The 72089-nt window shown below is 30.1% G+C and overlaps 3 protein-coding genes across 3 annotated transcripts; 2 read left to right on the plus strand and 1 right to left on the minus strand.

The window, feature by feature from the left end:
• Positions 1 to 13884: 13884 nt before the first annotated feature.
• On the minus strand, positions 13885 to 20290 carry LOC122849187 (cyclin-K-like). The gene is given in 9 exon segments (XM_044147805.1): positions 13885 to 14263; positions 14357 to 15694; positions 15772 to 15829; positions 15898 to 15924; positions 15927 to 16107; positions 16189 to 19430; positions 19510 to 19641; positions 19727 to 19859; positions 19927 to 20290. Coding segments are annotated over 5 exon segments (807 nt in total). The 5' UTR covers positions 16408 to 19430; positions 19510 to 19641; positions 19727 to 19859; positions 19927 to 20290; the 3' UTR covers positions 13885 to 14263; positions 14357 to 15372.
• Positions 20291 to 27574: 7284 nt separating this feature from the next.
• On the plus strand, positions 27575 to 29049 carry LOC122856989 (putative mediator of RNA polymerase II transcription subunit 10). The gene is made up of 7 exons (XM_044158986.1): positions 27575 to 27586; positions 27702 to 27849; positions 27944 to 28005; positions 28123 to 28345; positions 28431 to 28617; positions 28698 to 28887; positions 29038 to 29049. The coding sequence occupies exons 1-7, from the start codon at positions 27575 to 27577 to the stop codon at positions 29047 to 29049; spliced, it is 834 nt and encodes a 277-aa protein (XP_044014921.1).
• A 7469-nt stretch (positions 29050 to 36518) lies between these two features.
• LOC122857079 lies at positions 36519 to 45999 on the plus strand. Its single transcript, XM_044159100.1, has 4 exons — positions 36519 to 37884; positions 37969 to 39825; positions 40096 to 40347; positions 45344 to 45999. The coding sequence occupies exons 1-4, from the start codon at positions 36519 to 36521 to the stop codon at positions 45997 to 45999; spliced, it is 4131 nt and encodes a 1376-aa protein (XP_044015035.1).
• The last annotated feature ends 26090 nt before the right edge of the window (positions 46000 to 72089 follow it).

Genomic DNA, 72089 nt, shown 5'->3' on the forward strand with positions numbered 1-72089 from the left:
AATTCTTTGTTTATATTTGACGACGCTGCAACTGAAAAGCAGGACCATATTAAAGCATTTTTTTGTATGGGAAGACATAAAGCTGTTGATTCATTTTATTTATGTCAATCATATGCGCGAATACCTAAACACTTGATACGTGATAATATTAATTTTTTGATTATCTTTCCACAAGATGATACGAATTTAAAGCATATACATCACGATCATGTTAACATTGATATGGAGTATAGTAAATTCCGTCAGATGTAAGTGGATTGTTGGAAAGAAAAATATTGCTTTCTGTGTATCGATAAAGATAGAAATATAGATAAAGGAAGATATAGAAAAAATTTTGACTGCTTCATAACTATAAATAACAAAACGATTAATTAAAAGTTAAATTTTATTAGTTAATTATAAAATCGCAAAGGATCTTGCCTCTTTGTGAGCAAGAACTAGTTGATGAAACAAAATTTTTAAGTGAAATTGAAAAAGTACAAGACGTTATTCGTAAAAAATATCAATTAATAAAATTAGGGAAAGAAAATTTATCAGAAGTTGCGAATGAATATCTTAAGCCTGATGTCACACCGCTCAACAAATTAGCTGCACAACTGCCAACAACAACGATCAACAAAAAGTCATTAATTGATGATAAATCATTTCCGGATGAAAAAAATACGAATGATAAAAAAAATAATTCAACACATGAGGATAATTATAGTACTTCTGATATTGAAGAATCAGTTTATGAACAAGAAGGTGAATATGATACTGCTGATGAAGGCGAGGAAACATTTGTGGAAAAATCAAATAATGATTTAATAGATGATTACTTAGGAAAAATCAATAGTATACAGTGGGATAAAGATTATGGTGTAAAAAAAGTAAAATCCGACTACAAAATTGGAAATGCGAAAATTTTCTCTAACGATGATGAATTAAATATTTCTGTGACACCATACAAAATAACACCTGGATTAATAGAATCATTATTTATAAGATCACCAGACAGAAGAACTATCACTGATATTGATGAAAAAAATTATAATGAAATTATTAATGATACAAATGCACATCATCAATATCATAGGTCTGATAAACCAATAAAAAAATCAGCATCTCGAAAATACATTGATTTTATTGCACCTCATAAGGATAATAATAATGAGCATTATGGTACTGGATTATTATTACCAACGGTTATGACTCTTAGAAAAAATAATCCAACTAGATCTTTCAAGATCTTAAACTGGCTGATGTTGCTGTTCATTTTCAACAAAAACCACAATTACTACCTACATCAGTCAATAGATAATGTGTTTGAACCCAGATAACCACAACTGGTAGGATTATATGCTACCGGTAATCTACTGGTAGCTTACCAGTAACTACGACTGGTAGATAACTGGTAGCTCCTACCAGTAATTTCCAACTAGTATATTACTAGAATTCTACTGGTAAATACTACCAGTAAGAACTACCAGTAATCTACCAGTAGAATTCCAGTGAAAAATTACTGGTAGGAACTACCAGTAATCTACCAGTAAAATTCCGGTAAAAAATTACTGGTATCAACTACCAGTAGTCTACTGATAGATTACTGGTAAATCATTTTAATAAACCCGAAAGCCTCAGCATTAGAGTATTTGCCGTAATAAATATCACGCTTGCTTGTAATAATATTATTGAATAAATTAATATTTTACGGCATACAGCTAAAGTATAAATGCAGCTAAAAAAATTTATTTTTTTTAAAAGAAAAATATCCCAGAAGAAGATGTAGCTGAGAAATTAATGTTGCTTGAAACATAATTTTTCTAGCCACATTGATTCCTGAGCTACATTTTTCCCTTAGCTACTGCTTGTCCTATATATAAATTCATTTATTTAATAAATAAAGTAAATGTAATTTAATTTTTGAAGGATAAATATGTCTAAGGAAAAGATCTAGCTAAGGAAAAAATGTAGCTAAGGAATTGAAGTTGCTTTAAACATAATTTTTCTGGCCACATTAATTTCTTAGCTATATCTTTTCCTTAGCTACATCTTTTCCTTGAGGATTTTATTTTCGAAAAATGAAATATTATATTTTTTAGTCATTACAAAAATAAAAATCGCAAGAACAAGCAGTAGCTAACGAAAAGATGTAGCTAAAAAATTAAGGTTGCCAAAAAATTATGTTCTAGGCAACATTAATTGCTTAAAAAATAATTTCTAGGCAACCTTAATTCCTTAGCTGCATCTTTACCTGAGCTACTGCTTTTCCTTGGAAATTTGTATTTTTAAAAAATAAATTTACATGTATTTTATCTATAAAATAAATAAAAAATGTCCAAGGAAAAGCAGTAGCTAAGGAAAAGATGTAGCTAAGAATTAATGTGACTAAGGGATTATTTCCTTAAAACATAATTCTTTGGCAGCCTCAATCCCTTAGCGACATCTTTTCCTTAGCTACTGCTTTTCCTTGGACATTTGTATTTTTGAAAAATAAATTTACATGTATTTTATTTATAAGGAATTAATATGACTAAGGAATTATTTCCTCGAAACATAATTCTTCAAGGAAATAATCCCTTAGTCACATTAATTCCTTAGCTACATCTTTTCCTTAGCTACTGCTTTTCCTTGGACATTTTTTATTTATTTTATAAATAAAATACATGTAAATTTATTTTTTCTAAAAAAAAAAATTTTTAAGGAAAAGCAGTAGCTAAGGAGAAGATGTAGCTAAGGGATTGAGGCTGCCAAAGTATTACGTTTCAAGGAAATAATCCCTTAGTCACATTAATTCCTTAGCTACATCTTTTCCTTAGCTACTGGTTTTCCTTGGACATTTTTCATTTATTTTATAAATAAAATACATGTAAATTTATTTTTTTAAAAAAACTTTAAGGAAAAGAAAGATAACTAAGTATGTAAACAATTATGTTTTAAGCAACATTAATTTTTTTAGCTACATCTTCTCCTTAGTAATCCATTTATCTGTAAATAAAACACATAGAATTTGATAAATAATAAAATTAATAAATAATAAAACTCCATGTGTTTTATTCATTAATAATAAACTCCATGTGTTTTATTTACCGATAAATGGATTACTAAGGAGAAGATGTAGCAAAGAAATTAATGTTCCTTAAAACATAATTTTCCTGGCCAAATTAATTCTTTAGCTACTGCTTTCCCTGGGGGGTGTTGGTTTTAAAAAAAAATATCACATGTGTATTAATAATAAATAAAATAATATTTGAGCACCCTTCTTTGGTTTTTCAGAAGCTGTTCCACGTATTTTTAGACAACATCAGCCAACAGATGAAGAGTTCAACAAATTCATGCAATGTTCATTCAAAAGTACCAAAAATCGTAGGGCTGAAAAAACTAAAACAGCCGGAGCAGCATAGATCGACATTTAAAAAAAAAAAAAACATTACAAACAATAATTAATTTTCCTGTTCTATTAATTATATTATATTTAATCCATTTTATAAAATTTTCATCAAAATATACAATATATATATTTATTCATGTAGATTTTATTCAAAAAATTTATCTATAAAATTATATATTCATCACAAAACTATATATGTTTCTACATTTATTTCCTGTTCAATCATCATGCTTTGAATTTATTTTGTGTCACCGAGCATATATTGATACAATTAATAGCTAAATCTTTAGTTTTCAAACTGCGAATTAATTGACTGGCAGAAACTACCAGTAATCTACTGGTAGATAACTGGTAGGAACTACCGGTAATTCCTACGAGTAACCTACCAGTAGATTGCTGGTAGGACCTACTGGTAAATCTTACCAGTATTCTACCGGTAAATTACTGGTAGGAGATACCGGAAAGACTTACCAGTAATCTACCAGTAGGTCCTACCAGTAATCTACTGGTAGGTAACTCGTAGGAATTACCAGTAGTTATCTATCAGTAGATTACTGGTAGGTCTTACTGGTAGATTTCCAATGAAAATTACCGGTAGCTACCAGTAGATTACTGGTATGTGGTTATCTGGGAAGTGGAATTTTTCTTTTCATTTTGTTAACTGTTATTAACAAATATATTGTTTTAATAATTTTATTCAGTACAAATAGAAAGGTGTAAAAAAAAGTATACATGAGACTGGTTATTTTTTAGGGATTCCTAGGGAGATTTTTAATTTTTATGGATCCACTCTGATTATGGCCAAAAAGGACCGCGGTCCCCCTACGGAACGCACCCCTAGACTCGCGGGAATTTCAAAAATTTAAAAATTTAAAATGACGTCTTTCAAAAACCAATATAGCGTCTTATGGAAAAAACAATATGGCGTCTTATGAAAAATGAGACTCGCGGGAATTTTAAAAATTAAAAATGGCGTCTTACGAAAAACCAATATGGCGTCTTATAGAAAAACCAATATGGCGTCTTATAGAAAAACCAATATGGCGTCTTACAAAAAATCGGACCCCCCATGGCGACATTGCTCTAATTAATTAATGAGGAGACCCCCGCGGCGATTTGACCTAACTAATTAACATAATTAATTAATTCGAGGCCCCCTGCAGCGATTTGACGGGGAGGAGGGGGGCACGGCGGGGGGTGAGCCAGAACTCTCCTGAATATACTACTGACTTGTTGCCGATGTTATAATCATATTAAAAATAATGAAATTATTCTTACGAAAAGGGCGATCCTCCATTTCAGCTACACTTGAGTTGATGTTGTTAGTTAATGTTGAATTTATTTTTGGTTCAGTCCATTTACTATACTCTGTGAGTCAGGTATGAATTAAGTCACTGTTATTATTGAGCTGAGTTAAATTTAATTTTATTTGTTCACCATTATTATTATTACTATTAATTAAAACTCTTCATACTAGCAATGTCATCAGTATTTGTTTTGATTGCTTGACCTAGGTCGCTACACAAATCAATATATGTTTTTTTCAAGTCATCAGCAGCTTTGTTGAACTCTTTACGTATACCAGCAATATTATCATTTAGTCTTAGAGTTAATTCATTGATTTTTTTATCCAGTTCTTGTTGGTGTGCTGTTAGATCAAAGTTAAAAGACATGTTATTGTTGTTGTTGTTATTGTTATTGGTGAGTATTGGTGTGGAGACTTTGCGGCACTTATTGCACTGATTTAGTTCGGTATTTATAGTGAGACTGGCACAAGAAGGATGAAAGTCAGAATCACACTGTAAATTAGGACATTTCGTTCTTTCAGTAATCACTTCTGATCCACATTTTCCGCATATATCTTGTTTTGTATATGTCAATAGACGTCATTATGTGCCGATGACAAGTGATTAGTAGAAGAGAGGCAGAGTGTATCTGAACAATATAATGGCGCTAGTGTATGCAGATAAAAAAGGATTTTATTTTATTGGCCTCTAAAAATAAAGCGGCTGTTGACCGATGTGTGTAAAGGTTTATATTCAATGAAATGTTATATTATTAGTATATATATTAACATGGGTCACTAACGGTGGCCATATTTAATAAACCACATAAAACACTTTAACAAAGTTATGTTCGAAGAGGAAAACGTTGGAAAACGTAATAATAATAACAATAAATAACAATAATAAAGATAATGATAAAAAATATTATTTGATAATTAGAAATTCAATGTTACGTGAGAAAGTTATTTGAAGAAGTCCAATTCAACCCGAGAAAGTATGGTCAAGGACAAGTAACCAATGGATTCTACCGGTTAACTGTCAATATTGCTGATTATACAGAAAATAAAATGTTTACAGCCGGTGTTGAAAATAAATTCTTTTTTCTCGATCACAAGAATAAAGAGAATTCAAATAGTTGAAAACTTCCAATCACTCAGGTTGAACGAAAAATTGATAATGACATCCTAGAGATTAAAGGCAGTTGAAGGCGATTCACTCAAAGTATCGATTTTTAAAAATGATAATACTGGACGATTGAACTTTAGTAGGTCTCCATTTGTGTGAAAGTCTTGAAATTTTTTTTGGGAAGAACCGGGTGGGGTCAAGTGTAAAAATTTGTCGAAACTTAAGACTTGATTATATGACAAAGATTATTTTACAACCAATGGTTTACTACTTGACTTTTTTTGGATATCATATCTTTTTGTAAAAAATAAATAAACACGATTTTGAACACTTGGCACTTTTTTTTATAACAAAAACTTGTTTTTTTTTTTTTTTGTTTGATATCACATCTTTTTGTAAAGATTATGTGCAATAAAAGATAACATATTAGAACAAAGAATTATTTCTGTTTCTCCTATAAAATTCTTTTATTGGCCAGCTTTCATTAGTAACGATCAGATCATTGATTTTTATCCAACTAGTCTTATTGCGGATGTAACTTACAAAATGTTTATTTGATGTACCGCCATCTTTAAATATCGCACAAGTAACTTTATATATAGAATTGCAAATGTTAACTTTAGTAGCGGGAATTCCTTTTATTGAAAAATTATTGTTTCGTAGTTGACCATTTTGATTCATTGACAATGAGTCAACTTTTAAAGCAATGACATTATTTCTCTTGAGAATTTCTAGTTTTCGTAGAATTTTTGTTGAACTAAAACAATTGACACATGTACCCATTCCTTCGTGCCACAATGATAGCGATTGATTGATTAGTTCTTGCAAGGTGAATATCTTATTCTTATTTGGTATTAAAAGATTTATAACCGACTGGTTAGACAATGAGACATCAACGTATGAACAAGATCCACATTTCTCTAAATATTTTTGTTCATTGCCTAAATGTTCAGTCAAAACTAAATTTTTTTTACAGAGAGCTGCTAAAAATTTGGCCGGATCATCCTCATTATTATGACATAATGCTTTACCGACAAATTTTTCAATTTCATCTACTGACGAAGTAGTTCCGGAAATATATGCGTGAAAAAATTTAGCTACTTCTGAATCATCTAAATTTCTGATTTTTTCAAATGACTCATGGAGAACTTTTATGTGCAATATACATTGCATCACTGAATTAACATAACTCGAAGATCCATCATTATTAGATAATCCATGTACATTGGACAGTGTGTCGAGGATTCTTAATTTTTTTTCACATTCCGTATCTAGAAAAAATTGTTTAAAACACCATTTGGTATCCAAATTTTTTGGTAAACTTCTAAATGTAATTGGAATTTCTTTCAAATCAGGCTTGTAAATTTTTCGCAAGCGATTGTACTCTTCAATTGCTTTTTGACTTGCTATCGCTTTTGACGGATCAAAATTGATTAAAAGCAAGCCACTTAATGTTGTGACTCGTGATAGTGCAACATAAGTCATACCTTTGGCAAAACATCTTTCACCAACGTCAATGATAGCGCACTCTAAGCTGACCCCCTGAGACTTGTATGTTGCTAGTCATAGCGTAACTCAGACAAATAGGAAACTGTGAACGTATCACGTACACTTCATCTGACAATTGGAATTTTACATCTATTCTTTCAACCACACACTCACGATCTCCCTTGGTTAGTTTAACAACAATTGATTGTAAAGTTTTACCATCATTACTTTTTGAAACTGATAAAACTGTACCAAGGGCTCCATTCACTAGGCCTAAAGTGTAGTCAATATTCCGTCTGATCATGATTTTTGAACCAATTTTAATAGTAATATTTTTCGCTAGGCCAGCTGATCGACTAGCATCATGTTCATTCTTAAGTAAATCTTTTTCCGCTTTTTTTTTATAAATTAGTTTGCAATCAATAATATCATTCGCAGAAAGATTGATTGTTTCTGATGATTTTATTCTGTCCAACATAGCAGAGTTTATTGAATCACACATTTCATTAGTCGGTAATAAGCATACAGTAGACTGAGGCAACTTTTGTATGTAGTCACACAGTGCATCAAGTCTATTTCCAGCAAGAAATGAATCGAGATTTATATTTCGTGTGGTCAACAGCTGAACATCTTCTTTCGTCATAGCTCCAAGCCTCAAACGTGACAATAGTTTTCCATAAGCTTCATCATTTCGTTGACGCATATTTATAGTTAATTCTTCGTATTCAACTAAATGTTTCCAAATATTAATATTTCCCATGGATTCAAAACATTTTTTCATATCATTAGATGATAAATCCATATAACTTGCATCTTGAGCAACAGGCATAAGCTGAAGTAAATCTCCAAAGAATAAGACGTGTTTTTTACCAAACCACCCATTTACTTCATCAGATGTATTGAAAATTTCATTTGACCTGCGATTTATATACATTAATGTCACATTAGAAACCATCGAAATTTCATCAACAATTACCAATGCAATATCTGCTAATTGTTCACGTAATACTTTTAAAGCAGCATCAGATAGAATTTTGTACTTCGGAGTGCCTCCATGTTGAACAGGAAGTGAAAAAATTCTATGCAATGTCATACCGTTAATACCAAATGCAGCAAGACCAGTAGGTGCAGCTATTGCTATCGGACGATTTAATGTTTTTCGGATCCATGTTTTAATAACATAAATCAAGAAGCTTTTACCAGTCCCACCTTCTCCACTGACATAAATTCGTAATGGCTCATCCTCATGATTTGTAAGAGAAGCAGTCACTTGATGAAAGACTCTAAGTTGGTCAGTATTTAGCTGACTAATTAAATCTTTTAAATCAACTTCTTCGTTCGCAGCTGCATTATCAATATCTATAAAGTCTTTCATAGCTTCATCGACTGCTTTTTTGTCATTATCATCAATTATGAGATCTCCTGGTTCATCCTGCTGGTCTTTATTTTCAATAATATTCTTTTCATTTTCTTCAATTAACTGTTGCATATAATCCAAACCTTTTTGAAACTCTTCTTGGCGCTGGAAGTAATCTTTTAAGTAGTAGCTTTTTGGAGTTGGCCTCTTTTAGCATTAAATGAATCAGCAAAAGTTTCGAAACCAGTTTTTAATTCATCAGTATTCCTCCAAGGATTGAATAAGAATAACAATGAAAAGTAAAATTCTTCGGGCTGACTTTTAATATTGTACATGTAATGGTTAATCAAATAGCCTCGTGAGCGTTTTTTAACCCATAACATAGGATTTCCTTCATCGTTTTTTTTGAGTATATAATACTCCACTTTATCAGAGATGGGTTCAGATTTAACAACGTCCCACTCTTTAGCAAATTCATGTAGACACAAATTTTCTAATTCAGCAGGACGTGAGGGATAATGATCATCGATTAAAGATGGGGCAAAAATATCAGTTGATTCATCTTCCATTTTTTTAATTTCTTCGTATGTCTTTACTTTACGTCCTCTGATTTGTCTCACATTTAACCATCTTATTGTTGTATTGTTATCAGTCCCACTTAGAGAAACTCCTAATAATGTATCAGCTGCTTCAAGAGCTCCAATTTCTCTGTTATTTAAACTTTGAAAAGCAAAGTTCCATAATCTTTTGAGCAATGGTGTTGTTGAATTAATATCATTAACCATAGCTTGTGTTTTAGAACGTTCATGTTTTGTTATGTATTTTGTGATATAAGTTATAATTGTTGAAGTTCTTTCACCAACAAATTGAATATCCATATTTCCTTCCCAAACTGCAACAATGGCAGGGTTATAGTCATTGATATTTTTCTCATCTTCTGTTCTGGGAAGATCATAAAGTTTATCTTTAGAACGCGACTGTCTGTGATTTGCAATTGCAATTGCAGGATCACGTAAAACAAATGTATCAGTTACAGGCCGAGGAAAATCAAATCGACAACGTTTAGTTATTTTTCCATATTTATTTTTTGACGATCGCATAAAGTAGCTATTATGATAATGAGTTTGATGAGTTGTTACTCTACGATACAATGTTGGTGATGAGTTTTTATTCGGCATTTTACAAGTGATATATTGTTGAATAAACATCACTATTTTTTCAATTTCATCTTTTTCTATTATAGGAGCATTTTCAACCCATATTAATGTATGAAAATGTTGAATACCACGGTCTTGATACTCTCGTCGCCAAAAGAAATGGCTTATTTTGCCAATGGGATGACTGTCTGAATTAAGGAAATCTAGCATGGCACGGAATTTTTGATCTATATAGCGAGACACTGAAACAGGATCTGCAGCAATTACTTGACCCGGTGACATGTTGTTTAAAAATGGAGAATTGATTTCACGAACATATAAAACTAAATCTTCACACATATACTCTGCTGGACTTAACGTAAGAAACCATGTGGCTGGACCATATTCTCGTATCATACATTTAAGATTATTTCTTGGCTTTTTCCAAAATTCTTCGGTATTCGGAAGGCGCTCGAGAATAGAAGTTAATTCACCCTCTAACAGTCCCTCACTCAGTTTATTCAAATAATTCCTGACAGTGTATTTATCACGAGGGTTTGTAACATTCAACATATGGTAAATTCCAGCCTTTAGTCTCCGAATAGTAAGTCATTTTGTAGTAAAAAAAATATATATTGATGATCTAATCTAAATCGTGGCTTAACGGAACAGAGCTTTTGTTTGATAAAATCATGATCACGGACTTTCTTGGCTCGATTTTCATGCTGTCCATTTATTCCTCGGGAATATAGATTTGGAAAACATTTTAAATCTAAAGTTTTCAATCTTGAATCCAATGGCTCCTCTTGAATTTTCAACATTTGATATATATCTGTAGTCGTTTTATTTATCCGTTTATCATATAGAGGATATATTGTAAATTGTTCGTAGTCTAATTCAGAATGGTCTACTTGAGTAAGAATAGCTCGTCGCTCCAAACGATCATTTTCATGGATCTCATTATTATTATTGTGATCTTCTGCTGGATTCATGACAAAGGGTTCTGAAGATACTTTTTTTTTGCTCTTGAACTTTGTTTGATATTTCATTTTGTTCATTTTTGCTATTTCTTTTTTTCAATGAAATTGTTTTTTGTTCCAAATTTTCAGATTCATAGTCAAAATTATATGAACTATCGAAATAATATGCTTCTGAAGATGAGATATGTTTTGAGTCACCATAATATATATTTTCAATATTGTTTTCCGTTGAATTAATGGTTATATTTTCGAGACGGGATTTTGATGTCTTTATCATTCTTTGGAAAAATTGGAATTGAACAGAATAATAATTTTTCCGTGCTCTCATACACCACTTAATAATTCTTTCAGCTCTTATCCGAGCCTCTGCATCAGTTTTTATATCATCGACACATTCAATCAGAATTTCATTTGTAAGATGTTGAATATATTCTTCTGATGAAGATTTAAATGGAATATATGTATTATCATCTTGTGGTATCTCTGTTTTTGAAGTTTTATGCTGTTTTGTTACTTTTTGTTTTTTAATTCCTGTAAAAGCTGTTTTATTTTTCCTTTTCAAATTTTCAAACTTGGATTCCCCATTTGTTGTTGAAAGAGATTTATTACTTTCTATCACCGATTTTTCATTATCCATGGGTAAACAAACGTTATTGGCAATATTTTTTTGAGCTGCTCGTCTTCGTTCCGCATATGCTTTTTGTTCTCTTCTGTTTATCTCTGCCAGTGAAAGAAGAGGTGGTGCATCAATATGCTTTTCCATTGGGAAAGGAGTAATTGTCTGTGTTTCAAGCATACTGAGTAAATGCTTTCTCATATTATCACAGTCATAAACAATATTCCCAGGTTTATGGCGAAATAATAAGAAAACTGGAAATGCTATAGCAAAATAACCACAATCATGTGCAGTTTGTTGTTGTTGAACTATTGGGAAACGCACATTGTTTTCTTGAATCGATAAGAGTGGATATAAACGTTGTAAATACATTTGATGGTCGATATGGAGTGTACGGGTGTTGAATGAGTCATAAATATATACATTTTTACAGTCGTAACAGCTGCAAACCCAGTGGTTTGTTGATGGGCCAGAAGCACCCCTGCTGTGAAGCATTTGCAAATTTTTCTTGTAAATTGGGATTGCTTGAATTTTATCTAAGTTTTGTATATACAAAGTATCTTGAGGTTCATAATCGGAACAATTAGATAATATTTTTCCAAAAAACAACATGTCATCTCCATTTAATCTTTGATTTCTCTCAATTCTACTTCTACATTCTCCTGAAATACTCACTATTTCTTGTTTACAATTCTTCTTTCGGCTGATATTGCATTCTTCAGTATTTATTGAAAGATCAGCACTAATCGGATATTTTCTTTTTTCCGTTTTGATATTTGATACAACAGAAGGTAATACTAAATTTTTTTCATCAGTGATAACCTTATGTTTTGTATTCTCAATAGTCGAAGCACTTGTTCGAGGAAATGGTAATATTTCTCGTTGTTCGAATATATTTAGCAATTGTTGAGGCATTTTATTTACATCATATGGTTTGTATGTTGTAATTTCAGGGTTTCCACCTAAAGCAAGAGTTACGGCATTTGCAATAGCGAATCGACCACAATCAGAACCATTAGTTTGCGCTTGTACTCTATGAATTAAAATATTTTCTTCATCAAATGTATTTCCAAATAACATCATTAACTTCTTTTTTTTTTGATCATTTAATATTGGACGATTTAAAGAATCATAGATATGTATCAAATGACCATCAAAATAACTACAGGTCCAATGACCACCCTTCATGTTGAAAGCCCCTTCTTCGGATATTTTTAGAGCAGCTGAATGTAAAATTTGGATGTGTTTTTTCTTATCTGGTATTTGTACCGTTAAGTCAGCATGTTGGAGCTTCCAAAAGCGGATAAATTCATAATTTAATTTTTCATGCAATAGGTTAGCAAAATATTCGATTTCTTCATCTCTTAGCCATGTTTTAGTATTTAATATTCTTGCAGGATCAAATTCGTATTCAGACATTTTTTCTCAATTAATAAAGTAATTTTTTAGAAAAAAAAAAACAAATTGCTAGTAAAGTGATGGCAATAATTAATTTTTTTTTTAATAAAAATCTGGAATATCATCAATAGTATTTATTACTGCAGCAATTATGCTGTTGTTGTTGTTGCTAATTTAATGCAGTAGTAATTGCTGTAAAATTTTAACAAATCAATTGATTTTCAAGTTCAATAATGTTGCAGCAATGCCTGCTGTAATTTTTGTTGCAGCAATAAAGGCTGAAGTTTTTGAATATATGATGATAACGTTGCAGCAGTATTTGCTAGATTTCAAAATTTTTTGTTGCAGCAATATAGGCTGAAGTTTTTGAATATATAATGATAACGTTGCAGCAGTATTTGCTAGATTTTTAGATTTTAATTTTTTATCTTTTAATTTTGAGGTTTTTTTAATAGTGATGGAGAAACATTATTATCATCATCATCTTCACTAATTAACGATTAAGATTTTTAATTAAGATTAAGTTTTTCAATAGTTACTGTTGCTTTTTGAGATGCAAATGGTCTTGATCTAATTAGTGCAGCTTCATCTTCTGTATCTACACCATTTGATGATCCAACAATAGTATCTTCATGAATAGTATTGACTTTTTTACGTACAACTTTTGGAGTTTTTTGTATCAAAGGACCTGATAATGTAGATGTTAGTAGTTTCATTATTTGGCAACATGAAGGGACTTCTGGAGGTTATGGTTAAATAAAACAAATGATTAAAAAAAATAAAAAAACAGTCACCAACATTCAATAAATGATTACTCCAAAACTTGAAGCAAATGTAACATTTGACACATCATATGAACATGTATTTTTTAAAATTTAATTATTAATAATTCAAAAATGAAATATTAAAAATTGACGAATTATGATTAAAAAAATTTATTTTTTCAACACAACAAATTACATTAATTAATACTTATTTTTTATATGTTGAAACGAAAAAAGCCATTGGATGAAAAAAAAAAAACAAAATAAATGAATCAAATCATTTATCAATACCAAAATAAATGATATATCAGTATGAGATTACAATTCACATCCATGGTTCAAATATATTTAAAATGTTCTCATGAGTTTATCTTTTTTAATACAAACCAACGATTCTGATAAATCAGGTGTACACATTTTGAAACCAAAAAATCCTACTACAATATTCATTGGTACATTTTGTTGCATATCTAGATGATGTTTTTTAACACTTGATAATGTCTAATGTGGAATTGGATGAGTTGGTGTTGATCATCTGACCCATATTCTGGCTCACAACCAAGTATATAATTATTTAGATTTTGTTGATTTATTATATGTTTAGTATTATTAATATTTTATGAAATTATTATATTTATAGTTAAATAAAATATAGAAATATAACTTGATGATGATTTATCATTTAATTTCTATGGCCATCATCTTGACGTGGTTTTTTTTGGTTAGACCAGTCATAAGCATAGCTGAAACATAGAAAATTATAAAATTTTAATTAGCTGTATAAAAACAAAATTTTATAGACTCAATTAATTAAAAACAAAGATTTATAGACTTACTGTTGTTTTCTTTCGTGTAATTGGTAACCTCCACGATTTTTTTGATTGTTTTTTTTTATCATTATTATTTGGTAAATTTTTGTTTTTCTCCAATGAATCAACATGGTTAATGACATCACGATATTTAAAATGAATTGCCAACATTTTTTTATTTACCCAATATTGAATGGAGCTTTGGTTCATATTAATCACCATTTGTTCATGTTCTTGTTCCATAATTTTCTTTTGTCTTTCCAGTTTATCAATATTTACTTTAACTTGCTTTTCAACGATTTTTTTAATCAAAATTTGATCTTTAACTTTGGCATATGTTGATTTTAATTTGTTTAAAAATCATTTTTTTCAGCTTGATTTTCGACATTTCGTATTACCTCAAATGTATATTTTTTAATAGATTCTTAAGCCTGTGTAGACAATGAATCATAATTTTCAATTTTAATTGCCAACTCTGATGATATTAGTTCTGAATTGATTGACATTTTCTATTTTTTGAATATATTTTTATCAGTGTAATTCAACTGCATTCAACTGAATGAATGATATTTTATTTTTAACAATTTTTAATAATTTTTTTTGCTCGTCTTTTTTTTTTTTTAAACAACTGACAACACATGGCAACCAACTGGCAACTAGAAACACATGTTGACATGTATAATAAGGTGTACCCGGCCAAAAAGTAAGGCGACAGTTTTCATGTAAACCATAAACAGAGAGTTTGTAAGATAACCGTGTAAATTGTAAAATTACGCGTGTAATATACCGCGTAAGTTCCAGTAATATACACGGCTGGGTTCCTTAGATGAAGCCTTTTATACAAAGTTCATGGTTTATATAAAAAAATGTCACCGTTTATAAATATAATAAATAAATCAAATTCATTTATTTGACGATCGCTTTTTAATTTATGATAACAAATGTATCTTGCAACAATAGTAATCTTGTTTTACGGGTAAAGTAGAATAATAATAGCCAAATTTTTTCCATGTAGAAACCGGTACTTTACCGGTAAAACAGGACTACTTTTGTTGGCCCTTGAGTGTTTCTATGTATGGAATAATTACCCATAGATAACATCTATCTTGACTTGCTGATATTAATGATGTTGAATTTTGTGGTTTTGCTTGATTTGATGCTGGATAAAAATTTTGTACTTCATGACATATATCCTTAAGTAAATCCCTTGTTAAATCTTCAACAAACATATCCCACCAGTGTAAATGATTTGGTTGTTTTCCATTCCAATCAACGACTTCAAATTTTCTCAATTTACAAAAAAGATAAAGTAATGCAACAGCAATTATTTCTGGTTCCCATTGTAAACACAGTGTTGTACATAAACTAAATTGAAAAAACTTAAATATTAATAAACAATTTTGATTTTGATTTTGATGAAATAATAAATAATATTTATTTACCTGTCATTGGCAAATGTCCAGGCCATTTGAACCATTTTTTGTAATTTATTTTTGTCACCTAAAAAGAACAAATCTTAATATCAATAACAGAGCGTAAATTGATAGTCAAATATTATAAACATTTACCTTTTAAACATTTGGCATATTCTAATAATCAAAATTTATTGTTTGAAGTAAAATTTTTTCTAATATCATACATTTTTTTTTTGGATCTTCACCAAATGTTGCAAACTTTCGATCAGCTAATTGACTTTTAGCTACTTCAATTATGTCTTTACATTTTTTAGGAGTTTCTTCAACTTTACCAGCAAGAAATAAACAAACACAAGCTGTTACCTGTATACAAAGGTTGAATCATTTAAAGAATTTTAAAAGATACGTGCATTAAAATTAAAAAAATATATTTCTGAAACTTACGTAACGTGGAAATTGTCGAAAAGAATGAAACATATAAAACCGGTGAAAAAATACAGCTTCAGTTGCTATCGTGTTATAACCAAGATCCATTTTTGATCCAGTATCAATGATAAATCTAGCACCTTCATTTCTGTATCTACACTCAGTCTCATAATCAATACCATCTTGAATTGATGGTGTACGCCTCAACTTCTTTTTGTCATAATACCAGCATGACATTTTTGTTTTATATTAAGTTTACACTTACTCGAAGCTTGATGTTCATTTATTATTTTTAAACGTGCAACCAGCACTAAATGTATTTAACAAAATAAAAGTTACAATTTAGGAGTTTTTTCCACTGGTGGCGCTTGCAAATGTTCTATATGCTAATTCCATACAATTAGTTACAACTGTTACAAGTGTCCACACAGAGAGTGTTAAATCGAATTCAGTCATAGTTGAGTCTGGACTTTTTTCATAACTATCAAAACTTTTTTGATACTTGTCATTTTTGTTTGATGTATTACATTTATTGGATGGATTTTTTTTTGTTGGTGTAGATGATTTGATAATTGATAATTCACTTTGTCTTTTTTCCCATAAACTATTTATTTTTTTAGCCATTGTTTGGTGTATTTGTAAATGTGATTCTTTAATTGGTGGTATTCTTTTTTTTATTTTAGCTAATATTTTTTCATTTGTCAAATCTAATCTATTTAGTGTTGTAGATTGTTGTTTTTTAATAGTTGCTGTTGCTTTTTAAAATGCAGCACGTCTTGATCTAATTGGTGCAGCTTCATCTTCTGTATCTGTACCATTTGATGATCCAACAATAGTATCATCATGAATAGTATTTGCTTTTAAAAGAATTTTTTTACGTACTACTTTTAGAGTTTTTGGTATTAAAGGACATCATAATCTTGTCAATTTGTTTCATATCTGTTGCTTTAAATAACTTTATGTTTTTCTTTATAATATTCTGAATAATTTGGCATATCTGTTGAAAATGGTGACATCGGATTCATTTCATGGCCTACTTTCATAACAATATATACTTCTTATAATGAACGATATTTTGGTGTAACAATTTGCCAATCTCCTTCAATAATATTACTAAAAGTAAGTGATGATGGTGCTCCTCCTTCTACTCCTGATGATGTACATATTTCCATTGAATTTGAATTCAAATTTGAATTATAATGATGATTCATTGTTGCATATGTGTTGGCTGATATTGTTTAATAATATTCAATGAAAATTTTTTAATTTATCAAATTCACTTGGTGTTAATGTTAATTCACTATGATTAATAAAAATATTAACATTTAATTGTAATTCGATTAGTGATATATCATAAAATGTTGCTGCTAAATTATTAATCATTTTAATTAATATTAAATTGTTTTTTTCAATTTTTTTACACTCTAAAATTTTCATTATATTTATATTATATTATTTTTTGTCAATTGTTGTAATACGATATCACGATTTGATGATGATAAATATTCAATTTTTTTAATTATTATTTTATTTATTATTTTTGATAATGTTAAATCTGATGAGTCAATTAATTTTTCAATTAAAACTAATATAATAGCTCCACTTTGACTGTCATGTGCCCTTTCAAATGTAATAATTTTTTTTAAATATTGGTTTTTCTAAATGTATTTAAGAACGTATTATTAATGAACATGATGATATATCAATATCTTCATCAGCAACATCAGTTGCAATTAAACGATTTGTTATACCTTAACGAAAACGTATTAATGTTTCTTTATTCGATTTAGCAATACACATTGATTCTGTTGAATTTTTATATGGGTTTTTTGAATAACCAACAATATAATCTGGTTCAAGAAGATTAAATTTATCATTTGTATCTTTTATATCTTTTAAGATGTGATACAATACATTTGTTTTAAAACGACGTGTTACAAATATAACATAACAAAATTTTTTATTAATATCACGTTTATTCCAATAATTATTTAATAAAGTTAATAATTTTAAAAGTATAATAATTTTCTTAATACTGTTAATTGTTTTATTGAATAATCTAACACAATTGATGTATTATTAATTTGTGATCATTTTTTCATTAAGATGTATAATAAATTTCAGGATATCTACACTCACAACGCATTGGTAATTCGAGAGTTATGAATCCACGAGAATTATTGCAATAATGGCTGACACTGCCTTGTCTGCCTGGTGTACACATAAATATTATAAAGACCAAATATTCTATGAAATAATTTTAACATTTTTAGTGAATGATTGTAATCTAAACTATCATTTTCTAATAACATCACCAGTAAAATTTCCCATTTCAAAATAATTTGACTTTGAACCATTTGATTTAACCGATACGTGAGAACTTGATTGTTCAACTGAAGATTATTGCCAAATACTGGAATTCTTTTATAAAAAAATCATCATCGTTGTCAAACATATCTTCATACTTGAAATTAACACTTTCGTTTGCCTCAACTTCAGGTTTTGAATCAAATTCAATCATAGTTGACTCTGGACTTATTTCAATTTGATACTTGTCATTTTTTTTTGATGTATCAAATTTATTAAATTGCAAAGTAAATAATGGTCTTGAAATGTTATTTATTACTTGCGTTTTAACTGATGGAGATGAAATTTTTTTTGTTGGTGTAGGTGATTTGATAATTGATGATTCACTTTGTTTTTTTTCCCATAAACTATTAATTTTTTTAGCCATTGTTGTTTGATCAATTTTTTGATCCAAGATGATAGTGTATTATCAAGTTTAAGTCGTTGTAAATTAACTTTAAAATCAGGTCGTTGTCATTTATCTGTACTCTTTTTAGAATACATTCTTCTTTATTAATACGTTTTTCAAAATCATCATCTGATGAATCTGACAGAAATTTTGTTGACTTTTTTATTTGTATTTTATGTTCTTGTGAATTAATAATTTTTTTGGACTAGAACTGTCATTATCACATTTTCTTTTCTTTTTTTAAATTGTCTGTTTTTAATTTTTGTGATGATTCTATTTTGTATGTAGTTAATAAGTCATCACTGTCAGATGATGAATCACTAATATGCCTTATTCTATGATACACTGGTTCGTCCATTGGTGATATTAAATTTTCTTTTTCACTGTCAACTTTTATTTCACCAACAAGTACAGCTGACTGATCCATTGAGTCATCAATAACATAAATTGTACTTGAAAGTAATTCAAGTTTTTTAGGAGAAACTGAGGAATCATCTGAGTTTTTCTAAAATATACATGAAATATAAATAACAATTTAAAAATATATTTTTTTATTATTACTAGAAGTTATTGAACTTACTTACCAAAACAAATAATTTTTACATCATTAGCATCACAAAAATTGTTTTTTTTTAGGTCTTGACATTACCCAAAGTTTATAAATATTTTTGTAACAACTGTTATAATTGCTTCAGCCACATAAGTTATATGAATTTCTGTAAATAATTGTATACATATTACGACAATTATCAGATGACGTATTTTTATTTTTGATACATTTACTATTATCAAACTGCTCACCAGAATACTTAAGCTGTTGTGTTCTACGACAATCTATTTTTTTTTCATAAAATGATCCATATGTGTTTGTAAAACTGATAGTGGTGGTCTATTTAATTCTGTCATTAAACGATGTCTATGAACATCAGAGTAACTATAAAATAATTAACAATCAGTATTTATAAGATCACGTCCAGCACGTCTATTAACTTAAAACTAACCTTAATTTGATAATGCAGCATGAATAACAAATTATCTACTCCCATACCAAATACAATTGTTGCACATACAATTTTAACATCATCAAATTTCCATCTTGTTTGTACTTGTATTCTTGCTAAATCACTCATACCAGCATGATATGAATCGGCATTAGTGCCATTATGACAAAATTGTACAGAAAAATCATCACATTCACGACGTCAAAAACAATTAAACTATTCCATAATCACGTATGTATGATATCCCGTCAAGCACGTCCACTTTCTTTAAACTAACCTTCAATTGATTTTGATAATGCAGCATGAATAACAAATTATTATTCCCATACAAAATAAACAATAAACATTTCCACAATCACGTATGTATTTTTCTTTAATCAATATGCTATTATTTCAATACAACTTTGTTTTGGTTTTTTATCAACAACAGTATATTCACACATTTAGTTGACACATCTAATAAAGAAATTCGAATAAAACAAAAGAATCTCTTGATATTAATAAAATATAAAGATGTAGAGAGAGAGATATAGTGAGTAATAAGAAAGATTGAGAGAGATAAAAAATTTCTGTCCTTAAACGTAAAAACGCACAGTCGAAAAATTCATTTAATTATTAAAAATAAAATAAACGATTAAATAATTTGTTTTTTTTTTTATAGCAGAGCTTGATACAATAGAATTTTAAATTATAAAAATCATTTATTTTTATCGTCATTATCATATTTTGAATAAATTTTTAAAAGTCAGCGAGGGATGAGGTTACCTCTATTTGATGTATGTTAGGCTCGGTAGTGTTTTTGCGCTTTCATTTTTTTTTTTTTTTTGGGTATTATTATTTTTTTCTCACACTTGACACGAGGCACTACCGTGCCTCTCGATCAGTATTTTTTGTGGACATAGAGCTGAACGTGCTCATACTGGTTTTTACAAGGGCGCTTAGAATAACTACGATTCGGAACTATTTTTTTTTTCAATTCATTTTTTTGATTAACTTGAATCTTTCATTTTTCGATTAATAATAATTTAACGAATGTGAAAAAAATTTTAATGCTTATTTATTATGAAAAAAAAATTACAATTGATGCATTCCAGTGAAGTATTGTTCTCCAATATAACAATAACGAGAACGATTAAAATTTTCTAGTAATTTCAAGTTAAGGTTGTTTGTAAATAATTGAATTTCTACTCGACTTTTTTTAAATTAGACTTATTTTTTAAATGAAATAATTATCTATGTTGACAATTTATTTCAATTTTTTTTGCCTCGCCTTTTTTTAGATAATGAATGTCAAAGTTGACAACTTTTATACACGAGAATAGGGTGAAACAATTTTTTTTTTCTTAAACACCATATACTACATTTGTTCTCTACTCGAAAGCTTATTTTTTTCTATCAAATTGTAGATAAGAAAAAAACAAATATGATTTGAAAAAATAAAGTATGTTTGCCTCGGATTTTAAAAGTTATTCAAGTTTAAAAAAAAAAAATATTTGCTTTCTCGCGGCAAGTGATGCACACGGACATGACACACACAAGCATATATTGTAGCAGTGTACTATGCTTGCTTGCTAGCAGTAGTGTTAGTATCCGTCTGTATATGCACAGACACACTGAAAAGCCAATTTTCAAGGCAGAAGCGCAACAAAATTTCGGGTACCCGGGCATAAAATTTAGCGTTACGATATACGGGCCCCTCAAACTACGAATATTGGTTCGATTATGAACTTTTACAAACAACCTTAAACCTTTCTATAAAAAAAAAAAAAAACACAAAATGAGGCTATTATTTTAGCTGTTCGGGTTTTCACGTGGTCGACAATTGCCGAAAATTCTAGAACACTCAAGTTGATAGATCCCTTTTTTGCCGTTCCTTGTCAGCACTTCTACCTCCTAGAGCGTTTTAGCTCTCAAAAAATAAAAAAATTATTCGATTTCCGTCTTTTTGGACATGCATCTTCTGTACTTTCTATTTTCCATGGTTATCCTGAATATGTTAATGAATAGAAAGAGTAGGAAAATTCGTTTTTGCACGTAATTGGTATTTCAGTATACCCTTGACTATATTCAGAGTATATCATTGTTAAACCATTGTTGAACATTCTTAAAAATATTTGGAACTGATATTAATTAATTAATATTTTATTATGTCTGATCAAGCTCAAGATTTAAAAAAAATACCAAAAATTGGAATGGGATTCGACAAGTGCTAGTGATTTTATCTTAGATTATCAAAATTTATTTCATGAAGTATTTACGACATTATGATCGGTTACACTTGAAAGCTCTTGTTTTCCTGCACAAGTGGACGAAAAATTAAAGTATAAAGTGAAAATATTTAGGTGCAAAAGGGGTAGAAAAAAACCATGTGTAAGCACTGGCCAGCGATTATCAAGATAAGTTGAATTCCCATAATTAAATATTTTCAATAATCTATATAACATGTATCGATAGTTTGATTATATGATATGTACACAATACCATTCGTATATGTTATGTAATCAAAGTCACCTCAACTAAAATAGTAATATTAAATGTATATTTTTTTTCAATTCAGTACATTCAGTTGCGATTGTCCAGCATTCATAACATTCAAATTGTCAGATGATGAGAAGAAATCAATTATTTTTTATATAAATTAAAAACATAATCATAAAAATGTAATTATTTTATCATTATTTTATTCACTCTTTTACTATGGTATATTTACTTGCGGGTGCGTTTGGATGAATTTGACATTAGAAAATTCATGAGTTATGTTGTGCCCTAAAGATAAATAAAGTCCTGTCGGTATGTTAGAATTTTAGATGTTAACAATGAATGAATAAAAAATGAACGACAAGCAGAATAAAAAAATAGATAAATAAATATATTATATCTTTTACAATTTCAGTGAACGATATTCCATTTTTTGAGGTTTTACATATAATAATTATAGTTTATTAACTAATGATAAAAAATATAAAAAATTCTAACGTGTTTGTTTTTAAATAACCAGTTTTTTTTATAAACAAAATATACTTGAAATTTTTTTTTGCAGAAATTCAATCGTGCTTTTCCTGAAAATCGTAAATTGGAACCGATAATTTTGGAAAAAGTTCAAGAAATGATGGAAATGGGTGCAAAAAATAAACCGCTGAAAAAATTACTTGGTCAATACTCATCAAAAGTTACTCACTCAACAAGATTTATATATATTATAAAATCTAAAGTTATGCGACAAACGAAAGACGATAATCATTCTGCAGTTGTTTCTGATTTGTTGATTAAAACATATGGTAATCTATTTTAATTGTGAAAGAAAAATATATTTATATCAATACATAACAAATATATATTTATATCTTAAGTAAATACATACATCCAAACGTAATATGTATTCATTTTTATGAAAATTTTATATATATTTCCTTCAAGATGAGGTTGACAAGATGAGGTGTATAATGACAGATAAAGACCTGACAGAAAGAATTGCATTTAAAATAGAATTTTCAACTGTCCCAATGTACTTATGGTCGTACCATGTCAGCAAATCATTTGATGAAGCTTTAAAGGAGAAATGCTGTGATAAATCAATCAAAGCCAAGTGAAGGGATCTTTTTAAAAAAATGTTGTATGCAAATAATCATCTTGAAAGTATGAATGGATCAATTCAAGAAATGTGTGAAAAAAATAATACACTACGTGGACTTATTACTAAGTTTTTTGGACTTCTTCAGTCATTGAAACAAGAAACAGATATACGAAAATCTCTTATAAATTCAAAAACACGACAAATATTATTCCCTACTGAATCACTTTAACAACAGTGTGCTAATTATCTCACAACGATGGCTAGTATTGAAGGCAGTAAACAGCTTGAATTATATAAAAAAATAACACCTTTAAAATATGATGAAGGAAACAAAAATGTAACATCAACTTCAGAGGTACAAAAATTGAAGCAAAGACTGATTCTTGTTCTTGTAAGTTTTGGAAATCTATGGAATTGCCTTGTCAGCATATTTTTCATATTAGAAATTATTGCAACTTAGATTCATTTGATATTAATTATTGGACAAAAAATCACTTGAAACCGCATCACAGAGCACATTATACTCACACCGATGTGTCCATACCATCAAATAGTACAGTATCAGTAAATATATCAGAAATTAAAAAAAAAAAAAATTTTTTTTAACTGTAACTCAAAGACGTGTGGAGCTGATGAAGTGGGCTCAGGAATTAGTCAATATTGGCTGCTTATCTACTGGAGCTGAATTTAATGAAAAAAGAAATTGCTTGTTCAAAAATAATGAAGCTTGACGACAAAGACTAGCAGTTAATATGCAAATGATGAATGGAGAAAATAACGATTGCTTTGTGAGTAATCACTCATTGAGTTAACTTCGCCTCGGTCACTTTTATCCTACGCTTTGACTGTGGTTCATGCCACAACATGCTTGATGTGACAATCACCTATTTTACGCCCTCGTATCACAAATATCAATTTCATGTTTATTGTTTTTTTTTTCTTAAAAAATATTGGGGATAGCAAAAAAAACCGATTATGTGGGTGTTATGTCCAAATTTACCCGTAATAATTGTAATTGTACTTACTTGAATTCGATCCTAACCTTGCGGTCAATAGATCGGGTTCACGGTGCGAAAAGGGGAAGACTATGGATAAGAGAGAGGGATAGGTTGTTTTAATTATTAGGGTCGGTTTTCACTCAACGCAACTCGTAACGTCATGACGCGCGACACCAAGCGTCTTGACGCAAAGTACCCAACTTCTTGACGCAAAATGTCCAGCTTCTTGACGCGCAGCATAGAACGTCATGACGCGCAGCACAAAACGTCATGACGCATAGCTGTTTTGGACGCCATTGTTGTTGTTTTTGTTTATATTCTGTTAATTTTACTCCAGTATTTTGCAAGTGTTTTAGACAATCATTTTTAATAATTAAAAAAAAACAAAAAAGAAAATATTTTAAAAAGTTATTTTTACACGAGAATATTGTTATTTAGGTGCTTGAGATACCTAAATTTTATCGACTTTACTCCAAAATCCTATCATAACCTTACTGGTATAACACATGGTGTATTCATTTATTGAAAACAATATAAAACATTAATATTTCAACAATAAAAGTAGTAACAATACTCATAATAATAACTATAAAATTCTTTAATACTCCTAGGCATTTATCGTTATAAATATTTTCAATTTCTCCACGATATTATGGATAGGACTGATGAAATTGTTAACTTTATCAACAATATTGATGATGTTTCGGACAAAAATATCAATGATGTTCTCCTAGCCGTGATTCCAAGTATCATTGAAGCAACAGAAAGGAAAAATTATCGTAAAAAACGATATTGGGAATCAGAGTTTGTAAAAACACGTCGCCAAGGATTTTATTCGTCATCTTTGCCCAGTCTACTCCAAAATCAAGGCATCTTTCGCAATTATTTTCGGATGACTCCTTCCCAATTTGAGTATCTTGCAAATTTAATTGGCCCTCATATTGCTCGTAATCGGAATATCAGCTGCCGTCAGAGCATCTCAATCAATGAACGTCTGGCGATGACTCTAAGGTATTGTTCTTCTTGAATTTTATATTGTTATTTATTATTGATGGTTTTTTTGGGTCCTCTTCTGAATAAACATTATTCTTTCCTTCTCATAGATATCTTGCAGCAGGCGGTAGCCAAGTTTCATTAAGTTATCACTATCAAGTGTCTAAAACTACTGTTTGTAATACAATATACGAAACTTGTCTTGCTCTCAGCTATAACTTAATGCCTATTGTACTTGCCCAACCAACAACTGCAGGTTGGATCCAAATTGCAGAAACTTTTGAGTCCAGGTGGAAATTTCCTCATTGCATTGGTGCTATGGATGGTAAACACATTAGAATAAAAGTACGCTTTTTTTGATTCATACATTGTGATGTAAACAATTTTCTTTTGATTTATCATTGAATATTTGTTGTAACAGGCTCCACCAAACAGCGGTTCCAAGTATTTCAACTACAAGTTGTTTCACAGCATTATTTTATTGGCAATATGTGATGCTAAATACTGTTTTACGCTAGTAGATATTGGTGCTAATGGTCGACAAAGTGATGGTGGAGTTTTTTCACGATCAATCATGGGACGTCGTTTTGAAAATGGCTCTATGGGAGTTCCACCACCAGCAGCTGTCACAGGAACACAAACAATATTGCCATATGTTCTTGTCGCTGACCAAGCTTTTTCATTGGCTCCATATTTACTTCGTCCTTATCCTGATCGTTCTGGCTTAAATTATACCAAGCGAATCTTCAATTATCGTTTGTTATCAGTCAGAAGAATTATTGAAAATACATTTGGAATCCTGCAAGCACGTTGGCAAGTTTTTTGGGGACCGATTGGTGGAAACATTGATACGACAAAAGCAATTGTTGCTGCTTGCGTATGTCTTCACAATTTCTTGATGAAAGGAGATAAAACATCTCGTAGAAATTTCTATTTCGATTCATCTTTGGTCGACACTGAAACAAACGATGGAGAAATCGTTCCTGGAGCTTGGAGGAATCAAATTCCTATGCAAAGTGATGATCACAATGACGAAAATTCACTAGCTATCCAAGAATTCCCAATGCAAAGTGAAGAAATCCGTCAACGGTTTGCTGAATTTTTAGAAGATGAAGGAGCAGTACCATGGCAGTTTTGGCGAATGTATTTATAAAAATATTTAGGTAAGAAAATAAATTTTTATATATTTTATGAGTAGGATTTTCTTTCTATTTTAAAAATAAGATGTTTCTTTTTAAATCCTTTATGAGCTTTTGAAAGTTAAAAAAATATATATATAAATTTACGATTACAAAATATTTTAATTGAAATATAGTTTCCCTGGTGGAAATATTACTCCGACATTACTCCGGCATGAGGTTGATGGCGGAGAAATTATTCCGACATAAAACTAGTGGCAGATTAATTTTTCCGACATTAATCTCATGCCGGAGTAATTTCTCCGGAAATGGGCCATTTCACCTAAAATTTATTTTCGCTTTTTTCCTCATGATTTCTAATTAATTAAATTTTTTTTGTATTAAGCTTGCTTATTTTATTTTCTCTTTTTTTTCTAGGATACTCGAAGTGAAGAAAAAATTTTGACAATAGTTTCATCTTCAGTTCAAAAACAAAGTTATTAATATAAATTATATTTTGTTCAATTTTTACAATAATCACAATTACATTTATGCTAATTAATTAATATAAATTATGATATCTTATTCTTTTTCAATTTTTCAGTTTTTCAAATATTTACATTATTCTAAATATTTTTTAATAATTAAATTTATAATTAAGTTGATACTTTCGATAAAAAATAACTGGTAAATAATTTTAGGATTATTACAATAAAAATGAACATTAATAACTTATCCATAAATTTTCCTTTTTAAATTTTTTATTTAAGTTATTTTTCCAACTAGTCGAGTGAGCCCTTCTACATACATTAAAAATTCATGCCTAGCGGTAGCCCCAAAAACAATAACCAACCACTTAACCAACAATACATTTTTTTATTCCAATTCATCTCATTCTCGTTGTCATTATTGGGATTAATTATTCACGTTCACATCAATTTTAAATAATTACAATTAACTTTAAAATGGATGAAGCTGTAAGTAAATTATTTTATGAAATTTCTTTGGCGAACTATAGTTTCGGTTAAACTTAAATTGTATTAATAAATAATTTATGAAATAAATTAACTAATTGATATGTTTTTTTTGTAGGGCATTGAACAAGAACAACTACTTTGTAGTTGTTGTCGAAAAAATGTTGATTTTTTACGGGTTGGGGAAACAGAAACCATGAAAACATTTCATGAGTGTTTGAAAGATTATCAAACTTTAACAATAATCAAGGGCGTTGTTTATCCAGGTATATATTAATTGGAAATATTAATTACATGTTGTTTTCTTTTTATTTTGTTTAGTCCACATAGCATTCAATATTTTTTTAAATTTGATTTTAGTGAATGCAAAAAGACCAAGCCCATTGGAGAACAATGAACAGTCAAAACAACATCAAGAACAAGCAAAACAACAACAACAACAACAACAACAACAACAACAACAACAACAACAACAACAACAACAACAACAACAACAACAACACCAACAACAATTGAACCAACAACAAGAACAATTAAAGCAACAACAAAAACACTTGAAACAACAAGAAAAGTTAAAACCATCACAACAACAGGAACAACAGCAACAACGTAAAGACAAATTTTGGGATGATGATGTAAAAGAGATTTTAATTGAAAAGGTGAAAAAAAGACCTCCTTTGTGGAATTACACATTGCCAATAAAAGAGAGAACAGCAGGAATCACTGGAATCTTATGGGATGATATTGTTCAAGAATTGACAGGTAATTAATATTTGGTTTTAAAAAAATTTCTGTAGATAAATTAATTATTGATAATATGTACTAAACATATTTTAAATACTTTCAGATCAGTTTCCAGAATATGAGTTTGATGTGAAAGAAGTCAAGGATAAGTGGAAAAACCTAAAAGACTATTTCAACAGGCTAAAAGTCATGAGAAAAGGAACCACAGGATCTGCTGGTGGATCACAGCCAGACCTGTGGATCCACGAAAAAGCCCTTGGTTTTTTAGATGAGGAAATTGAATTGGATGAGTAAGAATATATTCTTCTTTAATTATATAGTATGATTCTTTCTACCTTTCACTTTTTAATAAATATTTTTCTATTTTCAGAACTATTTCTAATATACCTTGCGAGCCTTCTGCACCTGTTCAATTCCGCAGGGGTCAAAAAAGAAAAAATGATTCAGTTGAGAAGCTTGTTACTGCTGTGACTAACTTAGTAAATAGGGGAGGAAATGACAACAACAACAATAACAACAATACCCCAATTGGACCTGGTGATCCATCAAAAAATCCAAAGGTTCGTCCATTCATTACGATGCTGGAGCAAATGATGAATGAACTGCCAAACGATTCGGTTGACGAAGCAATTTTTAATATAATGAATGTCATTTCTAATGTTAAAAAAAATAAGTAAACATTTGTCTTTATTTTACAATCTTCTTTTTAGGTTATAAATTGATATTTTTATATTGTAGCTTGATTTATGAATAAAAAATATACTAAATCATTTATAACAATGCTTAATTGTCGTTGAAAATTTTGTATTTTGTTTTTATAGTTGTTATTTGTTGCATATATATATATATTTATAAATTAACAATTAAAAAACATGATTTTATGTTCTGACAGAATATAAACAAAAACAACAACAATGGCGTCCAAAACAGCTATGCGTCATGACGTTTTGTGCTGCGCGTCATGACGTTCTATGCTGCGCGTCAAGAAGCTGGACATTTTGCGTCAAGAAGTTGGGTACTTTGCGTCAAGACGCTTGGTGTCACGCGTCATGACGTTACGAGTTGCGTTGAGTGAAAACCGACCCTTACACTTGATTTATTATTAAAATTATGAAGGACATATATTTAATTACTATTTGTCGCAGTTATGTTATTACGTGTTGTGTATTGTGTATAATATAAATTTTACAATATTAAATGACTTACGTTGGTTGATTTGATTTCAATGGTTTCTGTGTTACAATTGCTTTGGATCTGACTCTCTCAGTAGGGGGGTTATAAGAGTTCTGGACCACGAAAACCGCGAGATTGTGGGTGAGATGGGTGGATGGTATTTAAATAAATTTACGGTAGACAGAAAGAGAAGAAAATGAGAGAGGGGAATAAGAGAGGGGAATATGAGTGGGGAATATGAGTAGGGAGTTTTTTCGAATTTCGGAGCGGCCATTTTTATTTATTTTTTTTTCAAATTTGTGAAAAAAAAAGTGTTTCGAAGGAAATTTGAACTCAAGGACTTCGGATTTGAATTCAAGCGCGCTTTCCCCAAGACCACGGCCTAATCTTATTGGATGTTGGAAGTAGAAGGTGAATGATACTGAAAAATTCGAAAATTTGTTGAAAAGAACAATTGTTTATTTATTTATTTAACAATTAAATAGTTGATAAAAATTTTTTCTAAATATATAATATAATTTTTCATGACGTTTAAACATAGAGTTTTAATGCAAATTGTTTAATTATGAAAAATGTTTATATTATTTTTATTTTTTTTTCATACGTATTGCTTTCATGCGAAAATTATTATCAATTCCCACCGCAAGGTTTGTTGATTTGCAAAATAGTTTTGTCATTTTCATTTTCATTTTCATTTTTATCGTTTCACGAGTGAAGTTGCAAATTAAAAAAAATTAAAAAAAAATATCAATGGAGTTGAATTATAGAAGAAAAATGAGTGCCTACGAAAGGGAATGAGAGCGAGAATGGTTGTACGCTCAACCATTGTATTTAACAAAGCAATTATTGATGAGAAAGATTTGCTTTTGAATTTTAATTATATAATTATTGTTAAATAAAATGATATATTTAAATAATGTTAACAACTGTTCTTAGATTCATTTCGAGACGAGGAAAGTGTATGCTGAGTTTTTAAAACTTGAGAAAGACAACCGAATGCATGATTGGACTTAGAAGCACCAACGTGAATACTATGTGCATTCTCTAATAACAAACTTTTTTAATGATTAATAATTAATAATAAAAATAATAATAATGAGTCATTTTATGTGAGTAGTTAATTATCCATTTATGTTCAATATAATCAAAAAAATTCTTCAATACGTGAAGATATAAAATTATTGGAAAAATTGGAAGAGAGTGAGAGAGGTAAAAAAATTTTTGTGGGTTTTTAACATCTTTTTTTTTTTATTCATGAATAAAACAATTTTTTTCTTCTCTTTTTTTGTTATAGAAATTGCTTGGTGCCAATACGAAGCTAAATTAACACCAATTACTAGAGATGGAACTTTTAAGGACCTGCAAGCTCTTTTCCCTGAAGAAGTTGAAGAATATGAAAGAGGTCCAACTACATGCAATGCGAACACAACTCTCAATCAGTTTGAAAGATGTCTTGAAAGGAATAAATAAATGTATTAAATAAATAAATAAATACAGTTGAAATAAATAAATAAAAAAAATAATAAAGCAGGAAAATCCAAAAAAAAAATCTTCTCATTTTTACCCTCAATTCCCTAACCTAGAGGAGCTATAAATAATTGAATAAATAAATGAATAAATAAATAAATAAACAATAAACAAATAAAAAACAAAAAACGATTATGTAGCATAAACGAAAAGAAAAAAAAAATGGAAAAATAAATTAAATTTTAAAAAGAAAGGGAAAAAGAAAAAAACACACAATCAAATATATTTTTACAATTATTTTTTTTATTTAGAAGAAACTTATTATTATTATTATTATTATTACAATTATAAAAAACAAAAAAAAAAATATGTTTCTTTTCCCCTTTTTCATCTTGTGGTCCCTCACCATTGGAGTCATGGATGGGGTCATCTAGAGGACATGGAACGTCTGGCAGGACCCTTGCAGCACCAGTCTCTCTTTCCAACATCCCTGAAACAAAATAAATAAAAAAAAACAAGATTAAGAAATGGAAATAAATTAAAAAATGTTTTTTCAAAAAAGGGGGGAAAAATGAACATAAAAAAAAAAAATTACTTACTCTCAATTACGTTTGTTGTATTCCGGATGTCCATGTCCAGCTGCTCGCTAGTTATGTGAAGATCGATAATCTGTAAACAAAAAAAAACAAACATAACAAAAGAATTAAAATACGAACAAAACATAAATTTACAATTGATGTCCCTGGAAGCCTCAATTTTAGATGAGCTGTTTATTTTTTTATCATAGCTTAAATAATCAAAAGAAGTAAATTATATAAAAAAATAGCAAAATTTTAAAGTATAAAGATGAATAATTTGCTGGATAAAAAAAAAAAAAAAAAAAAATTAGGCGCTTTTTATTATAATATTATTAACATGTATCGCAAGCGTTATCGTGAAAAAGCGCCTAATTTTTTTTTTTTTTTTTTTTTTTTAGCCAGCAAATTATTCATCTTTATACTTTAAAATTTTGCTATTTTTTTATATAATTTACTTCTTTTGATTATTTAAGCTATGATAAAAAAATAAACAGCTCATCTAAAATTGAGGCTATTTTTTTTTATATTTCACTTCTTTTGATTATTAAAGCTATGATAAAAAAATTTTTTTTTCCGACATTAATCTCATGCCGGAGTAATTTCTCCGGAAATGGGCCAAAAACGGAGTAATGCCGAAGAAAGCCGGAGTAATGGCGGAGAAATATTTTTGAATAATTTTTACTTTCCTTACATAAAAAGGAGAATGAAGCCTCTCTTCGAGCGATTTGATTGGCTGTTATTTAACATTGTTAATATTCATTTATTTTTTGTTTAATTTATTTTTTTTCATTTTATTTATTCGTTGCTATGAATATTTATTTATTTATTTATATACTATTTACTCGTTGTTATGTTTATCCGTTGTTATTTACATTCATTTATTTATTTATCCTGTTTACCCGTTGCGAAGTCAATTTATTATTTAATCCGTGGAAATTATTATTCCGAATTTAGTTTGTGATTCATCAATACTAAAAGGGTTTTAAAAAATATATACATAAATAAAATAATAAAATAAAATAAATAACAAAAAAAAATATCGTTCAACGATAAAATTATGGAATACGTATTTACTTCCGATGATGAAATCAATTGTCTTCAATCAGAAGAAAAATCAATGTAAGTTACAAATTGATAAATATTTTGATTATTTTTTAGTCTTTTATTTTTTATTTTTTTTGAAAATTTAACGTAAAAACATAATTAAGTAATAGTGAATCAATTTTTTAAGTGACATTACGGGTTATGTCGATTCTATTGATGGCGTAAAGCAAGTTCGTACATCTCATGGCCACATTCTAAAGTTCACGATAAATAATGGTGGAACGATCAGAATGAAGGTCTTGATTTTGGGAACAAGTTCAGCATACCAATGGGAAAAAGAAATAAAAATGTGGTCAGTTTTGGAAATACGGGGTGGCACTGTTAAATTAGGTAATGTCCGTTTTCGTGATCCAGCTGTTCATGACATGGAGTATTATGTTCAGTCGTCAAGTGACATTACCATCTTGGGGCAATATAATCCTGTTAATCGATTACCGAGGACCATTATAAAAAAAACAATTGATTTAGCAGATGTCATGTTTGAAAATGGACCTGTTGGTTAGTTTTGAACATACAAAACATACATCAATAACTCCATCTAATTAATTCGTATAATTTTCATTTCAGAAATCGATTGTTACATTCGAACCCAGCCACGTACTGTTCAGATGTATCGTACTTCGTGTGGTCAATGTCAGGTAACAGATGGTTATTACCGACTGACAATAAATATTGTGGATTATACCCCAAATGAAAAATTGGTCATGGGCACACCAATCACCATTGCTGGTGAATTCTCACATGGTTCATTATTTTTTTCGATTTCCAACATGGACGATATATCAATTAGAGAAGGAGGTGCCATAATGTCCGCAGACGATTTGCGTGCCGGGTTTCATCCAGTTATCGCTTTGAAAAGTCGTCGTATTGATAAAACAGCTCAACCTGTCGTGCAAACTGTACAACCTGTTCAGCATGTTCGATCTGTTCACATTGCTCAACCTATGCAACTTGCTAAACCTATACAACCTGTTCAAACTATGCAACCTATTGAGCAAACTGTACAACCAGTTCAACTTGCTCAATCTATACAACCTCAACCTTTTCAACCTGTTCAAACTATACAACCAGTTGAGCAAACTGTACAACCTGTTCAAATTGCACAATCTGTCCAGCATTATGTTCAATCTGTTCACGTTGCTCAACCTGTACAACCTGCTCAACCTATACAACCTGCTCAATTTTTACAACCTGCTAAAACTATTAAACCTGTTGAATCTATACAAGCTGCTTCACCTATTCAATATGTTGTTAAACCTGCTAATCCTCCTGAGGCCCAGCTTGCTGATCAGCCAATGGTTCAGCCAACGATTGGGAAAAAAAGAAAAAGAAATTCAACTGGCATTATGATTTAGTTTAAATGTTAATTAATTCATTGAATAAATATATAATTATTTTAAATGTTGTGTTTTTATTGTATTTATTTAATTTTAACTCATGGCTCCATCTTCCTCAGATAATTTCTGGGGTGCGTTCCCAAACCACTGTTCTATTCAGTATATCAAGATGGCGGACCTTGATATACTGATAGGTCCGCCATCTTGATATACTGAACAGAACGGAGGTTTAGGAACGTACCCCCGAGCAAATTGAGAGTGTAGAGACTCTGTGGTCAATCTAGGGATATTTCGAATGCTTTATACATCTTAGAGATTTAGGAATTAGTTTTACACCGCTATTTTGATATATAAAACTTGAAAGTCGTTTTTGAACGTAGAATATAATGAAAAAAATATGATTTTTAAATAAAAGAATAAAAGTAAATAAATGAATTTGTTTTTTATGTCATAATTAAATGTCATTGAAAGGTTGAATTGAAAAAAAATTTTTTTTTTAATATAAAAGGTACCATTATAAATAATAAATAATAAAAAACGACAAGGACTCCAGGATCTTTGTATCTGTATGTACATTTTTTTTTTTTAATTTAATTTTTATGATTGATTTTAATATTTAAAATTCATAAATCTCACCCTTCATGTAAAAATCACATGAAATTAAAATACCTTGAAAGGGTGCGTTTTGTGGCTACCCATTTCAGTCGAATTTAAAAATGGCAACGAAAAAAATAAATTGGCTATTGTTCATTTCCACCATTGTTTGTAAACAAACAAATCAAGTCTACCACAACAAAATAAAAAAAGATTTTTAAACAGAATGGGTAACCACACAATCAGTGATGAGTATTTCGACGATTTTTGGGTATCATACAATCATACGTATGATACTACGCAAGGTGTATGATAGTTGGAAGTGCCCTCTTTTTTTATAAAATGAAGTAAATGATTTAGTAAAATCACTCACACCACTACATACCATTGTATACACCTGTCAAACTGTTTTTTTTTATGTTGACAACGATAAATAATAAATAAATTCATCAACGTGTATAAAAAATTCTATGAGAATTAAAACATTATATGAGAAAATAATTAAACAGTTAATATTATGACTAATTTTAATTCGTCTTGAATATATTAAAGTATGCCAATATGGAAAAACATGTCAACTTGGTAAATAGGTTTCCAAAATCAATATGTTCCTCATTGAAAAAGACAGGGAAAATATATTTGTGATATTGAGTAATGTTAAATTATCTGTGTGATTATAATTATTAATCTCGTAATTACTGTATTTATTTTTTTTTTCGCAAGCTAATGAAACTTTTTCCTGGCATTCTATGATGTTCCTTAGGACCTGTCAAAACCCTCCTGCTCCACATATCATGTGATGGTCTATTATCTCATTTTTTTATAATAATTTTTGAGATTATTTAAATAAAAAAAATATACACAATCATAAGTCGTTAATTGCGTCCAATAAAAATTGATAAATTCATGAAATTATATATTATGTTAACATATTGCTTTTGGGCGCAAAATATGTGTACAATGGCGAACTAGGCAAAATGGCGTCAGTAAAATATAGTTTAAAAAGTAAAATGTAGAGGCGCTTTTAATGGATGATACATGGCGTATGATAATGAAATGTATGATACTGTATGATACAGTGTATGATACACTGGTATCATACCTACCAAATACTGGTGCCCATATACCAACTCTAATGATACATGGCGCATGATAATGGGAATGTATGATATTGCTGTATGAAACACCGAGATTATACGTACTTAACACTGCACGGAACGCACATTTCAAAGTATTTTTAGCGGAAGTAGAACACTACGTGTATTTTTATGTCGGTTTATTCTCCTCAAGGGTCCCTAGAGTAAGTCTGGTGACTAGATCAATGAGCCGCCATATTGTAATGAGATAAGAAGTATGTTTGGTCTCTTCTTTATCAGCTGTATTGCATTTTTCATAAAATTAAGGATAAATATATATACATTACAAGATTATTAGCTTGATTTGTTTATAAATTTCTAATTTTCATGATAAATTAGTTACTGAGGGCAATTGATGTGGTATATTAAATTTATATATTCAAATAAAAAAATTATTGAATTTAAATAACCAAAAAAAATAATTTTTAAATAAGTAATTTATTTATTCAAGGATATTGGATAAATAAATAAAATATTGACTCAATAAAAAACGCATTTCAAATTATATAAAAGATTAGTGCGTACCATATGTCAGGTCTATATTAAAAAATCATTATCTGAAAATCAACATTTACCTACCTCACTCAAATAAAAAAAAAAAGGTTTTTGTTAGGGAATTGATGAGCAGACATGAAAATACACGTTAATGTGCTTTACTCTAGATTTTGACGTTGGCCACTGTTGAAAAATTTAAAATTATTTTCATATTTTTTCAGTGGTTTTTTTGTATGGTATTACAATTTAAGTTCGTTAAAATAATTATGGAAAATTACAGGTTTTACGCACATTCAATTTTTGAAAAATGCCAGCAAATTATAAAAGACGTTCTATTGAAGAAGAAGAAGAGTTTAGAAATTTAAAACGACTCAAACGAGCTAAACAGCAAAAAAATAGACGATCATATGATAAATTCATAGTACAACCATTAGATGTACAAGAAAATTATATAGGAGAAATGAATGTTATATGCAAACATTGCAAAGCTAAGCATTTTATATCTGAAGAAGTGAACAATAAAAAGAATTCATTTAATGACTGTTGTAATCATGGTGAAGTTGAACTTGAGTCATTGCCTGATCCACCTCAACTTATAAAAGATTTATTCAATCGTAGTCACGAATGTTCAGGGATTTTTCATGAACGAATACGATTGTATAATAACGCGTTTGCACTGGCTTCTTTCAACTCAAATTTAGTCAAATTTCGTTCGAATAATCGTCCTGGCCCATATTGCTTCAAAATACAAGGTCAAATTTATTACCAAATAAATACTTCTTTGTATCCACATGAAGAAGAAACTCCTTCATTCGGTCAACTTTTCATAATTGACCAGAATGAAGCTGCTGACATTCGATCACGCGTGAATGGAGTTTCAAGTTTGAATAGAGAAATTATAGATGGGATTGGCAATATTCTTCGTGATATAAATGTATTTGCTCGATCATACAGAATGATGCATGAAGAGTTGCAACAAACAATGTTGAACAATAATGAACAAATAGAACCAGAAATGAAATTAATATTTTCTTTAAAGCCTGGAATGGATACTCGACGATACATTGAGCAGAGAATTAATGAAGTTGCTGCAATTTTTACAACGACTGCTGATGGAGATATTCCTGAATCGTATGTAACAATACATAATAAAAACACTAAAAAACTAGAATATGTTAGCTCAATGGATCCAAATGTTGAACCGATGGTGTATCCATTGTATTATCCATACGGTACAAGAGGATGGCACAAAGATATTCCATGTGTTAATAAATCAAAACGTGTTTCAAGAGCTGCTTATACTAAGTATAGAATGGCAACTCGGGATGAGAATATATTCTTAATGGGTGGAAGACTATTTCAGCAATGGGTGGTTGATAGTTATGTCAAAATTGAAAAAGATAGAATGAATTTCTGTCGAATAAATCAAAAAAAAATTCGTGCAGATAGTTATCAAGGGCTTATTGATCATTTGCAACAAAGAGTGAACGAAAGTGATGGACGTTTTGGAAAAATAGTAATTCTTCCATCAACTTTCACGGGCTCTCCACGGAATATGCTTCAACATTACCAAGATGCAATGTCCATAGTAAGACGTTTTGGTAAACCAGATTTATTTATAACAATGACATGTAATCCAAATTGGCGAGAAATCAAAGAAAATTTATTATATGGTCAGACTGCTTCAGACAGACCAGATATAGTTTCACGTGTTTTTAATATAAAAAAAGATGAATTGATGAAAAAAATTGAAAAAGAAAAACTTTTTGGTGAAGTTCAAGCGTATGTTTATGTGGTTGAATATCAAAAAAGAGGATTACCACATGTTCATATTTTAATAACGCTAAAACAAAACAGTAAAATCAGCACTTCAAATATCGTCGATAAATACATTGCTGCAGAAATTCCAGATAGAGATTCAAATCCTAGACTTCATGATATTGTCATTAAAAATATGATTCATGCGTGTGGAGATTGGTGCAGAAATGATCAAAATAAATGTTCAAAGAATTTCCCGAAATTATTTCAAAAAGAAACATTAATGGATGAAAATGGATATCCAACGTATCGTCGTAGAAATACTGGTGTTTGTCTAGGTCCAAATGAAAAATCTATTGATAACCAGTACGTTGTTCCTTATAATTCTGTATTATTATTGTTATTTGATTGTCATATAAATGTAGAAGTAGTGTCGAGTATAAAAGCAATAAAATATCTATACAAATATATATATAAAGGACATGATGCCGCTTCAATCGTTTTAACTGATTCTAATAAAAATATTGAACATGATGAAATTAAAAATCATATAGAGACTCGATATGTAGGTCCTGTTGAAGCATGTGATCGGATTTTTGGGAGACCATTGCAACAAAAAAGTCATTCTATAATAAGATTACCAGTGCATTTATCGAATCAACAGAATGTTACTTTGACTGATGAAGCTGGTGAGGAGTCTATACGTGCAGCAATGGACCAACATACAATGTTAATGGATTATTTTGCTTTAAATGAACGTGATCCGTTGGCTAAGACATTTACTTATGCAGAAATCCCTGAACATTATGTATTTAAAAAAGGATCAGGTCCATGGCAAAAACGTAAAAAACATTTCAACGTTATTGGGAGAATGTATTCTATTAGTCCGAGTCAAGTTGAATTGTTCCACCTGAGATTACTGCTATTAACAGTTAAAGGAGCTACAAGTTTCGAAAATATCAGAGTGATTGATGGTGTAACGCATGACAGTTATCACAGTGCATGTTTGGCATTAGGCTTAATTGAAGACGATGAAGAATGGGATCGTTCAATGACAGAAGGTGGTGTGTGGATGATGCCTCATCAATTGCGGAATTTATTCGTTCGTATTTTGATTTATTGCCATCCTGTTAATCCAGAGAAGCTTTGGGAAGATCATAAAGACTTCATGGCTGATGATTTTAAAAGAAAACATAGCTTGACTCAATCATATGCAAGAGCATATCGAGAAATAAATAACCTTCTTTTAAGAGAAAAATCAGATCTTAGTAAATTTCCAACAATGCCATCGCTGATTGAATTTGAGAAAATAGATAGTATAAATGATAAAGAAATCGTCATCAATCATAAAGAAATCGGTTCAGCTCAATATGCAAATTTGAATATCAAACAAAAGATCATAGTTGATCAACTAATCAATGCAACATTGTACAGTGAAAATGATTCATCAAAAACATGTTTTTATATTGATGGACCAGGTGGATCAGGAAAAACATATGTTTACAGTACCATTTATCATTTATTGAAGAGTAAAGGAAAAAATATTGTTACAATGGCTTTTACAGGCATAGCAGCTATATTACTTCCAGCAGGAAGAACAATGCATAATGTTTTTGGCATGCCTGTTCCAATCTACACTGATTCAACATCAAACATTAAGTTGCAATCGAAAGAAGCCAAAGAACTTGAAAATATTGATGTAATAATTTGTGATGAAGCACCAATGGCGCCTAGATATTGTATGGAGTTAGCTGATAGAACTTTACGTGATATCACAAAATTAGATTTACCGTTCGGTGGAAAAATAGTTCTAATGGGTGGTGATTTTAGACAGCTGTTGCCAGTACTTAAAAATGGTACACGAAGTGAAACAACAAATTTATCAATTAAATATAGTCGATTATGGAAAAATTTTAATATTCTTTCTTTAACTGAAAACATGAGAACTCTACCAGAAGAGGTAGAGTTTACAAAATATTTGCTAGATATTGGTAATGGAACTTTGAATGATGATAATGATAATATAGAGATTCCGTACAAGTATTTAGCTAATAAAAATGATGATATAGTGCAGACGATTTTTAAAGAGTTAATTAATGATCGTAATTATGATGACTTAACAAAAGTGGCTGTATTAGCAGCAAGACATATAGATGTAGATGATATAAATGAAAGAGTTGTGCAGCTTCTAGACAAAAACTCAGAGAAAATTTATACAGGTGTGGATAGTACACAAAATTGTGATAATAGTGATCTTGAAGATGTTCTATTACCGGAGTATTTGAATACTTTGAATCCTCCAAATTTTCCACCTTATAAATTAAAATTAAGATTGAATTGCATTGTTATGCTTCTTCGAAATCTGAGTACAGGTGAAGGTTTGTGTAATGGGACGAGATTACAAATCCTAGACATTTCGAATAATCTTCTGAAATGTCGTATTTTAACTGGAGATAGGTCTAATAATATAGTTTTCATACATAGAATTACACTATACTGCGAAGGTGTCTATCCTTTCACTTTTAAACGTAGACAATTTCCTATTAAGATAGCATTTGCAATGACTATAAATAAAAGTCAAGGACAAACGTTTGATAAAATAGGAGTTGACCTTCGAAAAGATGTATTCAATCATGGACAATTATATGTAGCTTTTTCAAGAGTAAGATCATATGATTCATTGCGAATATTTTTAGGAAAACAACGAGATGACAATATAGTTAAAAATTATGTATTCAAAGAAATATTCGAATAATAAATAAAAATAAAAAAAAAAAAAATCATAATTTTAAACAAAAGATAGATCAATTTTTCAATTTAAAAAATTAATTTATTGACAGCTAAAACTTTTATTTCTATTGAAAGTTAATACGATAAACAAATAGAATGGAAAAAGATTTTAAAAAAGTAAGCATAATTATACGTATAAATAGTGATAATCTATTAATCTCGGTTGTTTTGTTTAGAAATGTTTTAATGAGCTGTTTAGAGATAGACATGAATTTTTTAAATTGAATTTATATAATGATATAACCGTGAAAAAAAACAAATAGGTTGATCTCGAATAAAGAACTGTTGAAGTTGCTAAAAAAAAAATTTGAAATGTTCACAAATACGTATACATCTTTTGAAACGATTGAAATAGAACAAGATTTCGAAGCATCAACAAAAGGTAATTTTTTCATGAATAATTTAAAATAATTACAAATATCAATTTCTATTTCAGAAATAGAAGAGTTAAAGAATAAAATTATAAAAAATATGATAAAGGAAGTACCTTGCGTAATTTGCGTCAAAGAATATTTCGAAAAAAAAGAAAATATAGTAATGTGCTCATTTTGTAAAGTCATGATTCAGACTTCAATAACTGACCTTGATCAATTAAATGAAAAATTAATAAAATCAAACACTTGGAAAAATGTGACCAACAAATGGATTTTTTTTCAAGAAGTAATGCAGGGAATTTAATTATTTTAAAAATGATGTGTTATACATGTGGACACGTTGTTGATATTATTGAATAAAAATATTTATCGTATAAATTATAATAATTTTTTTGAAAAATAAAAACTAAATATATTTCGATAAATACATAATTCATTTATTCATCATCGATTTAAAACATTACATGATGGCGCGCGAAGCGCGCCAATCGGTCTAGTATTTTAAAGAGCAGAACGTGGGCTCATTTTGTACCCTCGATAATAATAACAAAGTATTGTAAATTGAAATTTAGGAGTAACTTGTTTTTTTATTATTATTATTGAGATACAAATTAGCTTAACGTCTGCTCTTTAAACCAAGAAAAAAATCATTTAAAAATATTGATTTTTAAAGGCACCATGCAATTGTTGATTAAAAATTTTTATTAACTATTGCATGGTGCCTCAAAAATATTTTTAAATAATTTATTTTTTGTTTTGAAGAGTAGAACGTGAGCTAGAATGGGATGTTTACCTCAATAATTAAAGCAGATATTCAATTGTTAATTAACGTTTTGGAGTAAATGATTTTTTTTTTTTGTTGTTATTTTTGAGGTACAAATTCCGGGCTTTAGTACAAATTATTCTGCGTCTGTAGCAATTTTTTTTCCCCCTGAGTCATCTAGAAAAAAAATCGGTTTTAACCCTTTCTCTGCCCTTTAATTTTGAGGTACAAATGAAAACAATTGCGATAAAAAAAAGTACAAATTAAGACGCTTCTAATGAGTATTCTAGATAATTTTTTTAGGACTTATGCAGGCCAGGTTCACGCATCTGTACAATTCTTCTACATATTTTAATTTAACCGTGAATGATGAAATAATATCGATATTAATTATTCATAAGAAATAACAAATCTTCTTGCATATAAATAAATCGAAAATTGAAACATGTATATATATATACTTATATGTAGCTAATGAAGAATTAAAAAAAAAAGAATAACATTGTACGGCATACACACCCACAAGAAAATAATCGATAACCATGCATACATGCATATCTCCGTATGTACGACATGAAACGTCTCGAGAAAAGGGATAAGGAGGACATTCAGCTGAGAAATTTATTTTTTAATAAGATTTTGTTCTTGGCTTTTACTGATGTTGATATCTTTTTTATTAGTCATTGGAAAAAATCGAAAGTAGGCTTATTAGAACGAGGGCTATCGATATATATAGTAAAACAATTTTTATTTTTTTTTTTCGGCCAATAGTTAGCCTAAAAATTGATAAATTGGAAATTATGACGTCACTGAGCGCAAACTTAAAATACTTATACCCCGTAAAAGAGTTTGCGTTCGTTCTATATATTTTTATCTTTCTAAAATTGAGGCGAGAACCTACCGGGTCTCTTGATAAATACAAATAATCATTGGAAAAGAATAAGAAAATGAAGAAAAAAAAAATAGATAAATAAACAAATAAAAATTACAACTTACTTCTTCGTTGATCTGATATCTCCTTCCAGGTGATCTATTTAACCCTGTAGCCAGATTCCTCTTCAACAGCTCATCCTTTTTGTTTCTCCTCCTGGTGATTTTTCTCTCCACTGACTCCCTCTGAAAATAGAAAAAAAACAACAAAAATTATTTTTAAAATCTTTACATAAATTAATAAAAAAGAGAGATAAAAAAAATAAATTATAGAGAGGTAAATAATTATATATGAATAGATCAAATGGGAAAATAAGAATAAACACGTGCACGAACGAAATAATAGCAAGAGTAATGAGATGGAAAAGTTTTATGATATAGGCAATAAGAAGAACAACAATTATAGAATAAATTAATAATAAATGAATGGTGAAAAATAAATATGAGTAAAGTTAAAAGAAAAATAGAAAGATAACATCAGTATAAAAAGATAAGCACATGCACCAATGAAATAATTAAAATTAAGAGAATAAATAAGTTGTCTATTACAAAAAAGAAAATTGAATTGAAAATTAAAAAAGACAAATTATATATATTAAATTTACTTACTTCCTTCATTAAATTTTCACGATACTCTTTTAAAATAACACTTGGACGTGGAACCATGATTATGAATAAAAGGATTCAATTTGAGGATAAGGTTGCAGGCAAGGATGCAGGTTGAGATTAAAAGAACTTATAACCCTAAAAAAGGCAGGAAAATCAGGTGGTTCTAGGATTTTTCGCTAGAGAGAACTTTGAACCAATGGTAAAATTTATGAAGATTTCAACCAATAAAAAAATTCCTTCCCCACTGATTCTAGCGCCATTATTTTTCACCATGTAACTGGAAAATTTGAAACTAATTCAAATTGAAGATCTTTCTAAAAACTTTCTAAGAAAATTCGCTGGTGTTGTTCATATCGTAATCTAGCGAAAAATGATTGCATTAAGAAAAAAAAAAAATCGATAAAATATAAGGCGCACAATTATTTAATTTATTATTATTTTTTTTTTGCTTACTTTCCTCATTATTTTAGATGAGAAAATAAGAAAATCTTCAGTCAAAATTGGTTCATTCTCGAGTTAGGGTCGTTTTTTTTCTTTGCTATACAAACTATTTTTTTCTTTTATTATTTTAAACATAAAAAAAAAAAAAAAATATTTAAGTTTGCCTTTTTTTCCTCAATACTTTTCAAGAGTGTTAATTGTATTTTTTTTTATTATAATCAAAAGGTAAGTTTGAATTTTGAGTTTTTATAATAATAATAAAAATAATAATTTTCATAATTTAAATTCAACTATTATATTGTAGAAAAACTTGTTTCCATTTTTTAAGGAATTATTTGTGTAAAATCAAACCATTCGAAAAAAATAACAATTTGAAAATAAATGTATATGGCATTGATAACACTGATAATTTAGATGATGAATCTAATGATGAAGAAGGTGATAGCGTTGATGATTCAAATGGTACAAATAAGAAAAAAAAAAGAGACGTCAAGAAAGGATTGTTCCATATTATTTAGGTAATAATGATGCATCAAATCATCCAACAATTCATCTTTTAATTATTGAAAAGCCTGAGAAAAAAGTTGATGGATTCCAAGATGAATCAGCAGATGAAGATGATGATGAAGAAGAAGGAGAAGATGATGAAGATTATGATGAATATGATTTTAATAATATTACAAATAAAAGAAAACTTAGTGAATTCTCAAACCATCACTTTGCCTACATTAAAAATTTATCTAGGTTAATTAGTGCACAAATTTCAGTATATAATGGTAAAAAATTTATTTGTGATCGTTGTTCATCATATTTCCATTATCAAAAATCAGTTGATTCTCACAATCCTGCATGTAGAGAAAAAAAACAATATGCAATGGAGATGCCAACAGAAAATAACAATATTTCAAAGTTAAAAAATGACAAATACCAGCTTCGAGTGCCTTATGTAGTATATGCTGACCTAGAAAGTATATTAGAAAAAGTGACAGATAATTTTAATAATTCATAAAAAAAAACAATTGAACAAAAACATATTCCAAACAGTGTAGCATATTATGTTAAATGTTCTTACGATAATACGCTCTCTAAATTTAAATCAAAAAGAGACGAAAATTGCATTGAATGGTTTATTAAAGAACTTGAAGAGCTGTCACACAATGTTGATAATATACTAGAAAATATCAAACCGATGAATCTTACTTTTGATGAAGAATTGCAATTTTTTAATGCAACAAAGTGCCATATATGTAAAAAATTGTTCACAGCGGAAAACATTAAGGCATGTGATCACTGTCATCTCAGTGGGGTGTATCGGGGACCGGCCCATGTTGCGTATGTATAATTACTCTAATTAATTTTTATGCAACCTTAATTATCAGACATCTTGCATAATAGCTGTGATGTTTCATGGTCTCAGTTATTATGATAGCCATTTCATAATTAAAGCATTGAAAAAACAATTTCCAGGTGATATTGATCTTTTGGCTTTAAATAAGGAAAGTTACATAAGCTTTACTAAACGTGTTAAAAATACTAAGATTGAATTACGTTTTATAGACTCCTTTGAATTCATGGGCAGCTCAATAAGTACACTGGCGAATGAATTAGAGGATAATGCTAAAAGTATAAGTCGTAGTTATTGTGAAAATTTGAAACAATTTAAATTAATAACAGAAAAAGGTATATTTCCGTATGATTATATTGATTGTTGGGAAAAATTTGATGAAGAACAATTGCCCTCAAAACTTGATTTTTATTCTCAACTTAATGAAGAGCATGTGAGTGATGATGATTATGCTCATGCTTGCAATGTATGGAGAGTATTTAAATCAAAAAATCTGGGAGAATACTCAGATTTATATCTCCGTACAGATGTTCTTCTTTCAGCTGATATGTTTGAAAATTTTAGATATTTTTGTTTGAATACCTATGATTTAGATCCAGCTCATTATTACACTCTCCCAGGGTTGAGTTTTAACGCAATGTTAAAATATTCAGAGATTGAGTTGGAATTATTGATAGATGTTGATAAATTATTGTTTATTGAAGGGGGTATTAGAGGCGGCTTATCACAATGTTCACATCGTCATCTTTCTGCAAATAATAAGTATATGAAAGAATAAAATCCAAATATTAGAGATTCATATTTAATGTACTTTGATGTTAACAATTTATATGGTTATGCAATGGCTTCTACACTTATAATCGATATTACATTCCTCAAAAAAATAAAAAAGTACCAGGTATTATGAAGGATGAATGCAATGGAAAAATTATAAAGAATTTGTTGGGTTACGTTCGAAAGCATATTCATTTCCAGTTGAAGATGAGACTAGTATCAATAATGTAAAACTTCATAAAAAAGCTAAAGGAGTAAAAAAATCATCAATGAAAACGATTACTTTTGAAGACTATAAAAATTGTGTTGAAAATCATGTTCAAATATCTAGAAAACAAAATTTAATCCGCTCTGAAAAACATCAAGTTTATACAATTACCACAGAAAAAATAGCTTTAAGTTGGAATGATGATAAAAAAGAACTTATTGAAGGTAAAAATTATACTCTGCTTTGGGGTTATGCAAAAGAACTTAGAAATAAAATTAAATAAATAAAACAATGTAATATGATTGGAATAAAAAAAATTTTATTTATTGAATTAAGTTTTTATTTATTTATTTATTTAATACAGAGCTGTCTGAACCACCCACTGGTTGTGTGAATTATCAAATCCCAGCTATTTCACATATATTTTATTTCCTTTCTTGTTAATACTTTTTTTCGATTAAATAGACGTCAGGATACTTATACTTTTTGTAATTCAGGTTGATATAAACACCCTTCAATTGGGTTCTGTTGATAGTCTTCAAGTTTATATGTTATTGGAGATGTGTTATTTATTTTCATAATTTTGAATATTTCAGTTGTCCAATTGGGTTTATAATTTTTCTCAAAGACATGTTTATATTTACTCATTCTGACATGATCATTTGATTTAAATTTATTTTTCTGATAATATTAATTTAAACTTTTGAATACACTATGCTTTGAAATTTTTATATTGTCAGCAACAACTTTTGCTGGTGCCATTTTGATTGTACGATGTTTTGTATTATTATATTGTTCAATCAATTTTGGTAATATTTTAACCCATTTATAAGTACCTTGTAAGCTGAATTCAAAGTACAATTTATATTTAATTGTTCTATTAAATCTTTCAACTATTGATGCTTTCATATGGGTGAAAGTTGAATTGCCTCTAATACATTCATAGTCATGATAGGCTGTTTTCCGGTCACGAATAGACCTGCCTGATGTGAGTTGTTGCCCGTTATTCTGTTGTTCCGGTCAACAAATGCAATCAGAAACAAAAAATAATTCATTTTTTTGGAGATTTTCCAAATTTCTTTTGCAATTCTCGATGTCTTTTTTTTGTTCCATCAAGAAATATGCCACTATGATTGAATGAGTGATTGACATTGATTGCATATCAATTTCAGTGTAATGATGTGCAGATAAACGGTAGATGGCTTCATAATTATCAGAATCTGAATTATCATTTATTATTCCTTTTTTCAATAGATCTATAAAAAATGGAAATCAAAATTGATTTAACTACATTTTAATGACCCGGGAATGTATTGAATTTTCGAATTCTAATTTTCGTTGTTTCTCGTTATGAACGAAATTGTAATTAGTTGTATCAACTATCCCATTATTTTTTAATTCACGGAGCTCATCGTTAATTTTTTTTTTTATCTTTATAGCTGATTTTTTCAAGATAGCTCAAGATGCTCTACGGAACCACAATTTCGTCTTCAGTTCATCAGGGTATTTATGGTCTAGAGCACGTTGAATGTTTTGCAGGCAATAATTAATTATTTTTTCTCTGAAAAGAGCAGCTGATCTATTTGCAAAAGCCATGGATGTTTCTTCCCCATCCGGCTTTGCCCAAGCAACACTTGCAGTGTAGTGACTTTTACGCCTCGTCAAAAAGATTTTTTTTTTTAGAATACTCATTACTCTGCCTACGAAATTTGCTCGATGTATTATTATTTTTTATTCAATTAATGGCGTTGGTATCGTCCAACATTGTGTACTAATTAAACTTTTGAGAATATTTTCTATTCTTCTAACATCTTCACTTTCTTCATCTTTATTATCATCAGCATGGAGGTCCATCTGAATCTCATCGTCAATTTTCTCATTCCATTGTACATTTGAATCTGAAGAAATGAAATTACAGCAGTAAATTAACTTTTATGTTCGTAATTTAGAATTGAATTATTTTTCTTCACACTGAAAAAAACTTCTCCTATTTTTTAGAAGAAAACTTTTAGAAAATATGTATAAACAATAATTGGTTTGTAATAAGAAAAAAAAAGTCTTGATATATAAACAATATCCTGTTTGTTTCATGCTGATATAGTGTCTTGTTTGGAACCATAGATGGTTGGCTTCAAGAAGAATACTTTTAAAAATATGCCACTAGCTTCTTGTTACAAACTTGGCCAGATTGTAAGGTTAGAGCCAGGATACCTGATCAGGAATGAAACAGGATTCCTGATCTAAAATGGATCAAGCAAATTTAAAAAAAAAAGGTCTTTTTTATTATTTGTTGTTTCATGAATTGGTTATTTAGTTCACTATGACAATGTTGATGAAAGTCCATATAGACAAGGTCAATATGGACCTGGATACATTGATGGACAAGATGTCCAGGGATCACGAGAAGCATGCGACCAGAGGTGCTGCAGAGGCCACTTTCTTTACGGCTTCACCAGCTCCAGGGACAATGAGTCCATTAGTTAGTTTTCTGGCAAGCTTGGATATCGACAATCTTGGAAAAGGTGGTCGAGGAAATCAATGATTGGAGCGACATAGAACTAGTTCCAGAATTGCCCGTGACTCCCGAAAAGGTCAAGCTGGATCCCGTAGAAGAGGTTAGATTCTCCGTTTTTGATGAAGACGTCCAACCAGACAAAGTGGTTGACGCAAAGGATCACGATGACGTTGAGATCGAGAACATCATGACCCGTAGTCGTTCAACGTCGGAACGTTCTGAGGCATTCAGTCAGGGGTTGTTAACACACCATAAAATTTCGAGCCGACACGCTTTTATAATTGTTTATAATATATATTGACGATGACATTAATGATGTTGGTGCTCCACGATTTCACTGGATTTCCCCCCTGTAAGGTGATGTGTCCAAGTTCTTGTAGCAAGAATTCACATAACTAGTTACTATTATATTTGACCTAGATATTACTGAATATATTTTGGTCATATCTATTGAATAGTGATGCAAGATTTTGCATTGAATTCAGAAGTCTAGCATGTGAAAACACCGCTTAATACTGAGCAGTGTTCTTAAGTATGACACTGGTGTATCATCAAACATACATCTGTAGTTTCATACGCATTAGGACCGCCCCTACATTTTACTTTTCGAACTATTTTACTGACGTCATTTTTTTGCTGCTCACGAACAGTTGGAGAAAAATTTTTTTTACACATTTCTCCGTATGGTTTAATCATTTCTAGCATTGAATAATTATGCAAAGTATATTGAAGAAAGAAATCACCAGTATTGGAGAAACACCCGCTTTAAGTATGATAGTTCAGTTTTTTATAGTATTATATGTGTGTTATACAATTAAAATTACTTCTATTTTTCACTTTTTATTGAGCCTACATTTGTGTGAAAGACATGAAATTTTTTTGGGAAGAACTGGCGGTAAGTTTTTGTAAAAAGTTAAGACTATTCATATGGGTCAATGATTTGTAATGAAATATGTACTTTTGTACTTGACTTTTTTGATATCCTCTTTTTTTGTATGTTTAAAAGAAAAAAAAAAAAATTAATTTCGATTACTTGACTCTCCTTTTTGTACAAAAATTTATTTTAGTTTTTTGTGTGATATCATATCTCTTTGTAAAGTCTTTTAATCGTTCACTTATAAAGAATAACAACCCATCATACGTCCAGATCGTGAATCGTTATTTGAAATTTATTTAGTGAGCTTTGTACCCTTTTGAGTACGTTCTAAAAATAAAATATCAGAATTTTTTGCATTTCTTGGCCAAGATTCATTGGTAACGAACTGATCATGAATTTTTATTCAACGATTTTTATTACGGATATAACTTCTGAAATGTTGGTTTGATTTACCGCTATCAGTGAATATAGCGTAATTAACTTTATATGTAGATCTACAAATTTCTACTTTAGATGTGGGTATCCCTTTTATCGAACAATAATTGTTTTGCAATCGACCATTTTGATACATTGATAAAGAGTTGACCTTCAAAACAACAACATTTGTCTTGAGAATTTTCAATTTTCTAGAAATTTTCGTTGAAGTTAAACAATCTAGACATGTACCAGTTTCTTCGTGCCACAATGAGAGCGATTGATTTATAAGTTCTTGTAATGTGAGAGTGTTATTTCCATTCGGTATTGAAAGATTTATAATGTACTGGTTTGTCAATGAGACATTTACGTATGAACAGGATTCACATTTCTCTAAATACTTTTCTTCATGGCCTAAATGCTTGGTTAGAACATGATCTTTTGTACAGAGTGCTGTTAAAAATTTAGCAGGATCATTTTCGTTATTATGGTTGAACGCTTCACCAACAAATGTTTTAATTTCATCTACTGAAGAAGTCATTTTTGAAATATACTCATTAAAAAATTTAGCTACTACCAAATGGTGTGAGTTGCTAACTTTTTTTAATGACTCATTTATAACTTCTGAGCGTAATATACATTGCATCATGACAGAGTTTACATAGCTCGATAAACCATTATCATGAGTTCATCCCTGTACATTAGACAGCGTGTCGATAACTTTGAATTTTTTTTCACATTCTATATCAACCAAAAATGATTTCAAACACCACTTGGAATCAAAATTTTTCGGAAAACTTCTATTCGAAAATGGAATTTCTTTCAAATCAGGTTTATAAATTTTCCGCAAACGATTATATTCTTCGATTGCTTGCTGACTTGCTATTGCTTTTGACGGGTCAAAATTTATTAAATGAACCATTTAATGTTGTAACTCGTGAAAGTGCAACGTAAGTCATACCTTTGGCAAAAGACTTTTCGCCGACGTCAATGATAGCGCACTCTAAACTAACTCCCTGAGATTTATGTATGTCATTGCGCAACTAACACAAATAGAAAATTGTGAACGTATTACGAACACTCCATCAGTCAACTGGAATTTTACATCTTTCAACTATAGAATCATGGCCTTCTTTAGTTAATTTGACGACAATTGATTGCAAGTTTTTACCATCCATACTCTTTGAAACAGATACAACTGTACCAAGCGCACCATTGACCATGCGTAATGGGTAGAGAATATTTCGTCTAATTATGATTTTTGCACCAATTTTAATTGTTATATTCTTTGCTAAACCAGCTGATCAACTGGCATCATATTCATTGTTAGCTAAGTCTTTTTCTGCATTTTTTCGATAAATAGGCTTACAATCGATGGTATCAATTGCACAGAGATTATATATTTTTTGTGTTTTTATTGTGTCTAACAGCGGAATTTATTGCATCACACATTTCATTAGTTGGTAGCGAGCATACAGCAGATGAAGGCCATTTTTGTATATAATTACACAGTTCATCGAGTCTGTCACCAACAGGGAATATATCTAAATTTATATTCCGAGTGCTTAACAGCTGTTCACGTAATACCTTAAGAGCTCCGTCAGATAAAGCCATGTAGTTTGGTGTACCTCCATGATGAACTGGCAGTGAAAAAATTCTATGCAGCGTCATACCGTTAATACCAAATGCAGCAAGGCCTGTAGGAGCAGCACTTGCAGTTTGACGATTTATTGTTTTTCGAATCCAAGTTTCAATAACGTAGATTAGAAAGCTTTTACCTGTTCCACCTTTTCCACTAATATAAATTTTTAAAGGTTCATCTTTATCATCCGTAAAAACATCAGTCATTTTCTGGAAGACTCTTAGAATTATTCAACTTCTTTTTCTGCATCTGCATTACCAATATCTTTAAAATCTTTCATCGCTTCACCAGCAGCTTTTTTCATCCAACCATTTTATTGTTGTATTACTATCAGTTCCACTCAAAGAAGTTCCTAATAATGTATCTGCTGCTTTAAGAGCTCCAATTTCTCTATTATTTAAACTTTGAAAAGCAAAAGTCCATAATCTGGTGAGCAATGGTGCTGTGGAGTTAATATCATTGACCATCGCTTGAGTTTTCGATCGCTCATGTTTCGTTATATATTTTGTAACATACCCTGTTAGGGCTGAGGAAGTTTTACCTACATATTGGATATCCACATTCCCTTCCCAAACTGTAAGAAAAACAGGATTATAATCATTAATATTCCCTTCATCTTCGGTTCTAGGGAGATCATATAGTTTATTCTTAGACCGTGAATGTCTGTGATTTGCAATTGCGATTGCTGGATCACGTAAGACAAATGTCTCTGTAACAGGTCTAGGGAATCCAAATCGACAGTGTTTAATCGTTTTTTCGTATTTATTTTTTGATGACCTCATACAATAACCATTATGATGATGATTTTGATGAGTCGTTACCCTACGATGCAATAATGGTGACAAATTTTTATTTGGGATTTTGCAAGTCACATATTTTTAGATAAACTCTACTATTTCTTCAATTTCGTTTGCACCTATCATAGGCGCATTATCAACCCATAATAATACATGGAAATGTTGAATACCACGGCCTTGATATTCCCGTCACCAAAAATAATGAGTAATTTTTCCAAGTGGATTACTTTCTGAGTTAAGGAAATCTAACATGGCATGACATTTTTGATCCATGTAGCGAGAGTCTAACACAGGATCTGCAGCAATTATTTGACCCGGTAACATCTTGTCTAAGAATGGAGCAATTATTTCACAAACATATTGAATCAAATCATCACATAAATACTCTGCTGGACTTAGAGTAAGAAACCATGTAGCAGAACCATATTCTCTTATCATACACCTAAGATTATTTCTTGGCTTTTTCCAAAATTGTCCTGTGTTTGGGAGACGCTCAAATACAGAGCTTAACTCACTTTCTAACTGACCCTCACTTAATTTGTTTAAATAATTTTTTACAGTTTAACTGTCACGTGGATTTGTAACATTTAACATGTGAAAAATTCCTGACTTTAATTTTCGAATACTATTATTTTGTAATAAATAAAATATATATTGCTGGTCTAGTCTGAATCGTGGCTTGAGGGAACAGAGTTTTTGCTCTATAAAATCATGATCGCGAACCTGCTTAGCTCGGTCTTGGCACTGTTCATTTATTCCTCGAGAATATAGGTTTAGAAAGCACTGCAAATCTAAAGTTTTTACTCGTGAATCCAATGAATCGTCTCGAAAATCCAACATTTGATAAATGGCTGTAGCTGTTTATCGTACAAAGGATATATTGTATATTGTTCGTAGTTTAATTCTGAATGATCCATTTGAGTAAGCATATCTCGTTTCTTTAAATTCGCTGTTTCATTTCATTTAGATCTGGCTTGAAATCTTTATTTGCATACTTCCAGTATGGATTTACAATTGGCAAATGAAAATTATTGACATTCTTTAAGGAATGTTCAAAAAGAAAGATCTACGATCTATGATTTCTAGGTAAATTCATCATTTTCTTTGACTTGTGCTAAATTCTACATTTCGTTTTTTCGTTTCGTTTTCAACTTCTAATAATGATTTTATGTTTGACATATCTAAATCATGGCTCAATTTTAATAATTTTCTATAATATTCATTAAATCTGTATAAACATCGTAACATTGACCTTACTGATGAGAAATGAGGTGATAAAAGATGCAGAGGGAAGCTGATTAATTTACATGGATATTCACTGCTATAACATCTAAATGAATAACCCAACTTATCTCTCGAATGCGTAATAAAACATTGTTGTAGAAATTTTGGACAACTTGACAACGTCTGAGTTACTAAAATTTGGAGAAAATTTTTATAGAGATTGAAAAGTTTTTGGTCTTTCAATACTGTGCAAGTAAAATCACAGATCCAAAATTTTACACCCTTTTTATTTGTGTCAATTGGTAATATATTGACTGCTTGACCTTGTGGATTTATAACAAAAGTCTCCGAAAACTTTATTTGCTTTTTGATTTCCATTATCATTTCATTTTGTTCGTTGTCTTCATGCCTTCTTTTTACTGATATAGCATTTACTTGTTTTGGTTTTTCTGATTCATAATTAAAATTGTATGATTGATCATAAAAATATGGTTTAGAAGATGAGGTATGCTCTGAGTCTCCACGTAAATTCTCAATGTCAGAATCATCTATCTTATTTTTTAAACGTGAATCTGCCATTTTTTTCAGCTCTGAGCCTGGCTTCTGTTTCGTTTGTAAGATCGTTGATAGACTTAACCAGAATGTCATATGTAAGATTTTGAATGTATATTTCTAGTGAAGATTTAGACGGAACATGTGTATTGTCATCTTTTGGTAGCTCACTTTTTAAGATTTGAGCGCGCGATATGTTGTTGGGATTATTACAGTTCCAGAAATTGCGTTTTTCTTGAAATTTCTTTCAGAAGTTAGGGAAATCTGACGAACATTATAAAATGAAATCAAATCAAAGCAAAACAAAGCAATATTGCTTACAGGTCCAGAGCAATTCGACAACACAATAAAACTAAAATTGAGCAAGAATTGTTCCGTCTCTATCTCTAGTCGTCACACTGAATCTATTCTAATTGTTCATATTCTTTTTATTTTTATGGTCTAGCAAAGGGAAAGCATAAAGGTTTAAATCGTCGATAATTCGTAGATTTTGTATGTTTTCAACCTCTGGATGTTCACGCCGGATTATGATGCTTCGTGTACGATTAAATAAAATAAACATGTTTTACCTGAGCATTGTTCCTCAGGTACAAAGGGCTGGCCACCCAGGTCGAACTTGACCATTACTTTACAAAAACACAATTCTTATATTTTTTAAATGTAAAATAAATATATTTCGGGTTTGTGCAGATGTGTGGCTGTGTATAGGTGCGTCGAGACGCACGTATATTCAGATATGTGTGCACCCTAAGACTCTCCTTGGTGACGATCAAGAAGAATCCCAGGACCCAAAGAAGTTAGTCTAAAACCGATACTCAAAGCATTCAGTACGCATCCTCTAGTTTTCCCAGCACTCGTCGAAACCTTTGCAATATCAAGTAAAATAAATTTTGTCGCTATATTAATTGTGAGGAAATTGCTATATACAAATTTCAATTGAATAAATAAATTCGTCGATAAAACAATAAAAAAATCAGATTGAGTAATTTTTTAACCTCAATCCCTAACATTTTATGGTGCCTCCTGTTAGGTGTGAATAGTGCACGCGACTCTATTGAGTTATTTATATCCAAGTGAAAGAACAAAATAATTTATAAAGTGTCGATCAAACATATCAAGAATCATCACTTGACATCATTATTCGTTGTACATCGGTCGGTGCATGACACACCCTGATAAGATTAATACAACATTGAAGACGCCTAACAGCGCAGACCAACCAACACTCTGAGCAAGTAATAGATCGAAGGTTACCGATTAAATTGCCTGATTCCCACTCCTACTCATCAACAATTACATCCATCAATCTTTACCCAATTATTCAAAACATAAACAAATTGATTAATAGTATATTATGTATCGAGTGCGAACAGTAGGTGATTCACGCACGAGCATGGAGAGATGAACGAAGTACAGGAGAGGGGATAGCGAGCGGATTCTCAGCGAAGGGGAATCGGAAGACGAGCCGTTTAAAAAAAAGCCGAGAATTAAAAAAAAAAAAAAATTAATATGATTATAATAAAAAGTATTTAAAAAAAAAAAAACAACAATTTTAATACTGTTGAAAAAAAAAAAAAATTGCACTAATACCATCAATCTAATACAAACAGGGCTAAAAAAAATTCAAACAATAATTCAAATTTATTATATCAAACTAAAATTATGTTTATTTATTAAAATAAATGAATTTCAATTACATAATAATAAACTCAAGGCACAAAGTAATTTTTCAACAATTCCTTTTTCTTCTAAACAACTCGTATGAATCTACTAAAATTATTCATCTTTGTTTTTTTTTTCGGCAATAACATTGCGTTTTGACAAGTCAAAACATATTTTTTTAAATCATAAAAAAAAAAACAAAATAATATTTTAATAATGAAAAAAAAATTATAATATGAAAAAAAAAATTATAATTAATAATGCAAAACAAAAAACAAAACTGGAAATTATCTAAATTTTAACCATTATGCTGGTTTTTCAAAAATCAAAAAAAAGAAAATCAAATAAAATTATACTATTATAATCATAAAAAAAAAATCAGTTTGAACTAATCGAAATCTTCATCTTCAAATTCTATATGTTCAACAGCCTCTATCTCTTCTGCATCACGTTCTTCTTGATTTTCATCAAGTGTACTTTCAGCTACATGAATGTGCACAGTACTAGTGGACAAATTAAACATTGATGCAAAACCAGCACTTAATCTTGATTTGGTTTTTTTGATTGCCTGTTGTATTGAACTGCAGATGATGCAAGTATTTTTGGTGATGATGTTGATGGATTTATACCAGGATTAATATTGATGTGTTGAACTCGTGACAAAGTTGATGCTTTTGATGTACTTGCACCAGTATTTATATTCATTTGACGTTCAACCAAAGGTCTTACAATTTTTGGTTTCTTTGCTGGTTCATTATTAAATACAAAATTCGACATGTTGTTGAAAATTTTTCTTTTGTTACTACGTGAATCAACAAGATATCCTTCAGCAACTTTATCAGATTTCCAGCCACCAAAACGTTTTATTTCTGTCATATTGGCACCTGTATCAGCCAAAATAGTTGCCCCAGTTCTTCTAAAACAGTGTCGTGTAAATTTATTAGCAGAAGGCAACTTTAAAAATTCAGCAATTCTTTTGGGTGCACCACCAATTTTATTAATACCAATACGTTGCTTAGTACATCTTTCTTTTTGATAATTTAAAAAAAAATTGTTTGTTGGTGCATCATCCGGACAAAGAGAATAGTATTTTTTAAACAAATTGTACATGTCACCAGTAATTAGAAATGCTCTTTCTTTATAGTGTTCAGTTTTGGCAATGTTGATAAGTACTTTACTTCCATTATCTTGTATTTGGTCACAAACCAAATCATGAATTTTATGTCTTCGACATCCACCGAAAACACCAACAATTAAAATAATCTTTAACAATAAAAATATATGTATTAAGCGTCAATTATTTTGTCACAATTCTAATCCATTTGATGGTAAATTTAATTTATATAATAAATAATTAATTAATTATTAATTTTAATATTTACTTACTTTGTCTGCTAAATGTTGACGATCATCTGCTTTTTCACAAAAATTCTTCATATCTTCAGCCGTAAAAATCTCAGATTTTTTTGGTTTATATCCTTTTTGATATCTTTTAACAAATGCTTTAAGTTTATTGTAATTTCCTATGTCAACATTATGGTATTGTTGTAGTATACTTTTTATCATTGACCAACGAGTCCATGCTGTTGATGGTGCAATATTTGTGTCTACAACTAAATGATTGAAATATACCATCAATACATCTTCACTCATTGAATTTATTTTTCTTGACTTCATCCATGCAATAAACTCATTATATTTTTGAATATATAATTCTTTTGATTTCTCTGGTAACAAATTTTGGGCTGAGGGCATCAGCTTGTTGACGAATGTCATCTGGTATATCATTTTCATTGAATGTTTGATTGTCATCTTGATCACTTTCACTCTCTGATTCACTGGATTCAGGTATAATTTTCGGGTATTGTACATTCATGATAAATATCAACACTTTTTTTTTTTGTTATTAATTAAGTATTATAGTATATTTCGTTACAAGTGCCCACTCAGAGAGTGTGCTCTCAACGAATTTGGAGGGGCAAGCACGAGCCTTGGCGAGTGTTTCCCCTCCAAATGAGTTGTGAGCGGGCTCTCTGATTGGGCACATGTAACGAACCATATTTTATGTTACTAGGGACAGTGGTAATAATGTGTGAATTTCTAAAAAGCGCACTACCCCTCTTACGCTTTGGAAATTCACACATTATTCCCACTGCCCTTGTAACATAAAATATTTTATATATAAGACATTTAGCACACAAAGCAACACAACATAGCATAACAAAACAAGAAATAACTTGTAAATACACAGACACGTGAATAGCTTACTACTACATATACTATTCATAATATTATTAATTTTGTTCGCCCGATGTCGCTACTTTTGGGGCTCTGTATTATCGATATTTTGAGCTTCACACATTATTTTGGAAATTCACACATTGTTTCAGTCCTAAATAATGTGTGTATTTCTTGATCGACACACTAATCCCTACTATACCAGAACCGCCATCTTTATGAACTGAAAACGATGCTGATTGAGGGTATTTTTCTTAATAGTGTAATGAAAAATTCATTAATTAAAATACATTAATATTTAACATGGTTCTCGAAAGAGATAGAGCTAAAAAAGCAAATGCTATCATTCAAAAACGTACATCTCTGGAAAGATAAATAGAACGTCTTCAAGTCTTACTCACCGACGACCAGATTCGCAAAGGGGTTCTTAAAATAAAAGGAGAGAATTTATTTAAATTATTTGAATCGTACACTGATGCCAATGACGAACTTTTACTATTAGACAATAACCCTGAGCATTTAGAAGCATTCAAACGCATTCAATCTAATTACGCAACATTATTGGCTGATATAAATGAAAGAGTCGTTTCACCGGTAATTCCACCAATCGGTCCGAATCCAACTCCAAACGTGCAACCTATATCATCCATAAAAATTCCTCAAATACCATTACCGAAATTTGACGGTAATTATACCGAATCGTTCTTCATTTAAAAGCGAGTTTAATTCTATAATCAATAGCCCGAACGATTTAAGCGACACTTGGAAATTACAAGCGTTGAAACAATGTCTTGTTGGAGAGGCATCCGATACTATTGGGTATTATAAAGAAACGGAAGGTAAATACGAAGAAGCGTGAAAAGAATTAGAAGGGAAATACGAGGTTAAACGCATTATAGCAAGAGCACATTATCAATCACTGTATGACTTTCCCACATTAGAAAGAGAAAGTAAAGAAGGTCTCATGAAGTTAGTTAAAAATTTAAACACTCATACTGCATGCTTAAAAGATTTAGGTATTACAATGGATGCTCAAACTTCAATTTATTTAGCCGATACGAAATTACCTAAACATTTACGTCGTAAGTGGGACGAAAGACAGAGTCGATCAGAGTTCGCCACTTTTGAAAAAATGTGCGAGTTTCTCCGAGACATGGCAAGTTGTGCCTTTCGCGAGGAAAATTTAAACAATAAACGTCGACCCGATGTTATTAAACATCAGTTACCAATTAAAAAACCATATTACAATTCATCTAGACCTAAAGGTCGAGCTCTAGTTGCCCAAATTGAATCATGTCCTGCATGCAAAGGCGATCATCCTTTGTATAAATGTGACACTTTTCGAAAATTAGAGGTAAATGAAAGAATTAAACTTGTACGCCAGATGAAGGCGTGCAACATTTGTCTACGCCAGCACCCCGGCAAGCCTTGTTACTTTCATAATTGCCGCCTATGCGGCCACAAACACAATGATTTACTTCATATATATCAACACAATGGAGCTCAAAGTAACAATGTGACACAGCCTAGTACACAGGCTCTCACTGGGAGAGTTAAACAAGATTGACTAGGTCGCATAAACACACCGCTCCACACCTGTCTAACATCTTCACATATTTCTATTACTACACCTCTATTAATGAGTCCTATGGTAAGAGTCAGAGATTGTAATGGAAATTACATTCTTTGTCGGCTTCTTTTGGACTCTTGTTCTACTGCAAATTTCATAACTACCGAGTTAGCGCATCGTCTACAATTGCCTGTTAAAAATTGTTTTCTGCCAATTAAAAGCATAAATGCAACCAGTACTATCGCACGGAATACGATGGAGGTCACATTCCAAGCATATCATTCTTCATATAAACAAACTTTAACTTTTCTTAATATACATAAAATCACGGATCCCACCCCATCCGAGACATTTCCCAGGCATTTGATTGACATTCCAAAAAATCTCAAATTAGCTGATCCTCAGTTTCATATACCCAAAACAGTCGATATGTTAATTGGTTCCGCCTCAACAATCGCATCTTTATCAATTGGGCAGTTGAATAAATCTCAACCAAATTATCAGTTTATTATTCAAAAAACATTATTTGGGTGGGTAGCAACCGGGTACACAATTAATGTAAATTCAAGTCCAATACAACACACATGTCACTCAATAAACCTAGACAATCAACTACAAAAATATTGGACTTTAGAAGAAGTCATAGTTAATAAACCTAAGTCTTTTGAGGACAGAGAATGCGAAAATCATTTCTTAAAACATGTTCAAAGAAAAAAGGACGGCAGGTATGTTGTTCGCCTACCCTTTCGCCGCGTGAAGCTCACTCCTGGCGATTCTTATTCTATTGCCTTTAAACGTTTTAAAACTCTAGAAAATAAATTCATGTCAGATTTAGATTTAAAAGAAGAATATCATAATGTAATTCAAGAATACATAGAATTAGGCCACATGTCGAAAGTGGAAGCAACAGATTCATTGGGTTATTATTTTCCACACCATGCCGTAATTGAGACGACCAGTGCAACCACCAAATTAAGAGTAGTTTTTGATGCCTCGGCTAAATCTGATTCAGGCAAGTCACTTAATGATCTACTTATGGTGGGCCCCACCATACAAGAGACAATATTTATCCAACTTTTGAAATTTAGAATCCATAAATTTGTATTGACGGTGGACATTGAAAAAATGTACCGTCAAGTAGAGTTACATGAAGATGATCGTATCTATCATCGCATTCTGTGGCGCGATAATAATCAAATAGCAACTTATCAATTAAACACATTAACTTTCGAAGTATCATCGTCACCATACCTGGCGATCAGAACAATACACAAGCTTGCCGAGGATAAAGCGAAAGATTTTCCAATAGCATCTGAGGTTTTAAAAAACGATTTATACGTAGACGATTTATTGACCGGTACAAATTCTCTACATACAGCCTTTTTATTACGTAATGACATAATTCAATTATTAGAACAGGGCAAATTTGATATTAGACAATGGGCTTCAAATGATAAACACTTACTAAGTGACCTTGCTGACACTAACATAAATTCTAATTTTTTATTAAACAACGACACTACGTTGAAAACATTGGGGATCTTTTGGGACGCACACAATGATACATTGCAATATTCAGTAAATTCGATTGAACTACTTTCAAAAATAACAAAACGACACATTGCCTTGGAGGTCGCCAAAATAAACGACCCCCTAGGGTTAGTGGGACCAGTAATCCTACATGCCAAACAATTCATACAAGAAATATGGAAGGCTAAGCTTGACTGGGATGAATCAGTCACAGCAGATATTCATACACGTTGGACTACATTCGTCAATGAAATAAATTTATTAAATAAAATCTCATTTCAAAGACATTTGCTTACAAGGGAACATACTGACATACAATTGCATGGATTTTGTGATGCAAGTATGGTTGGTTACGGCGCATGTTTATACATAAGGTCGTCTGGAGCTGACGGTAACGTGAAAAGCCATCTCATCTGTGCAAAATCACAAAGCGCTCCTTCAACCGCTTCATCTAACACAACTATTCCTCGTCTTGAATTATGTGGGGCTCAACTGCTTATTCGTTTATACATTGAGGTAAAGAAAGCCCTCAAATTCACGCCTTCTAAAATAGTGCTATGTTCAGATTCAAGTATTGTATTGCATTGGATTAAAACTCCAGCCAGTCTAAAGGTCTACGTAGCTAATAGAGTTTTAGAAATTCAAGAAAATTCTGAAAACATCTGTTGGCGACATGTCCGTCCGGAAGAAAATCCAGCAGATGCTTTGTCTAGAGGTCAGTCACCAAAATCATTTCTCATGAACAACATGTGGCGGTAGAGCAAAATTCTGGGTACAAGACGGGCGCAATCAAATACGTAAAATCATTCGCACCTGTAAACATTGCTTAAGATTTAATATACAAGCTCTAAATTACAAAAGGGGTGATTTACCGAGTGACAGAATCACACCCGTGGCTGTTTTCGAAAGAGTGGGGATAGATTATTGTGGGCCATTTTATATAAAGGAAAAGAAATATAGAAATAGAGTCAAATTTAAATGCTATGTGTGTGTTTTTATCTGTATGGTAGTAAAGGTGGTGCATCTAGAAGTCGTCACAGACATGACAACCGCAGGGTTTCTAGGAGCCTTGCGACGCTTCATAGCACGACGGGGTACTCCTTTACACATCTGGTCGGATAATGGCACAAACTTTGTAGGTGCAAATAATGAACTAAAAGAACTGTATTCTTTATTTCAATCGAAAGAGCATCAACATCGCGTAAATAATTTTTCTATTAATCTCATTTTAATTAACCTCAACCCATCAAATGGCATTTTATCCCGCCTTTATCTCCTTATCAAGGAGGCTTGTGGGAGTCTACGGTGAAATTATTCAAACACCATTTCAGACGGGTTGTCGGTGAATCTTTATTCACATATAAAGAGTTTGAGACGTTCGCAGTTGAAATTGAAGGATTATCAAATTCGAGACCTCTTACACCATTATCCTCTGATCCCAATGATTTGTCCGTTCTCACTCCCGCACATGTTTTAATCGGTAAACCTGCAGGTCACTTTCCACATCCAGAAGAAAATTTGTTGTCAACACCGTCAAATCGTCTATCAGTTTGGCAACACATTACCAAAGTGCGACAGCATTTTTGGCAAAGATGGCACATCGAATACTTAACCGAACTACAGAAACGCCATAAATGGGTCAACAACGAGAATGGTCATCAAGGTGGACACCATCGTGATCATCATCGACAAAAACAGTCTTTGTTTACAATGGCCATTAGGCAGAGTCATTGATGTCCATCCAGGGGATGAAAAGGTCATCCGTACAGTCACAGTCAAGACCGCCCATGGAATTTATAAGCGTTCCGTAAAACTTCTCTGTCCCTTACCCACTGAATAAATATATAATGAAACAACAATCAATTTTATTGCCATTCAAATTGCTAATATATAATAATTGAATTTAATTGTACATTTATAAAAAAAAAAACAACAAAAAAACCGTAATGATAGTCACCTCTTATTAACTGTCTCATTATATGTAAGAAATTTTAACATCAAGATCTCATTGTAATGAAATATGGTTAACAATTAACATGATACAGTACTGACGCAAATTTCCATGGTTCCCTCGTGTCTTAACGCGAATGCGAGGACAAAGAAATAAGACGATCCATGGTATCGCACTCATATAGCAATGTCCAAATCAACTATAAATGTAAATCAAACTCTAAAGCAATAATTATCAATATCATATGTCTAGAGTGTTGAGCGGTAGCCTCTCAAGGGGGGGAGTATGTTCCGTCTCTATCTCTAGTCGTCACACTGAATCTATTCTAATTGTTCATATTCTTTTTATTTTTATAGTCTAGCAAAGGGAAAGCATAAAGGTTTAAATCGTCGACAATTCGTAGATTTTGTATGTTTTTAACCTCTGGATGTTCACGCCGGATTATAATGCTTCGTGTACGATTAAATAAAATAAACATGTTTTACCTGAGCATTGTTCCTCAGGTACAAAAGGCTGGCCACCCAGGTCGAACTAGGCCATTACTTCACAAAAACACAATTTTTATATTTTTTAAATGTAAAATGAATATATTTCGGGTTTGTGCAGATGTGTGGCTGTGTATAGGTGCGTCGAGACGCACGTATATTCAGCTATGTGTGCACCCTAAGACTCTCCTTGGTGACGATCAAGAAGAATCCCAGGACCCAAAGAAATTAGTCTAAAACCTATACTCAAAGCATTCAGTATGCATCCTCTAGCTTTCCCAGCACTCGTCGAAACCTTCGCAATATCGAGTAAAATAAATTTCGTCGCTATATTAATTGTGAGGACATTGCTATATACAAATTTTAATTCAATGAATAAATTCGTCGATAAAACAATAAAAAAATCAGATTCAGTAATTTTTTATTCTTAATCCCTAACAAGAATAGTAAATGGTGGTAAAAAACCTTTAGGTATATTTGCAGTATCGAGAAGTATATATGACGTCTACTATATTCTAATGTACGCTTAGCAACACCGAATAGTGATCCGCCATGTTGTGGCGCGCAGGTTTAAAAACGCCAGTAATAAATCCCACATTGATACACACATACTGCCACAGCAGCTATATCATACACTAACACAACCGCACTCTCAGTACAGCCAACTATTTTTTTTTTTGCGGTGTTTCACGATTTACACATTTTTTTTAACTATTGAATAAATGTTTAAAAGAATAAAAAGTTGATCAATTATATTTCAGGGATTAATAATATTAGGTTATTTTACAAGAATTATTTCAAAAAATCATTGTTTTATCAAAAAAAAAAAAAAAAATTCATTTTTACAAGGTTGGCAATGGCTCTCGGACCAATGTATTAAACATAGGCTTTATCCCTTCTACTATACCCTAAAATTTCGGCCGAGGTAATCCCTTAAAACGAACTTCTAAGTCTCTTACAGAGTTAGTTTAAGAGTTATAATGTTTATAAAAAATGATGAAACAGTTGCTGAAGAAACTGTGCCTCCCCTGCTGGGGGAATTTTAATTTCTTTATTGAAATTCGTGATTACAAATTTATCTTATTCTCTATTGTTACATTGATTACTGTTACAACTGAAAATTATTCATTCATTTTGTTCGTTCTTTCCAATGGGTCATCTTGATATCTGGAATCGGTTTCTTCTAACTTTTCAAATTCTTTTTTATTTATTCCGTACCATGATTTTAGCATGTCAATGTTTAATAGTTATTTATCAAATCCTCGAATTCGATTTTATTTATTTTATTTACTTTTTTCCCTCAGTTAAATCAGGATTTAACGTTTTAGTTGTTGTTGAAGTCGTCGTTATATCTTTATTTTTTTTTATTCATTCATTTTTAATTCCTTTAATGCTATTACGTCACCCTTTTTTCCCTCGAAATTTTCTGCCTGTTTATTCCATATAGTTAGTTCAATCTGAGTTATATTATATATTCCATTTTTATTTTTTGTTTGTGATTTATTTGATAAATTCTCTTAGATTTTCATTCGAATATTAGAAGGGGTAACATAATTGAAATCGTATTTTTTTTTTATATATTCAGTGGTTTTTATTTCATATTTTTCTATATTTATCATATTTTTCTTTATATTCAGTGATTTTTCCATGATATTTTCTTATATTTTTTTATATTTTTCATTATTTTTACTGATATTTCCCCGATATTTTCCTATTTCATCGTGTTTAGATTAGTTAATTAAAGGACTTAGAAAATTCCCGAGATATCTTTCATGGTTGGGAGGGGAGCGGGGAAAACTTAATTGATATGTTCCTATATTTATCGGATTTTTCGTTATATTCACTGATTTTTCTTTGATATTTTCCGTTTTTTTTCTACATTTTCCTTCATATGTACTGAGATTTTCTCAGATATATCGTATTTTTTTTATATTCAGTGATTTTTCCTTCATATTTACTGATGTTTTTCATATTTATCGTATTTTTCTTTATATTCAGTAAGTTTTTCTTGATAATATTTCTTTCATATTTTTTCATAATTATCGGATTTTTCTTTATATTCAGCGATTTTTTTTTACTGATATCTTCCCATATTTATTGTTTTTTTCTTTATTATATTTACTGACATTTTCCATAATTATTGGTTTTTTTTTTATATTTAGTGATTTTTTCTTCATATTTACTGATATTTTCAATATTTATCGTATTTTCTTCATATTCAGGGAGTTTTCCTTGAAATTCACTGATATTTCCTATAATTATTGGATTTTTCTTTATATTTAGCGATTTTTTCTTAATATTTACTGATATTCTCCCATATTTATTGTTTTTTTCTTTATATTCAGTAATTTTTTCTTCATATTTACTGATATTTTTCCATATTTATCCTTTTTTTTGGTATATTCACTGATTTTGCTATATTTTCCTAGATATTCAATGATATTTTCCATATTCATCGTAATGAGGGACTCTTTGTAGGGGGGGGGGGGGTCCAGATGAAAAGCGAAAAAATAGGAAAGTAAAATTCCCTAAAAAAAAAATTCAACATGAGCTCTTATGGAGTAATGAAAAAATGACCCTCCAAAACAATAGTTATTGCAAAAAAAAGTATAGATCGGAATTATTTTGTATAGTGTTTTTTTGTGAATATGAGTAAATGAAATTATTTAGAACAGATTGACTAAAAATAGAGCTCAGGGACGAAACTTTTGATTCATACTATACTATAATTAAGTGTATATATGAACATGTCAAGCTGAATTACAATAATAATAATATTAATACTGACAATAATATTCAAATATAAAAATTATTAGTTAATAATAATTATTAGTAATTATATTTCGAATATTATTATTATTAATTTTATTATTAATATCGTTGCATTAATGGAAGAGGGGCGTGAGTGCAAATTCATAGATTTTCGGGTTTTTCATCTTATTTTTAGGCTTAAAGAAAAAAAAAAAAAAAAGGGCGTAATCACCTTTGATAAAGGATAAAAGGTGTATGTTCAGGGTATTTCACGTTAATATTAAAAAATCCTCTTATTTTGTTATTCCTTACAGGGTAACGGGTTAGAAGGGAATGTGTATAAATGTAGATCTTTGTTGTAAGAATAATCCGAAACAATTGTTGTTGAGAGCGTGTCAATCTGGATGGTCGCCTTTCGATGTTAATAGTCTCGAATGATCCAAACAGTAAAGTAAACTCAAAGCACAGAAAAAAACACCCCGGAAAAATGTCACAGTCAATAATTTTTATATAGGATTAGGGAAGGTTAAATAACACAGGAAATAATAATTTATCACAAGTATTAATTAATTTAAATTCACTCGAAAAATGTTATTTATTCAAAACGTTAGAGTTCAATTGATTTTATTTCATTTTAATCAGAAGTAGTTAATTTAATTTTGATATAATTTTTAATTTTAATTTACTTTTAATGATTTAAATAGATCGAAAGTTGTCGCAAGAGTGAAGCTCCTTAAAAAATTAAAAATAATAATTCCCATAAAAATTAAATTAAAAAGTAGGGATGATCTTAGGTGGAAACATCTTCGACCAATCAAAATTGATGGTTCTCATAGTAGTCAGCGTTTAATTATTGCTGCGATATTATTCTAAATGATTGTTAATCTCAACGGATGTTGAATATCGAGTTGCTGATTTAAAAATGCAACTGCGGCTTGAGAAAATAAAATTTAAAATGAAAAATTATATTGAAAAAGTAAATAATATTTAAATAAAAAAATGTCCATGATGGTAAAAGTGGAATATAATTATTAGAAATAAAAAGAAAAAATTTATGTGCTTCTCAATATTGTTTATCAGCATTGACTTCAACAATTATTATTTAAATTTTACAAAAAGATGTGATATCATAACAAAAATAAAACCTAGTTTTTATTACAAAAAGAAGCGTCAAGTATTCGAAATCGTTTAGATTTCCACACTAGAAGATGTAGTACCAAAAGAAGTCAAGAATTGAATATATTTTTATGCATATAATTAAGTCTTAACTGTTGACAAAATTTTAAACTTGACCCCACCTGGTTCAATATATATAATATATAAATGATATTTGATTTGAAAAAAAAGATGCTAAACCTATAATTTGCTTAAAAATTTCTTATATTTTGAGGATTATTCATTGATGGAAGAAAAAAAAAAAAAAATGGGTCCAAGTTTGAGAAAAATCAATTTCAATTGTTTATTTAACAAATAATGGTAAAAAAATTGTTTAAACAATTTTTCAAAGTTTTTTTTTGCAAACTATAAATAGAATTTGAACTTTTTTGTCTCTATAAATTTTTTAATAAGGTCAATAGTTTTTGAGTGAAAAGCATGCAAAAGCCAGTACATTTCTTAAAAAATCCTTAAAAATCAAAACTAAAAAAAATCACAAGTCAAAATTTTCAGTATTGAATTTTCAGTGGGTTCTCGAAATAAATAATCATCAGAATGGATACAGATTATTTATTTGTTAACGCTTGCGTGTTAATAATGGGAGTTGGTTATTAATAAATAAAGGATCACTAGTGCAAGGCTCTGTGTAGGGCCAAGACTATTATATATGACATCAATGGGGCGCCTGTTCAATGTTTATAAGATGTCTTGATACACCAAACCTTATCGCGGTGAATGCCCCACTCCTCCATCGAAGAGATGAACTCACTGAAGGCTGCGTACGAAGCCCGATCGTAAACCTATCGAACTGCGGGCTAGGAAAGCGTGCTGCGCATGTCCGGGGGCGTTAGGTAGGAGAGTGCTACTGAGTGGGGTGAGAGCTCACAGCAGCTAAGCACTGAACGTCGTCGTCAGATAACACAACTTGTCTGGCTCTCGAACTGATCACTACCTTCTCTTGACTGGCTCTCTTGCTTCACTACTGGTTCTCTCGACATCGTTTGGATCTCTGGTAAAGGTTCTCTAGGTATCGGACGTTAAGTCCTGGTGAAACTCTGCCCGAATTTCCAATGACGGACTAATGATCACGCTATATGGTTCTCTTATAATAATAATTATTATTATTATATTCTCACTACGCAATGTGCATGTGATGGTTAGACTATCATCACATATAAGAGTGTAGGTGTGAGTTCACGAATGGATCGCTGTAAATATTAACAATAATAAAAATATTAAGATATATTATTATTGCAATGGCAAAGTACACTGCGAGAAATATTAACTAAAAATTAAAGTCACGGTTGAATAGAAATTACTATACTGCTTTGTAATTTTTGTTTTATTTCTGGGACTGGCCGCGAGAGATGGAATTCTACAATAAAATTATGTAAAATGTGTAAAATGTCAAAAAATTGTTGGGTTACTTCAAGCCTCTACACATCGTTATCTATTGCAGATGGACATGGAGTTGAGAGAAGTTTATTATTGAAAATTCAATTCTAAACAATTTATAAAGAATTACTTTTTTTGATTACTCCCTTAGATAATGAGTTATGAGTTAATTAAAATAAAGACAAACATGTTTTGTGAAAAGAATAAAAATTATTATATGGTTGAATAAAAAATACTACACAATTTAATAAATATTCTTATATATATAATAAAAATTGTCATGTAGACATATAAAAGTTAGCATAGATTTAAATATTTTTTACTATATAGCTTTGTAAAAATTCTGTTTGTGGGGCGAAATAACACAAAGATGGCCGACTGATTGAACAAATGATTGAACTGTCATGTAATTTCAAGCATTTCTACAGCCTTATCTGTTGAAGCTAGGTATGGGGTTAAGCGAGGTTTATTATTGGTTATTTATTTCTAAACAATTTATCAAGAATAACTTTTTTATATTTAACAATTAGTTTTCGAGTTTTGAGCGTGTAAACAGAAAAGAAAAAATGTTGCCGGGAATTGATTTCTATTCTCCGTGAATCTAGCACAAACTGCCGAACTTAACACAAAAAATCTCCAACTTTTAAATAAAATTTATAATAAAATTTAGTAAATTCTAAAACCGGTAGTGGGTAAATTCTCAGCCTGCTAAAACTTACTTGTGAGTGTCGTGAATTTAGTCATTTTTTTCAACAGAAATTACAATAAAATTGTGTAAATTTTATGGCTTAGTAGTGTATATAGTCAATGGCCAGATTTTTTACATAATTTTATTGTAAAAATTATCTATCAATATACGAATAATTCTTATAAATGACGGGGGAACGCAGTTTTTACTATTTATTTTGTAATTCTTAGTTAAAATTTCTCTCAGTGTATGTGTAAGACCTGGTCACGGATGGATCGCTGTATGGTTCTCTATACAAAATACATATCTCACATGTAGACTATTTGCTCCCACACTTACGAATTAAAACATATCGTGGTAGAATTTCATTTTCGGCATATTTTAAAACTAAAAAGTGAAAAATTTCAATTTTTTAAGAAATGTTCGTGAAATTTTCCACTTTTTAGTTTTAAAATATGCCAAAAATGAAATTTTACTAAGATATGTTTTAATTTTGTTTTATTTTTTTGTATTTAAAAATTTAATTTTTTTTTTTTTTTTCAAAATATTTTGAAAAAAAAAAATTGAAAAAAAAAAAAAAAGCATAAAAACGTCTCGGCCCACTCTAATTTTTAATCGAACACACGTGGATTGAGTACCTTATTTTATGAAAAAAATTTTATGTATTTAAATTGGGGCTTTTTTTATGAAAGAAGAGAAATAACATTAAAACACTCTACTTTACCGACTAAAATACGTCACAAAATTTTCGAAAAAATTCAGGCTGCATAAGAAGCCAAAAACAACATATAAAAAAATTTTCAATTCAATCCGAGAGGGTCAGGCAGATGACCAGCTGAATTGACTCAGAATGCCCCATATGTATAAGCGCCTGGTCCACTATAGTATTCGTGTGAGTCGTCTTTGTTTCTATTATTATGTCTACTAAGTGTGATATGTATTTTATGGAACTCTATGCTTAGTTTATTGTGTTCTTTGTTGATAACGATTAAATATACACTTAATATATGATGTATCAGTTTATTAATTTGTGAGTATAAATCATAGATCAAATTACTTTCGTAGATTTTTGAAATTTTTATTTTTTATTTAAATATAAAAAAATGACACAAGACTGACAAGAGTCTTGTGTAATCTTGGCCCAAAAGAGAGATTTTGTCTTGGGCTTGTGTTGATTTTGAAAACATCAGTCTTGTCTTGGTCTTGTCTTGAAAACCAAACAACAACAACAGCAACAACTAGTGATGATAATAAATTATTATACAAGAAGTTAAAATTAAAGTTGAAGAAAATGATGATAAAAATAAAGATAAACTAGATAAAAATATTATACAATAATAATAATAATGATAACAACGATAATAATGATGATGATATCAAAAGTGAAATGAGAGGTAAAATTAATGATAGCAATAAATCATAAAAAATATATATTAAATTTATCATTTTTAAAAGACATGAAAATGAAGAAAGTATTCAAACAATCTGATGGTTTTGATAAAATTGATATCATGAAAGCTTGGCCAACTCTAGGACGTTTACAATATCCAGAAAATCCCTTATTGATGATTTCTTATCTCGTAAGACACATTTAAAAACATGAGAAGAAAGTGAATTATTCAAAAATGAAAAATTAAAAAATGATATTAATGCTGAAAATAAAAAATATAATAAATTGTAATGACACAAGTAAAAATTTAATATCATTAAATCAACAACTACGAGTACAACAATTAGCACTACATAATAAATTAATAACACCAACTGTTGCTGAATTATTAAATACAGTACAACAAAGAGGTGAGAATGTACGTGCACTATATACCAATGAACAAAATTTAGATAAAAATGAAAAATGTTTATGAAAATATTGTAATATAGATATACAATCACCAAAAACATCAGTTACAACTGAAAGTTTATCACCAACATGTTGTATACCATTGTGCTTGAGAAAAAGAAGATTAAGACGTGATATCGTTAAAAGCAACAATATTAATGAATAATCAACTTAATGCTATTAGTATGCTGGTTTAATAAATTCACAACAATTAACTAAAAAAGATGTTAAAACAATTATTAATCATAAAAATGATGATTTTAATAATAACGATACAACAATACGTACTGATTCAAATAAAATTATAAGCAACTTCATCATCAACAAATTCAAATGATGATCCACCAGTCTAAAAAATAACTGAAATTTAAGAATGATACAACATTAACATCAACAACAGTCACGATCAAAACTTATAGTCATAATAATATTGATGACAAAACAACAATTAATAAAATTAATAATAATAATACATCAACAATAGTATCAATTATAAATGAACTTGGTAGAAAAGTTAATCGTTATTCAATGGCCTAGGAATTAACAGCAGGTGGTACGGAAAAAATATTTCCATCAACAAGTACTGAGGGTAAAATATAT

The sequence above is a fragment of the Aphidius gifuensis genome, linkage group LG1, assembly GCF_014905175.1.
Source record: "Aphidius gifuensis isolate YNYX2018 linkage group LG1, ASM1490517v1, whole genome shotgun sequence".
Classification (NCBI taxonomy): Eukaryota; Metazoa; Arthropoda; class Insecta; order Hymenoptera; family Braconidae; genus Aphidius; species Aphidius gifuensis.

Excerpts from the sequence above, each read along its gene's own strand:
- LOC122857079 (XM_044159100.1), top strand. The coding sequence starts at position 36,519 with ATGCCAGCAAATTATAAAAGACGTTCTATTGAAGAAGAAGAAGAGTTT. Across the intron at positions 37,885-37,968 it reads CAAAGAAAATTTATTATATG|AAAAACTTTTTGGTGAAGTT; the intron begins GTCAGACTGCTT and ends AAATTGAAAAAG. Across the intron at positions 39,826-40,095 it reads GTTGCCAGTACTTAAAAATG|TGGCTGTATTAGCAGCAAGA; the intron begins GTACACGAAGTG and ends ACTTAACAAAAG.
- LOC122856989 (XM_044158986.1), top strand. Across the intron at positions 28,346-28,430 it reads TATTGTTCAAGAATTGACAG|ATCAGTTTCCAGAATATGAG; the intron begins GTAATTAATATT and ends AAATACTTTCAG. Across the intron at positions 28,618-28,697 it reads GAGGAAATTGAATTGGATGA|AACTATTTCTAATATACCTT; the intron begins GTAAGAATATAT and ends TTCTATTTTCAG.